The sequence below is a fragment of the Miscanthus floridulus genome, chromosome 9, assembly GCF_019320115.1.
Source record: "Miscanthus floridulus cultivar M001 chromosome 9, ASM1932011v1, whole genome shotgun sequence".
NCBI lineage: Eukaryota > Viridiplantae > Streptophyta > Magnoliopsida > Poales > Poaceae > Miscanthus > Miscanthus floridulus.
In genome coordinates, this window is record NC_089588.1 from 108,626,624 (window position 1) to 108,698,712 (window position 72,089).

Here is a 72,089-nt window from a genome sequence, read left to right on the forward strand (position 1 = left end):
CAGCAAAATAAATAAAATGCATATTCCAATGGTCTTATATGGGTATAACGTACATGCATTCAGGCTCCATTCATGACACAGCATTCGCCTATGGTCAGATGATCTCGACAACTATGGGAAGAGTACAATATCGGAGGATAGCGACAAAAAGCACTACTACTATGGGTACAACATCCCAAGGTAACTAATCTACATCTTCTCATGGCAGTGGCTGAGTGAGAGGAACCAAGGGCTCTACTTCTGACACTTCTGAGGGTGGAGGTGTTGGTGGTACTACCACACCGGTTCTCCTTCCTTTTGGCGAGTGGATAGGGATCCCTTCCAAGATTGGGGCATCCTGCCTTTCAGCAGCCAGCGTCCTCCGCTTGGCCCTAGTGACAAGATAGGCCTCACGTAGCTGATGGATATGCCAATCTTCAGCCTCCTTCAGAGCTTCCGACATGGTAGTCTCCTGGCTCTCTACAGCTACAGCACTGGCTTGTGCTTCAGCGGGCTGCACCTCGAGCATCTAGGTGAAGATCCTCAGTTCCAAGGCTTGCCGGTCATACTACTCATCCAGAGCAAGCAGGTACGTGGTCAAGTGCACCATGGTAGGACTATCCTCTTAGGCATCCCACCCTTACAAGGCCTCCATGCGAGCCCTGCATGCCCGCCCATTCCTGTCCAAAGGTGGAAAGAACCATATGGGGTACGGGCAATGGGCTCTTCATAGATCTGGCAAAGGTACCATAAGGCTTTATGGGCCACAACCTGGTAGGTGTCGACGAAGTGAAATCTGGTTGCGGTCACACTCTAGGCTTCAGTGAGGTTGGGGAACTCTTCACTCTTCCCGATGTAGACGGTAACCTCACACCTCTCGGTGCCATGCTCCTCATACTCACGGCCCTCATACTTGGTATGATCTTTGACCCCAAGCTTTTGTAAGGCGGCATGCAAGATTCAGGGAAAACCCTCAATGTTAAGGTAGTAACTACTAACCTAGGTTCCTGCCATTTCTAGCGGTGGTGGTGAGGAAAGCTGAGCAAAAAGCTTGCTAAAAGGAAAAGCTAAGTGAGCTAAAGTGCGCTGAGTGGTGGTACCAAGCTTAAGTCAGGCTCTTATTATAAAGGCGGAGCGTTCAGTGGTCCTAGCGCAGTCCACCAGGGTTCCCACATGGGATCACTATGATGAATCGGCCAAATTCTACACGTTCGAGGCGAGGGACTTGCGATGCCATTACTGACTAGTACGACTGCAGGGCAAAGGTCCAACAAGAGTGCAAAAAAGGGATACGGGGAGACATGGGTCACAATAGGCGTGAACCACAGGTGAACGCGGAGCATGAAGCCATAGTGCAGACCTAACTCAGGAACAGGAACGAGTCAGTCGTGCACAATACGACACGCGTGACACCTATGGAGGGCGTATCCACAAGCAATATGAGCGCTACAATGCACAAACAGGATATGCATGGATGCACGTCCTATACGTCCTTTCACTGTTGCCAACATATAGGGCAACTGTTCTCAGATTTTTGGCACAACGTTCTCTCCCTGTAGCTAGTCGATACTATCGGACTATGCTCGAGTCAGTGTACCTGCAGAAAAATTGATTAAGCCTACCAAAGTCAACAGAGTGCCCTATATCCTAGATACATAACCATAGTAATAGGGCATACTTATATAACTTTGCATACAAATGTCATAACTTTTAAAAAAGAATTTGTTGTCGAATTTTATTTTAGAAAAGGTTTTCGAAGCCTTATTTCCTCATTTGTGCTCTAATCCCACCTGTGGCAGAACCGCCTAATCTAATGCCTCCCAGGAGTGCTCGTCTTCAATTAGACACTATGCACTCAAGGGAGGACACTAAATTACTCGATTCCGTCGGGCACACCCCATGGGAGAACCCGACAATCCACATTTTCGCCATCAGGATCACAAATGAGAGAATAAAGCTTACATCATTCTTAATCATTTCTTACATCACTTTTAATACAACATCAGAGTACAATATTTATTATTATAATAGCAGAATGTAATCATATTATCAGAGTTACGAACATTTGAATTGAACAGCGGAATATAAACATGTGAACAGAGTTACAGCAGAAATAAACAGGTATTCATGGCATGATGAAGCAATGGTATATAAGCTATGACAACAGATTATAAAGCTTTCATTTATAAAAACATTTGGTGAGAGTTATAAATAAACACTACGATCGTAGCGTAAAGAAAATCCTCTCTGAGCCCACTAGGAGGAATCCACACACAAGAATCAGCTCAAGCCTCCACCTGTCACCTACAAAGGAGGAATAAAACCCTAAGTACTCAATTGTACTCAGCAAGACTTACCCGATAGAAGAAAAGAGAAGACTCCAAAGATATGCAAGGCTGTCTAGTGTGGCAGAATCGCTTAATCTAATGTCTCACAGGAGTGCTCGCCTTCCATTAGACACTAAGCACTCGAGGGAGAATACCAAATTACTCGGTTCCATCGGATACACCCTAGGGGAGAACCCAAAAATCCACATTTTTGCCATCAGGATCACAAATGAGAGAATAAAGCTTACATCATTCGTAACCATTTCTTACATCACTTTTAATACAACATCATAGTATCATATTTATTAATATAACAGCGGAATGAAATCATGTTATCAGAATTAAAAACAATTTAATTGAACAGCGGAATAGAAACATGTGAATAGAGTTACAACGGAAATAAACATCTATTAATGACATGATGAAGTATTGATATATATAGACTATGGCAACAGATTATGAAACTTTCATTTATAAAAGTATTTGGTGAGAGTTATAAATAACAACTACGATCGCAGCGTAAAGGAAATCCTCTCTGAGCACACCAGGAGGAATCCACACACAAAGGTCAGCTCAAGCGTCCACCTGTCACCTGCAATAGGGGGAATAAAACCCTGAGTACTCAATTGTACTCAGCAAGACTTACCCGGCAGGAGAAAAGAAAAGACTCCAAGGATATGCAAGGCCATCTGGCTTGTGGGTTTATTGCATTTGCAGGAAGCATTACTAAGCGTGCGTCCTTATGTTCGATTTTTATTAATAGTCGCATTGGTTCATTAACTAACCATTCTATGTAAGCACCCGTGCTACTTTCAAGCAGGTGGTAAGCAATCATATTTCTTTTGTCCATCTTCCATCTTTTAGTTCTTACTACGATGCTAAACCGTAGACAAGCCGTACTGGATAGCCCGGCAATTCGCGAATCAATGCCCCCAGCTGGGTACCTCGAAAACACACGCCCCACTTGTACCCCGAGCACAAGCAGGACCAACCCATCACTCTCCTGTCCCGGGTGTCCAGGTCCCCGTCCAAACTAGGACTCCAAGCCCCGCCCCTGAGTCCTGGACTCAGTACGGTGCAAGGACCTCCTCCACCAAAAACAAACCTAGACAGTCGGTCCGGAAAGAGCCGGATCCATGACAAGAGAGCAACAAGTCTTCCAAGCACCCATACACAAGTATGTGCTCAAGATAATAAGTCTGTGACTTGCCTAGAATCTTATGCAACGATCGGTCCTTAACCGACCAGACAGGGAAAAACGGTGTAACCAAGCTATGACCCGCCTCCGCAGCGACACAACTTCTTACACCCACCAATACCCAAATCATATCCCTGCCCGGTCACCATTTTCCTTTCCACCATTTTATATATTCCAGGTGATAATCATATAGTAACATATTTCCTATATCTCGCGAGTGACAGACAATCACTCGACTTCTACCGGAGTCCTGTAGCATAGCAATCTATACGATCCTGTCATACTAGTAAGACTCATAGGAATAAAGATGTGTATGCAAGTGGGTTCCATTCAACTCCTTAAAACTTAATGCACAAATATAATTTAAACTGTAGAAAGTAGGGGTTATGCACCGGGGCTTGCCTGGGTAAGATATATTAAAAGTTAGTATCTGCATCTTCAGACCATCTGGATAGAAAGCCCATTGCATCACCTCCTGGAGAGAATACCATTACACCATCTTCGGATTCCCAATCGTCCTTCGATCGATCCATTGATCCATCATCGTACCTATATGATATGCATGCGATAAAATGCAAAGATGTAATTAATCAACTGCAATCGTGACTCGTAAAATACGACGTACGCCTCTCGAGTTAACGGCTAGTTCTACGACGACCGTACTTAGGCTACATATACACGTTGTCGGATAAGACGTTATTTCCCAATAATTATTCTAGTTATATAAATCCAAGTTATTTCTTTATTCCGTTCTATTAGTGTAATCTTTATTCGAATAGGACATCTTTATCTATTTAGCAAATTAATTATTCCAGAGCTACAAAATTATAGTGAGTACCTAATATTACTAGGAGCCTACTATAGAAATTTCAGACCCCAACACTATTATCATTTTACTACGGAAATTTCCTACATGTTTATATTTTATAATATTAAGTATCTTAGATTAATCATATAGCTCCCAAAAATATTACCCACTACGTGAACAAAATATACTAACATGTAGAGCGTGATTTTAGGGGACTAACAAAACTAGTTTCAACTATTTATGGACAGCTACATAATTTTATATTGATTGTACCAATTTGTTCCCGAGCTAAATTAAAGACTGTCCTACAACTTGAAAAGCCGGCATCAACAAACTGGCCCAGCTGCATGGCAGCCCAGACGCACAGCAGCGGCGGCCCACAGGTGCGCGCGGCAGGTCGGCCCAGCGCAGCGCGGCATGGCCCAGCGACCAGGCGCGGCCCAGCCAGAGCATGCGGCGGGCGCGGCCCACAGAGCGGAAACAGCCTACAGGGGCGCGCACGGCCTTCCAACCTGGCGGGAACCCGAGTAGGCCGGCCCAGCGCGCAGCGCAGGCGGCCCAGGCGTGGCTTGGCGGCTAGCCCACGGCTGAAGCAGGCCGGCCCAGCGAGACATGGCCTAACTCGCACGTGCGTGGTCCAGACGGCAGTGGCGATGGAATTTTTGCGAAATGGACCCTACGCTTTTCTCTATTCAAACCTAGGTCCAAAGTACTGTTCAAATGAGTGAGGTATTTCGCAATAATAACCCGTATAACATTTTGCCTTGGATTCTCACCCCTCACCTTCGTTCCCATTTCCAGAAGCGAAATGCACGGGGCAGAGGAGCGCCGGGACGGACGTAGCCGACCCAAATCCCAGCCACCAGCACGGCGTGGCTTTCGGCGGGCGCTGCGGAGAGGGCGAGTCAGAAGTGGAGCAAGGAGCCGCGCGGGCACGGCGCATGGAAGGGCGGCTAGCAGGGCGGGCCATCGACGCCGGTGGACATGGCGTAGCTGATGTCGAGGCGCTGCGGCATGGTCGAGCGTGGGTAGAGACGCGCGTGCTGGCGCCAAGGAGCGCTGGTGACTGCGGAGGAGGCGCCAGTGGCGCGGGTGCGCCTGCGCTTGCGATGGCCAGCACCGCCGGGGTGACGCGGCTCGGGCGCGGTGGCATGGCCAGCAGAGGGAGAGGGAGCATGGCTGTGCGGTGGAACGGTCCAGCATGGCGAGGCTCGCGCACTCGCACATGGCGGGGTGCGGGCGTCCAGGGCGCCGAGGGCGGAGCACCGGCACGGCCACGAGGCACGGCGATGCTCGGCCTGAGCGACGGCGAGACAGCCATGGAACAATAGGGAGCACCGGCGCTGGAGGAGCTGCGCCGTGGAGCAGCCGAACCGGCGTGGGTCGAGCGGCTCGCGTGCTTGCCTGTAGTGGTCGGCGATGGAAGCGCAGCCATGGAGATGGGGCGGTGGCGCGGGCCAGAGCGGAGGGGAAGGAGAGGGGATGGCGGAGAAGCCGCCAGTTCGGCGCGAGACGATGCAGTGCGACGTGACTATGGCATGGTTGGAGACGGCGCTGTGGCTGCGGAGTGGACCGCGGCACACACTCCCAGGTGCGAAGCTAGCAACGGCGCAGCAGCAAGGCATCATGCACCAGCAGAGGAGAGAACCGAGCGATTTAGTGGGGAGGGCAATCGGAGCTGGGCGTCTCCTCTCGGTTGAAGCAAAAGAAAGAGAGGGGAAAAGTAAAACACCCGCCCGAGGACAACGGAGACAAGAAAGGACAAGGCAAGGCCGGTGGCGTGGCGTTCGCGCGATGTGTCATGAGTCACGACGCGACCAGCAGAGAAAGAAGACAACGCGATAGTTGGCCACTTTCATTACTCAAGACAGCACGGCGTGGCTTGGGCGTATTAATGCGAGAAGAAAACGTGGCAAGCAGTGAGAGAGTAAAGAGACAGATAGAGACAGGCCACATCAGGCAAGCAGAGACAGTACCTTCGGAGGTAGTCCACGGAACATAGGGGCAGACAAGGGCACATGGGCGGGTCTGTCATATATATGCAGAACAGGGTCCGGGCACTGATGCTCGACACATATGACTTCAAAGATGATGTATGGTTGTGCCATTCAAGTGGAGGGAAATGCAACGACTTCACCGCATTCGTGAGTACACTGATTCATTGAACATGGCTTAGCATCTCAACTGAAGGCATTTAAGACTATGCCGTGTTTTACCATACTTGGGGGTCATTGTAGGAACCTGCACTGGACACTTTCAAGGAGATCGAGGCATTCCTAATTATTTTTACGCCCGACATGATTCAAGTTAAGCGTTTACTTGAGTTCGCGAACTAAGTCACACTGGATTCACGTATCGCGTCGAATACGTTTTAAATCAAAAATCCGAGAAACTCGTTTCAAAAACTTTACTGAGGCCAAAAATTGCGGCGCTAAAAAGGATCATAACACCGGGGTGTTACATCTAGCTTGTGGGTTGATTGCATTTACCGAAAGCATTACTAAGTGTGCGTCCTTATATTCAATTTTTAATAAACTGCCGCATTGGTTCATTAACTAACCATTCTATATAAGCACCTATGCTACTTTCAAGCAGGTGGTAAGCAATCAGAGTTCCTTTTTCCATCTTCCATCTTTCATCTTCAGTTCTTACTACGGTGCTAGGCCGCAGACGAGCCGTACCGGATTTTCCAACGATTCGCGAATCAATGCCCCCAGCTGGGTACCCCAAAAACACACGCCCCACTTGTACCTAAGGCACAAGCAGGACCAACCCATCACCCTCCTATCCTGGCTGTCCAGGTCCCCGTCCAAACTAGGACTCCAAGCCCCAACCCCTGAGTCCCGAACTCAGGGCGGTGCAAGGACCTCCTCCACCAAAAACAAACCTTGACAATCGGTCTGGAAAGAGCCGGATCTGCGACAAGGGAGCAACAAGTCTTACAAGCGCACATACCCAAGTATGTGCTCGGGATAATAAGTCCGTGACTTGCCTAGAGCCTTATGTAACGACCGGTCCTTAATCGACACGGACAGGGAAAATAGTGTAACCAAGCCATGCCCCGCGTCCACGGTGACACAACCTCTTACACCCACCAATACCCAAACCATATCCCTGCCCGTTCACCATTTTTCCTTTCCACCATTTATATTTTTCAAGTGATAATAATACAGTAATATATTTTCTATCTCTCGCGAGTGATAGGCAATCACTCGACTTCTACCAGAGTCCTGTAGCATAGCATTCTACATGATCCTGTCATACTAGTAAGACTTATAAGATAAAGATATATATGCAAGTGGGTTTCATTCAACCCCTTAAAACTTAATGCACAAATATAATTTAAACTGCAGCAAAATAGGGGTTATGCACTGGGGCTTGCCTTCAGCGGGCACGGTGTCAGCAAAGTCAGTGACAGGCGGCTCTGAAACGTCCTCCTGCACGAGGATCTCCTCCTCGTACTCTTCGACGACTTCGTCCTACTCCTGCTCGTCCACAGTCATGAACTCTACCCACTCGTTATCTACATGCATGAAATGATGATGCAACGCTTAGTAATACGGCAACAACAACTCTTAAAATAAGAATACATCTACTAGGCTACTAAGCTAACTCTAATAACTAATACGCAAAGTTACCTATTATTCCCCACTAAATAGGTATGAAACATTTCATGTATTACCTTAGCAACTAAAGGCATCCTTATTGTTAATATCAATTTACTATATATATGATAAAACAAGGTGCACTAGCTATCATATTTATCAACCTATTCAAAGGCCACAAAAATTATAGTGAGCACATAATAATACCATGAACCTACTGTACAAGAATTTTAGGGCTAGCACTTCTAACAATGCATCATAAAAATTTTCATTCTCTAAATAACCATAATACTAACAAGCAACCTATAATTAATAAGTAACCCTAAAACATTGCAGAACCATACGGACTAATTACACTAACAGATAGATCATGAATTTAGGAATCTAATAAAATTTATTTCACCATAAATAAATAAATTCAAATGAGCTCTAGAGATGAAGAAAATGATATTATCAGAGGAGGCTAATCATGCTATTGGACTTGTTGACCAGCACGTGACTGTGAGTCTAGAAATAATGAAGAAGGAGAATGAAGGAATCCTTACAGGTTAGCTACCTCGGTCGATTACAGCTCGAAGAGGGAGATCGGTAGAGTGCAGCCTTCCCAGGCAAGAACAGGGGAACTCGATTTAGAGAGTAAGATGGTGAGCGGCGGAGTGGGACGGCTCGGCAGGCTTTGGCGTGTCCTTTATAGGTAGGAGACGCGAAGGCGCGATAGCGATGCATCGTAAGGTTAGTGGCTAACTAGCTTGCTTAAAGGTAAAAAACGCTGCCTGTGCACGATGTGTTGCTGCTTATTAAGGCGTAATACCGAGGGTGTTACAATGACGCAATAATTTGGGGGATCCAAACGGTCAGGACAGCAGCTGTCGTGGTTGCATTACCAATTTATCTAGGGACTAAAACTAGTCTATACGTAAATGTAAACATGTCACCAGGCCAAAGCGTTTCACTGAGCATGCTTATCAAAATAAACATGTGAGTATATATATATCATTTTATTTATTAATGGATTTTATTTTATTTATAAAAGTTGTTTTTCATGCTTAATCTAATAGTACAAACCGTTCGCTGGCATCATCGTTCAACATTCCTAAATATTTCTACGCACTGAGTAATTTAACTTGGGCGTTTATTTGAGCCCACGAACTAAGCCACACAGGATTCACTTCGCATCAAGTATCTTTTAAATCAAAAATTCCAAGAAACTTATTTCAAAAATTTATCTTAGGCCTAAATTGTGGTGCTAAAGGAGCTCGTAACACTAGGGGTGTTACAACCAACCCCCTTAAAAAGAATCTCATCTCAAGATTCAAAGCAAGAATCACAAGGGGAAACGCGATTACATTTCGTATATCAGGGATTATACGAAAGATTACATGACTTCAAATACTAAACCACACGGGGATCTAGGGATACATGGTTAAGAGCAACCTGGTATAACCAAGACTTAATCCAGAAGTCGAGATAGACGAGGACAATGGAGAAACAACAAGATAATGACTATCCAAAACATGGCGTAGCACCAACAGATCCAGAAACAGTCGACGAAGAAGTAAAACATTGTGAACCCTAAGGTTGACTACCCCAAGGGAACTTGAACTTCTTCGATGAATCGGATCCTTTCTTCTCCTCAGATTACACCATCACCTCAGACTGATGAACCTAATTCCACAAGTGACGACTGGATCTCGTAGCTCCGCTCCGAATGCGAGGGAATGGAATGAAGAAGAAGAAGAGCAAGGACCAAGGGGATCTTTTAGCGGCGAACGGAGGTGGGGCGCAACACACCGAAAGTGGATGCGGCGGGGGTGGGATACATAGACGGTTCATGCTGTGGAGATAAGATCAGACATGGTGCGCTTCCTACGCGAGCGACAGAGGGGAAATAAAGGTGAGGATAGGGGGAGGTCCGCTCGACGAGGCAAGCGTGTGGGTGGTCATGTCCTCAAAAGGAGAAAGAAGGGAAAGGATGGGGGTTCTTGTATAGGGGGACGAGGCATGGGAGTTGAGAGTCGACCGGATGCTGGGGAAAAGGAAAACGCACAGTGCACAAGGACGACGAGTGCGGCACGATATCGTGGCCATGCGAGAACGGGGAGCTAAGGGCCCGATACAGACAGCGTTCGCAGGGCACGCAGTGAAACAACCCAGCATGCGTAGCGTGGTCAACTAAACCAGGCTTGAGACATGACATCCACTTAGGCTTTTATAATTACTCCCAACTATCCAAGGCTAACTTCCCTTACTACTCTTCTTTTTCTTTCCTTTACTCGACCACATCCGTCTTTCATGTAGATTAAGACCATGTCATACGTTCTTCCTCCAAAACCACCTCATCTTGCTTACCTTGAGAGAACACTATGTCATCAACCTGTTGTGGATTTCCTGTTTGAACACCTGAACCTTTTCAAGGAAATTATTTGTAGCAAAAGCGGTATGGCGGTGTAACTTGGTAAAAGTACATGGTCAACAACCTCGATACCAGTGCATGCCGAGCAGCGTCACCATATGGCAGCTGTTCCATAGAGGGCCCTTGGTTTCGTCTCGGCACCATAAGCTTTTAACCAGGCAACTATTACCAACTTACACGCCATGAAGGCAGTGGGGTCACAGACCACAGAATAAGGGGAGTATTGCAAGGGAAAATCCAAACAACAAAGGTTCCCTTTACAACAAGGGATAAGGAATTCAAATCCAATGGCAGATTTGTTTTAAAGAGATTCAAGTGTTCTGCTGGGACATCCACAATTAGTCGATACCGTGTCCTATGTCCATGGCTGATCTGTTGGCATCTGAATGTCAACTTCTCTTGTAATCCACCTAACATCACCCTTGAAAACTTTAAGCACATCTAATAGAACTTAAGGTAGATGAATGCAATAAACACAGTGAAATAAATAAAATGCATATTCCAATGGTCTTATACGGGTATAACGTATAGGCATTCAGGCTCCATCCATGACACAGCATTCGCCTACGGTCAGATGATCTCGACAACTATGGGAAGAGTACAATATCGGAGGACAGCGACAAAAAGCACTACTACTACGGGTACAACATCCCAAGGTAACTAATCTACATCTTCTCATGGCAGTGGCTGAGTGAGAGGAACCAAGGGCTCTACTTCTGACACTTCTGAGGGTGGAGGTGTTGGCGGTACTACCACACCGGTTCTCCTTCCTTTTGGTGAGTGGATAGGGATCCCTTCCAAGATTGGGGCATCCTGCCTTTCAGCAGCCAGCGTCCTCTGCTTGGCCCTAGTGACAAGATAGGCCTCACGTAGCTGATGGATATGCCAGTCTTTAGCCTCCTTTAGAGCTTCCGACATGGCAGTCTCCTGGCTCTCTACAGCTGCAGCACTGGCTTGTGCTTCAGCGGGCTGCACCTCGAGCATCTAGGTGAAGATCCTCAGTTCCAAGGCTTGCCGGTCATACTACTCATCCAGAGCAAGCAGGTACGTGGTCAAGTGCACCATGGTAGGACTATCCTCTTAGGCATCCCGTCCTTACAAGGCCTCCATGCGAGCCCTGCATGCCCGCCCATTCCTGTCCAAAGGTGGAAAGAACCGTATGGGGGTACGGGCAATGGGCTCTTCATAGATCTGGCAAAGGTACCATAAGGCTTTATGGGACACAACCTGGTAGGTGTCGACGAAGTGAAATCTGGTTGCGGTCACACTCTAGGCTTCAGTGAGGTTGGGGAACTCTTCACTCTTCCCGATGTAGACGGTAACCTCACACCTCTCGGTGCCATGCTCCTCATACTCACGGCCCTCATACTTGGGACAATCTCTGACCATGAGCTTTTATAAGGCGGCATGCAAGATTCAGGGAAAACCCTCAATGTTAAGGCAGTAACTACTAACCTAGGTTCCTGCCATTTCTGGCGGTGGTGGTGAGGAAAGCTGAGCAAAAAGCTTGCTAAAAGGAAAAGCTAAGTGAGCTAAAGTGCGCTGAGTGGTGGTACCAAGCTTAAGTCAGGCTCTTATTATAAAGGCAGAGCGTTCAGTGGTCCTAGCGCAGTCCACCAGGGTTCCCACGTGGGATCACTATGATGAATCGACTAAATTCTATACGTTCGAGGTGAGCGACTTGCGATGCCATTACTGACTAGTACGACTGCAGGGCAAAGGTCCAACAAGAGTGCAAGAAAGGGATACGGGGAGACATGGGTCACAATAGGCGTGAACCACAGGCGAACGCGGAGCACGAAGCCATAGTGTAGACCTAACTCAGGAACAGGAACGAGTCAGTCGTGCACAATACGACACGCATGACACCTATGGAGGGCGTATCCACAAGCAATACGAGCGCTACAATGCACAAACAGGATATGCATGGATGCACGTCCTATATGTCCTTCTACTGTTGCCAACATATAGGGCAACCGTTCTCAGATTTTTGGCACAACGTTCTCTCCCTGTAGCTAGTCGATACTATCGGACTATGCTCGAGTCAGTGTACCTGCAGAAAAATTGATTAAGCCTACCAAAGTCAACAGAGTGCCCTATATCCTGGATACATAACCATAGTAATAGGGCATACTTATATCCAAAGTCAATAGAGTCACCCTCCTGTCCCGGCTATCCAGGTCCCTGTCCAAACTAGGACTCCAAGCCCCCTCCCCTGAGTCCCGGACTCAGGGCGGTGCAAGGACCCCCTCCCCCAAAAACAAACCTTGACAATCGGTCTGGAAAGAGCCGGATCCGCAACAAGAGAGCAACAAGTCTTCGAAGCGCATATACCCAAGTATGTGCTCGGGATAATAAGTCTGTGACTTGCCTAGAGCCTTATGTAACGACCGGTCCTTAATCGATACGGACAGGGAAAACAGTGTAACCAAGTCATGCCCCGTGTCCATGGCGACACAACCTCTTACACCCACCAATACCCAAACCATATCCCTAACCGTTCACTATTTTTCTTTTCCACCATTTATATTTTCCAAGTGATAATAATACAGTAATATATTTCCTATCTCTCACGAGTGACAGGCAATCACTTGACTTCTACCGAAGTCCTATAGCATAGCATTCTACACGATCCTGTCATACTAGTAAGACTCATAGGATAAAGATATATATGCAAGGATAAAGATATATATGCAAGTGGGTTTCATTCAACCCCTTAAAACTTAATGCACAAATATAATTTAAACTGCAGCAAAATAGAGGTTATGCACCAGGGCTTGCCTTCAGCGAGCATGGTGTCAGCAAAGTCAGTGACGGGCGGCTCCAAAACGTCCTCCTGCACGAGGATCTCCTCCTCGTACTCTTCGATGACTTCGTCGTACTCCTGCTCGTCCGTAGTCATGAACTCTGCCCACTCGTTATCTACATGCATGAAATGATGATGCAACGCTTAGTAATACGGCAACAACAACTCTTAAAATAAGAATACATCTACTAGGCTACTAAGCTAACTCTAATGACTAATATGCAAAGTTACCTTTTATTCCCCACTAAATAGGTATGAAACATTTCATGTATTACCTTAGCAACTAAAGGCATCCTTATTGTTAATATCAATTTACTATATATATGATAAAACAAGGTGCACTAGCTACCATATTTATCAACCTATTCTAAGGCCACAAAAATTATAGTGAGCACATAATAATACAGTGAACCTACTATAAAAGAATTTTTGGGCTAGCACTTCTACCAATGCATCATAAAAATTTTCATTCTCTATATAACCATAATACTAACAAGCAACCCAAAATTAGTAAGTAACCCTAAAACACTGCAGAACCATATGAACTAATTACACTAACAGAGAGATCATGAATTTAGGAATCTAACAAAATTTATTTCACCATAAATAAATAAATTCAAATGAGCTCTAGAGATGAAGAAAATGATATTATCGGAGGAGGCTAATCATGCTATTGGACTTGTTGACTAGCACGTGACTATGAGTCTATAAATAATAAAGAAGGAGAATGAAGGAATCCTTACAGGTTAGCTACCTCGGTCGATTACACCTCGAAGAGGGAGATCGGCAGAGCACAGCCTTCCTAGGCAAGAACAGAGGAACTCGATTTAGAGAGTAAGATGGTGAGCGGCGGAGTGGGATGGCTCGGCGGGCTTGGCGTGTCCTTTATAGGTAGGAGACGCGAAGGCACGATAGCGACGCGTCGTAAGGTTAGTGGTTAACTAGCTTGCTTAAAGGTAAAAAACGCTACCTGTGCACGACGTGTTGCTGCAGACGAACAGTGGTTCCGTAGTGAACAGTGTTTCCCATGGTGAATAGTAGTTTTATGCAATGAACAATATTTTCTGTGTTGCTACAGTGCTGTCGTGTGGAAAATGTGTCTGGCCTTCATTTACAAAGCAACTGGGCAGCGAGCAAATGGAGTGCTCAGCGGGCCGAGCTTGTGCGTGAGATTAATGCGTAGCGTGTGCGATGTTGCTGCCGGTCGGTCATGTGCTGCTAACTTGACTTGCTTGACACGACAAAGTAAAAAGCATTGCGTGTCGCCAAAGATTATATTGAAGCATGCTTCGCGGGCTTGCGAGTGCCGAGTGCGTGCATGGAAAATTAAGGAGGAGAAGAATAATAAGAGTTGGAGTTGCATAAGGATGACAATAGTGAATTGAGTTGTGCCGGAGAGTATTTGGTCAAGGAGTAAATTAGAGCTCAATATAAGAATTAGTGCAATAAAATTTAATTTCCCATTTACCACATGCAATAATACATAAATATGATGCTCATAATATGGTTTAGTGTTTTGATTAAGGCATAACACCGAGGGTGTTACAACGATGCAATAATTTGGGGGATCCAAACGGTTAGGACGGCAACTGTCGCGGTTACATTACTAATTTATCTAGGGACTAAAACTTGTCTATACGTAAACGTAAACATGTCACTAGGCCAAAGCATTTCACTGAGCATGCTTATCAAAATAAACACGTGAGTATATATATATATATATATATATATATATATATATATCATTTTATTTATTAATGGATTTTATTTTATTTATAAATGTTGCTTTTCATGCTTAATCTAACAGTACAAACCGTTCACTGGCATCGTTGTTCGACATTCCTAAATATTTAATTTGGGCGCTTATTTGAGCCCACGAACTAAGCCACATAGGATTCACTTCGCATCAAGTATCTTTTAAATCAGAAATTCCGAGAAACTCGTTTTGAAATTTTGTCTTAGGCCTAAATCACGGTGCTAAAGGAGCTCATAACACAAGGGGTGTTACAGCAGTCCTCACCATCCACGCATTTTGGCCAATCTTCTTTCTATTATCATATCCTCTGAGGGGACACTCTTTGGTGAAATCACTCTTGCTCTCGGAGGAAAAATGATACACTGCTTCCTCAAAGAAATCAGGGCCAAGAGACCCCTCCCACACAATGGGAGTTCCCTTTGTCCCCTCTTTCCTCTGCCACTGCCTAAACCCTTTCCTCTAGACGGCCCTCCAGACATTCCTACTCCAGTGAAACAAAATATTCGTTTGAAGTGAGTAGCAACGCATGCTGCACTGCCTATATATAGGCAGCCCAAGATTTAGTAGCTATTGTATTCTGGCATAAATGCTCCTGAAAAGCCTACAAGTTATCACTGAAAAGTCTATTTTGAAGGACACTGAGAAAGCCTAGATTTGATTACTGAAAAGCCTATTTGAAAACTGAAAAACCTATTTAAAAACTCAACTGAAAAGGCTAGATTCCGGCAATCAATCAATTCATCTGTAAAAGTCTGTGTACGATACGACAGTGACATGATAAATCACTAAAAAGGCTAGATGCTATAGGTGTACTGCACAAATGTACTTCAACCTTAAAATTTCGGCAGGGTTTCTCCTGTTTTTTTTTATTCAATCCTTACACAAATATGACATGAATATATGACCATAATACAACATGTACAGATACACAAATATATACCACATTTATCTCAAACCATATCCATGAGCATATTAAAAGTCCATAGAGTTCATAATAATCCATAAAGTCCATTGTAGTTCATACAGTCCATAATAATAGTCCATACAATCCATAATAATAGTCCATACAGTCTACAATTGTCTATAATGAAAGCCCACAAAACCTATAATAGTCCATAAGAACATCTACCACAAATTCTACCACAAGCCCTCACTGCCTCCTAGTCTTACCCTTACCCTTGTGACCAAGAACGTTGGTGCCTAGAGTGAAAGGGTCAGGTGGATGGCGTCGCCTAATGCCTGCAGGTTGTGTAGGTTAAGTCCAGGGAGCATCATGTAGCTGAGACGGTCCAAGCTCCTTGTGCCTGTGGTCCACCTCATCGTCGTCCTCGTTCTCATACGCAATGACAATGGATCCTGTATGTGCTTGGCTAGATGAACCTAAGCCTCATTTGCCTACAGAAGGAATGTGCACGTCTTGCGTTGTGGCTGTCCTGCAACCACAATGAGCAGCTGCACGGCATAGCCGACATGACAGTCTCTATTGTATAAATCATGATAACTGAAAGAATTTAACGTATCAATATTATACTTGAAAGAATTTTTTGAATCTTATGTCTAGGAAGCTACGCGTGTCATCGTCCCTGACTCTCGGACGAAAGCATTCAATGTCTTCAACCGAGCATTTGAGGGTGTTGCCCTGCAATAAAGTTCTCAATTAGATTGTATTGGTATGGAACTCAACATAGAAAAATAAGGCAATTGACTTACCACTCTGTCCAAGATTGGTCCTGCCTCCATCTGCCTTCCTACATGAGTAGTTTGGTCGTACGCCGTGTCTTCATCGGAGGAGGAATCGATGTTGGCGTAGTCATCTTCTGTCCATTGTAGCCTCAGCCTGCAACGTGTCGTGCCTTGGTACCAAGCTACAACTTTTTCTGCATTTGATGCGGTTCTGACCTGCTCTAACTTTTTCTGAAAGTACTTGTCTCAAGCTATCGAGCAACCTCCTAGAATAGATCAAAGTTATCCTTCACACCATCCTTTAGGAGTAGATTCTCGGTAAGGTGCCGAGTACATCAACGATGGTGCAAAGGTGCATACCCCTCTATCTACTCTCGCACAACATTAAGTATGCCCTGGTGCCTATCAGATATGACGCCAACCTCCCTGCTAGGCCCAACCACATGTATCCAGACTAGCCTCAAGAATCATCCCCAACTGTCATTGTTTTTCTTCTCAACCAAAGCAAATGCCAAAGGAACCAACTTGTTGTTCGCATCACAGGATATGGCTATAAGAAGTGTGCCCTAGTATTTGCCAATCAAGAACGCACCATCAATGGAGAAGATGGGACGATAGTGCCTAAAAGCCTCGACACACTGAGGGAAGCACCAAAAAGCACGGAAGAATATCTGCCTCCCATTCTTCAATGCATTTGGTTTTGAGATGTACTCATAATGCATGCCTGGATTCACCGCTTTGATTGCATTGAAAAGTACTGGCAGCTACTCATACCCATCCTCGCAGTCCCCATATATCATCTTCCACGCTCCCTGCTTAGCCCTCCAAGCTTTATCCTAAGTTATCATATAACCTCCATACAACGCCTCAATGGTCCTGTTAATTGTCCTAACCTTCATGTTGGGTTCTCCCTGCAATATTTCCATCAACCTCTTGGCAATGAGGGTAGATGTCAACTGCCGATGCTTCAGTGTGAGCACATGGTCAACACAATTGTGTGGCCCAACAACTTTTGTGATCTTCCACTTTCCGGTGACCTTTTGCTTCCTTGCACAAACCCTCCATGGGTAGCATTCCTTGTCGCACATAACTGTGTAACGGTGCTCCGCATATGAATGCAAGATCTTGTAAGGTCTCTTTCGTATTACTACAAATGTCTGCAACCACCTCTTCAATATAAGAAGGTCCTTGAATACCCTACCCTTCTCAATTGCCATGTTAGGGCGAGCCTCAGGAGCTTCTAGCAGCTCATCATTATGTCCTTCTGCACACGCCTGATCGGAATAAGCAAGATCACTAAACTCGTTAACTCTTGGATCATGGCGGTCGAGAAAGATATGCCTCAGCATCTCAATGTCACTCTCCGTCAGCTCTCCAATAGGACGATCATCATCAGAATCAAGAGCCCTTGCCATCTCATATGGCTCCGAATCATTCATAATTTCAACACTATTGGAGCCACGGAATCCGTCTCTATAGTACACTTGTGCAGCAACAGGGGGCACATCCACATTGTCAGGAATGTCTCCTGTAACATAAGTAGACATATGAGGAAAGAATGAGAAAAATGGATGTAAGGAAGGGGGTAAGCTCCCAATAACGATGCGGATAAGACACTTGATGATTCTGTGTCAAAGGGATCTCATGAGGAGGATCTGCCACAACATCATGAGTCCGACAAGCATCTCCAACTACCTCATTGGGGGTAGATTAGACATCGGGAACCATAGGCGCAACCTCCGCATCCATATTAGGTTCTAGAATGAGAGGGTCATAGTGTGCCTGCTGACCCATTTCTGGAGAAAACCCATGAGGGATGCGATCAAGTATCACTCGACGCACAACCACATCCAAACTTTGGAACTGGCTCTTTATAGCCGATCTCACATAGTTCTCCCACTAATCCGCACACCCAATTGGGATCATCTTCCTTATGATGTTGGGAGGGGAACCTAGGTGAAGTACACCCTCAACTGTGATGCCATCATCAGCTCCATGGCAATGTAGCTCCTCCCGAGCCCTTGCAACCAACTCACTAAATGAAGGCTTCTCATTGAATAACACAGGCACGCTTTGCATGTCAACAAACTCAACATATCCATAGCGATCTCTTTCCACAGCGCCTCCATGATACATGCTCACTAGGTTGTCCATCTAGTAGTTCAAACAAAAATTGAAATACAGTTCGTTTAGTCCAAAGTAGCTGCTATATAGTGCCTCTCTAATACATACTAACCAACTACACCCTAAGTATATAAATACAATCTATTAACTACATAGCTAAATCCTACCTAAATAACTATGTCACTAGCTATCTAACTATATTTATCTCACTAACTAAATCAACTAGCTATCTAATAACTATATTTATGTACCTATGTCACTAGCTATCTGACTATATCTATCTCACTAACTAAATCAACTACCTACATCATCAAATTTACTAGAAACTACCAAATAATCAAAGTAGCACTACAATTCAAGTTAACTAAGTACCTACATTGCATATTCAAAAATTTTACCTGTCCAAATCAATGCAACAAACAGAGCACGCGATGTTGGAGGCAAACATAGCATTGGCGGTTGTTGCGGCCTTGCAGCAGGACACCAACCCCTCCCCTGCAGGCGAGGAGGCGCAGGCTCGGGGACACCGGAGCAGGGGCCGGGGTCGTGGCCGGGCGGAGTAGGCCGGGGACGTGACGTCGACGCGGACGTCGAGACCGGAGCAGGACGGGGACACGGAGGACGGGATCGACGGTGAGATCGCGTCGCGCCGGGAGCAGGGGCCATGTCGCGGCTGGGGTCGCCGGAGGGAGCGCCTATGTGCGCGGCGGACGCAGTGAGCCGAGACGGATGAGGCGGTGCGAGCGGGCTGGAGCCACGGGTGGTCAGCACGGTGGGGGCCGGTGCGGGCGTGAGCAGGGAGGGGCGGCGGGTGCGGGACGGCCTGGGCTCCGCGTGGCGGTGGGCGCGGCGGTGCGGCAGCGGTGGCAGCGCCCTGGCTCGGGAGACAGAGGAATAGGACGCGAGCGAGCGGTAGAGAGAGAGAGAGAGGAAGAGGGAACGGAAGGGAGGGCCCATACGTAAGGTAGGGTACGGCGCCAATGATCTTAGCGTCTAGCTCGGTGCCAAGGTGGCTGCCAAGTCACCGCCCCGTCTGCGTCGACGCCTACGTCAGCCCAAGACCTAAGCGCCAAACCTTCTGGCGTCGAGACATGTAAGGTCGGCGCCAATTACGATGGCGCCGAGATGGGGGTCCAGATTTTGAAAGTGTACCTCCAAGGTTAGATTTGTGAAAATCTTTCAAAAAGAGGCCAAAAAATAAAAAAATTTGGTCGAGCCATAAGGGAGGGTGGAGGGAGGGAGAGAGAGGGTGTGTGTGTGTGGGGGGGGGGGGGGGGGGGGGGGGGGGGGGAGTGTTGGCTGGCGTTATATGGGCCTGACCTTGTGGGAATCGGCCCAGGTGTCTTAGAAAGGGCAGGACCCGGAGATGGCCTCCAGCCGCTACGAATGCATACGGCTCACCTTGGCCATCGCCCCATCCCAGGCTGAGAGATGAGATCGATTCATGCGCCTTGTTTATTTGGTGGGCCGGTAGCAGGATTGCAGAGATGAAACTGGGCTGAGCAAATCAAATATGGCCCATGGTGAAACCAACAATCCATGCCCTTTTTTTAGATAATGGAAATATATCCCGTTATTATGGAAAAATACCCAGACAAATAATACGCAAGACATTAATAAGCACTAGTATACACTAAAATGATAAATTAAAAATTAAAGGACAAAGATAAAATATCCAACTTACAGATTGCGTGCACACCATATTTCGCGGATTGTTCCGTAATGTCGAGTAATAATAAAGTAAGGCTTATAAAAAGTAGAACTTTTCCAAATTGCTCCGGTAAGAAAAACACAAGGCTAGCTAGATCGAGTAGAGTTAAAAAAAACAATTACAACTTCTCCAAATTTCCACGGAAACAAAAACACAAGGAAACGTCCTCTTCTTAGATTTCTACCTACTAGGTAGCAAATTTCAATCCAAGAACCAAGAACGAAACCACACGCGGCTAAATAACTGGGAACTTGGAAGTGTCACGATTAACGACGACGTGTTGAGCCAATCAGCCAATAATGTGTTGTGGCAGGCACATCATGGGTGTGCGTCGTCGAATTGAAGCTTGCTAGCTGCCAACGCACGACGCCGCATGGCCGCAGCAGCTGGTAACGTCTATCCTCCTCTCTAGAAAACCAAAAAGCTAGCTGACGCTGACCTCGGACGTTGATATATGATATAGTATAAAAAAAAGTTGTAGTTATCAATCAGATCTATAAATTTATAGTTGATAAGTTTTTTTTATCCAAAGTCATTTAAAGTTTTGAATAATCTTATATTTTCTTATAAATTCCGAACCAAAGTCAGGTTGAAAATTCTAAATTTGGAATTTAGAAATCTAATAAAATAAAACTAATATTGATGACTCTAAATGATTTTAGATAAAAACGATTATCAACTACGAAATTATACAACGACTTTTTTTAGACCTTGTCAATATCCGATGTCATTTGAAAATTCTAAATTCAAAATTTTTGAGTGCTCTAAATAATTATAAAATAAAAAAACTAGCCATCTACAACTTGTAGATCACGTTGAGCTCTATAATTTTGATGTAAAGTTTAACTTTATCCAACTTCATATGCAAAAGTTATTAATTTTTTTAGATGGCTATTAAGTGTTGTGCGGTACGTATAACAGCTAGAGACATAATGGTCGCTTTTAATTTATCGCTCACGTCCACTCGTAGAAAATATTGTATAGTTTGACAGTCATATCACTGGATATCATCTGCGCAGTGATTAATTAAGCATCGCTAGGCCTTTCAAATAAAATTAAGCATCGCTAGAGTTGAGGCGATTTTGAGAAAACATTGACGTTGGAGATGGGGCTCGTTCGCTTCGCTGAAAAAATAAATTGAAACATTGTTCCGGCTGTTTTGTTATGAGACAAAAACACTGTTCTGCCTGAAAAATAAGCTGAAAAATGTGGATTATAAGATAAGCAAACAGGGCCCGAGCAAACAAGTCAGACGTCATGAATTCGTCACCCTGGTTGCATTGATTGGCCCAAGCATGCGAGCAAAAATGTCAGTATAAGAACGATCGAGGAGGGTCGATCATCGATGCTGTTGACAAATCATGCACTTGTGTCATTTTCATGAACGAAACGCGGTGAACGATCACGATCTATATAACCTTAGGATATGTAATAATATACTACATGCACATCATGACGCAGACCAAGAAGACTTTTGATTTTCGCCTCGTTTGTATGTATTTGAAAAAAGTACAAAAGGGAAGTACGTGTACAGAACCGATGTGTTCATGTGTCTACACCCGTACATACGTAGCGCTTATTCCTTGTACCAACAACACTTGCGTCGACATCAGAGAGCAAGGAAACCTTGAGGTTCAGGATAATAAAATAATGCACGCACAGGAACAACAAGACTTGTTTATGCAGACAGGAGACAGGAGCACACAGACGTCATGCAGACGCGCGCAAAAGCGTCAGCAGCGCGCGCGTGGGACCCGGTCCGGTTCGGGCGTCTGCCACCGAAAGACACGGCCGGGCCCCTCTCTGTCGCCATCGGGCAATGATTGGATGTGAGCGTCGTTGCCACCCACTACCTTCTAGAATCCAGAGTTCCATCATCTCCTGGGGACGACGCAACGCCAACGCCATCGCTCCGTCGTCCCACTCCCACGAAGCTGATGCGGCTCCATCCGCTCCCTCCGAGATCCTTCCCTTCCTGCTGCGACGGTTCCACGCGCGAGCGTCCAGCGACCTGGGCGTCGCCGTCGTCACCGTGCCAGCGAGGAGGATGACAGTTGACAGGTTAGTTTTTTTTTTTTTTTTGAACCAGTTGACAGGTTAGTGAAACGCTAGCGGTGAACTCTGGATCGGCAACCGTGCACTACCTGCCTACCGTGAGCAGTGCTCACTCACATACGACGCGTAGTATGTGTATGTATAATGTAGCGGAGCGAGCGTTTGGAAACTCTCGAAAAATCTCAGCATTTTTAGGGTTGACAAACGGGAGAGAGAGAGAGTATGAGTATACTCTTATATTATTGGGTCCGTTCGCTTCAACTTCTTGCCGCGGCGGCAGCAGCAGTTGCTGCAAACGAGTACATATCTCTCGGCTGTTCCACCCATGCATTTGTTCCATCAGCATTCTAGAAGCTCCACCCTAGCCCTTTTTCTCCCAACCATATGGCGTCAACCGTGATAGACTAACGTAATCGTATCTTGTCCCATGCTATCATCCCTTTATCACCCTCCGAGTCCCTATAATCTATACCTTAATATTAAAGAGATAAAATTTTCGGCTATTTTTTTCGTCCATTTTTTTTTATCCATCTCCCTCTAACTACCACACAATGGAGAGTTTATTCCGTCCGGACTTATATATATAAACCGTGCTCATACAAGTTAGAATATATATACAGTCTTAAGGTAATAAGGATGGATAGAAATCCTAATCCAAATATATCTCTCGGATCCTAAATCTGAATAGGAATTTTAATTCAAATAGAAAAGGACTAATAATATTATATCTATACCTTCTACAGTAAAATTTTCGTCCAACCATCTTCTCCGAGTTGGTCTCTCGGTTCCAAACTGCTTCCGATGCCGTGCACATCACGATTTCATGGAAAGTTTTTCCTGTATCCGTCACGATTTCATGCATGAGCAGTTTGTTTCCTTTCTAATCTGTTGATTTGAAAAGGCCAAATTGCTTTCGACTAACACATCGATCAAATCTCTTTTAAACATAAATATGTTTGGGAAACATATTAAATGTCACGCACACGCACATCATATATAAAGAGAAAGGTAGCCGGCGGTCTGTATGTTGCACCAGGGGAGTCCAATGCGTATATAATCTGATCCGTCGAGACTCAATGTGGCACGAGGCCGACGGCGCGAGGCGACAGAGGATGTGTGGGCACACCGGCAGAGACCCTGCGATCGTCGGAGCGGACGGCCAATGCGTCGTCAGCAAGCAAAGCCATCTATGCCGACAGCTATTCGTAGAATGATTTCCTAGAGCTATCATCACGCACAGTACTTCATCCGAGATGGATGCCCTTTTCGCGTTGCTGATGATGCAACACATGGAAGAGCTCTAAAGGATGTTGATAGCCGAGTTCTGCAAGACGTACGTACGGTGTCACAAAGTTCATGCTCAACGCCGCGCCGAACCATGACTGGAGTATGCCGCCTAGCTTTCAAGTCGGGAGACCATGGGCTTGGCATCGACTGGCACGGACTAGGTCACAATGATATCAAAACAGCAGTGAATCCTCTCCTCCGATGCCTGAACGCCGTGGTCTCTCTATGACGGTGATGATGCAGTGCCACTGATCCTGGACGGACAGCGTAGACGTGCCCAGCGTCCGCACTATGCGCTAAGTGGGTTTCTGTACGGGCATGCTTCCTTCGAGGATGGGAACCGATGAACCCAACGCCATCTTCTGGGAATCCATTGGCAGGTAGCAGGTTCAGCTATTTACGACTTTGCAGCTGCAGCTCCATGACATCAGTGGCATCGCCTTCCAACTTGAGCGGGATGAAGATGTGTTCCTGAAGGTGTTCACCGACCTGGTTCTTGGAGCTGAAAGGGTCATAAGAGAAGGATAGCCATAGCACGTTGGTGGCGATAGCAAACCTTCTTCAGTGTTGGCCGTCGATGCATGAGTTCGGCTTCAAGTGTGAGTTGCATGGCGATTCATGGATTTCTCTATACAAAAAAATCATAAGAGACTGAATTAAGTCAAATCCGTTAATGCTAACATGGAGAGCAGGGTTAATGTAATAAACAAATCACTACTGGAGGCCGCGGCTTTGCCGAGTGTTTTTACACTCGGCAAAGAACCCTTTGCACTCGGCAAAGGCTTTGCCGAGTGTAGCACTCGGCAAAGTCCGCTCGGCAAAATTTTTCTCGGCAAAGGGTCTTTGCCGAGTGCTTTTTATCGGGGCACTCGGCAAAATAAAAAACAATTTTGCCGAGTGCTTGGGGCGGCACTCGGCAAAATATTTTCGGCCGTTCTACATCGGCCGTTAACGGTTATTTTGCCGAGGGCCTGACGCAGCACTCGGCAAAAAAAATTATTTTTTTTAAAAATTACTTTGCCGAGTGCCCAAGTCCAGGCACTCGGCAAAGTTTTTTAAATATTTTTTAAAAAAATTACTTTGCCGAGTGCCCCTATCCAGGCACTCGGCAAATTTTTTTATTTTTTTTAAAAAATACTTTGCCGAGTGCCCCAGCCCAGGCACTCGGCAAAGAATTTCTGGATTTTTTTAAAAAAAATACTTTGCCGAGTGCCCCTGCCCAGGCACTCGGCAAAGTTTTTTTATTTTTTTTAAAAAAAATACTTTGCCGAGTGCCCCTGCCCAGACACTCGGCAAAGTTTTTTTTTTAAATTACTTTGCCGAGTGCCCCAGCCCAGGCACTCGGCAAAGAATTTCTGGATTTTTTTTGGAAAAAACTTTGCCGAGTGCCTTGCCCATGGCACTCGGCAAAGACCCCGAGAATTGTAATTTTTTTTTACATTCCATTGTAACAGACAATATATATATATATATATATATATATATATATAGATATATATATATATATATATATATATATATATATATATATATATATATATATATATATATATACATCAATCATCACATCTATATCACCAACATGCATTATATATCACAAGCACACGCATATTCACTGTTCGCCTAAACGGCCGTTTAGCCCGTTTACACACTGTTTAAACGCTACACGGTGGTACACCGTTTCCGTTTAATCGGTTGTTTTGACCGTTTAAACGGCCGTTTTTCCCGTTTAAACACCCGTTTTGCCCGAATAATAGGCTAAACGGTAGGTGACTGACTGTTTACCGTTTAGCGTTTAGGATAACACTGCGCATATTTAATAAATCCATCAAAAATCCATTACAAATGCACCAAAGGTCAACATCACAAGTTTATTATTACAAGTTCAACATCACAAAGTTCAACATCTCTACTGCGGCGACGGAACTGCAGGTGTGGCCCCCTGGACAGCGGTGAAGGACCGGACTGCGGCGAAGGGTTGACGTGATCAGTCGCCGGTGACACGCTAGCGGGATTGTTTGAACCCGCCGACGGAGGCTGCACAAAAGAGAAGAGATTGCATGTGTTAGACTAAAAATTGAAAATTTCGGTAGCACCTCCCCTGCACAGGGAGGTTTCCAACCTGCAAGAAACAACGGCACGAAGGCCGACAATCACAACGGCACGAAGGTCGACAATCCCAATGGCACGAAGGCCGAAAATCACAATGGCACGAAGGCCGACAATCCTAACGGCACGAACGCATTAAACTTCCATACTCAGAGGAGTGAAGTGTCGAACCGGAGCTGGAGCTGGCAACTGCACTTGGACACCCGATGCTTGCCCGATGGTTTGCATGATCTGATACATGCCCGCCATCTGCTTCTTCGTGGCCTCCAGCTCTGCGGTCAGGTGAGCTTGCGTCTCCCTTGTCTCTGCCAGCTCGGCCTGCAGTGTTTCAATCACATGTTTCAGTATTGCAAATCTGATCAATGTGTGTAACGTTCAATGTACGACGAGTGAAACCAGAATTACCTGAAGTTCGTCGACCCACGATAGTGTTGGAGTAGGCCGTGCACGTATGGGAAGGCTTCTGGCCGTGCTCCGTGCCCTCACGTCGGAGAGAGAGGGTGCAGAGCTTGAGGAGTCGGCGCTGTCTGCAATCCACAACCGCCCGTGCTTCCTGCCTTGCCCCAGCCTCACGATCACCTCTGTCTCAAGGGGCTCAGTGCTCAGATTGTGATATGAGCCACGGAGCGCCCTAACCGCCTCCATGTAGTCTCTGACCTTAGCGTGGACGCTCGGGTCAGAGTAAGCCTGGGTAGGGGCATCTAGGTTGAAGACGACACCAGATTTCACCGGGCCCATGTGAGACACAGCCCATGCCCCAAACTCCGACACCGGCACGTCCGGGTGTGCCACCTCCTGCGAGAAAGACGGCAAGATGATTAGAAATCAGGCAAAATTGAGCGTTAGAATAGATAAATGACATCTCGTACAAGTGCCCGCTTGAATGCGGGGAGGTTGCGGCTGCCTTGGTGGTGAGTTGGAGCGGTCCTCAGTGCTCGCTTCCGCTTGCCTTGCTCGTGCTTTGCGATGTACGCCGGGTCAAGGTACCTATCCACGATCCTCAACCATGCCGATCTATGTGACATGCACCACGAGGCCGGCACCTACACATCATCAAGTGTTTGACATATAAGAAGATCAATTCTGGACCTACTAAATCTCAAAACGAATTAATATTATTCACCTACCTGAAGGTACTGCTCCTTGGTCAGCACCACATTTCTTGCGCCGGTTTTGTTGAGGGGCTCTTTCTTGATGGACCTGTAGTAGTCGACGTGGGCCTAGAGTCGTGCCTCGTGAATCATGTCGCCGACGTACTTCTTACAGGCTCTGTGTGCCGTCTGATCCGCCAGGGTCTCTCTACCTTCTTCGGCCTTGAAGTACCTCTGCATACAAACACGATGTATCCGTTCATTATTTCAATAAAAGACTTAAGCAATAGAGGAGATGTATTGAGCTATGTTGTGAGACACTTACCCAAAAGTCCGCCAAAACCCGCTCCTGCTTGTTGTCCTGCTCGTCATCCGAGTCGAGCTTGTACCTGTCCCACGACCAGGCCGGCTCCCACCTCCCCTCTTTCAAGTCCACAAGGCCAGGGAAGTGTTTCCTGCACAGACATCCCAGGACGGTAGCAGGGGTGCGTGGGGGGTCAAGAGCACCCGACAGAACTAGCCAGCCCCTACACAAGTGATTACGAAAAATTATCAGTTTCTCTTTTGATTTTCAACGTATCATATGAAGTACTAGTGATAACATCTATAGTTACTTACCTTCTTCCCACAGGATGAACCAGTGGGCGTCGGTCAGGAAGCAGAACCGGAGGAAGGCTTATGGGTCCTTGCAGGTAGGGAGCCGAGAAAGCAGAACTATCCTCCGTCTGCTGAGTCCCCTCGTCCCCCGACGGAGTGTCTGTGGTCATGCCCGTGGCCGCCACGTGCTCCTCTGGGGTAGGAGACGGGTCCTCTGGCTGGTCGAGAGCCCGGGGAGGAGGCGGGTCCCTCCTAGGGTGACCCCGGCCCCTCCCCCTCCCCCTCCCTATGCTGGGGCGACCCGGGCCTGCTCTCGCCGCTAGGGGCGAAGACGTCCCCTCGCCTCCATCAAGAGGGCGTAGCCTCTGGTACATCGAGAGCACCTACCTCGGTGAACGGTTGCCCACCATCTTTGTTCTGTCACCTGCAATGTACAAAGAATGAACAACAAGCGTTAGTACATACATGTCAAATAGTTCAAAATGAATAAACATAACAAAATTTAATAAAAACATAGTATTACATGGTTTAGGAATAATCTTCATGATTGGGGTCATAGGTCTCATCATCACTGTCAAAATTGTCCAAATGGGCAACACTATTTAAAGGTTCTGTGTCTTCTTCATTGTCTTTGCCTAAATGGAATCGCTCAAGCATTTGAATGTCCTTCGGATTTAGCACTACATCTCCAGGGTCCTCGTCATCAACCGTTTCATTGTCTACTTCCATGGCGGTCATCACACCAGGTAAGACTATCTCAAAGCTCCCTTGTAGCTCATCTGCTTGATAGAACTCTCCATCATATGTGTTTGTGTCGAAGGTGTAATCTTCATCGTTTGGAACAAGTAGTTTACTGTGCGAAGATACCTGGTGCACAATAGACCAACCCTTAAGATGGTCTTTGTCTTGGCACGCGTATGGCATATGATACACCTGCACGACCTGTTGAGCCACAATATAGACATCTTTTCCTTTATAGACGGAATCATGCCTAATCTCAACTAGCCCAAGATGAGGGGTCCGTCTCGTTCGTGCAGGATCAAACCAGTGGCACTTGAATATGACAGGAGTAAGAGGTACCCGGCCCTCATATTCAAGTTCATAGATCTCCTCAATTATTCCGTAGTATTCGATGCCATTAGTGCCCGGCGTAAAAACTTGGCTGTTGGTGGTTTTCCGACCGGGCCGAGTCTGCTCCTGTCTTGACGTGTGGAAGCGATATCCGTTCACATCATAACCGGTATATGACTTCACCCTTAACTTGAAGCCGTTTGCAACCTATCTCAACTCGTCACTCATGGAAGCATTGGTTTGCGCCTGCAAGCTCAAGCATGATACATCGTTATACAATTGGAACATACAAGCTACTAAGGAATATCAACAAACGTATGACCTTTTGTTTGAACCAAGAAATGAAATCAGGCCTCCCAGCTCCCGCACCCTCTGAAAGAAGGGTATCATGTTCGTGCGAGGTAGGATCCCTTGATTGATGCCACTCTTGATGAACAAATTCCCTATACCAAAGAGAATCAATGGGGTTCGATACAGAATAGTGATGTCGTATTGAAACAAGTTCGTTGAGAACTTACTTAATGAATGGCGCAACCTCGACAAGGTTGGTGAACACATATAGCGTGATTCTGCGCCACTCTTCTGGATCTAATCTCTTGGGGGTCGATCCACTTGCGCTGCCTAGTTGGCATTTGAAAAGGCTGAGGGTCGATTCAACTTCGCCAGCATTGTAACGAGGGGGTGGATTATGCTTGCTAGGAAGGTTCAACTTGTAGTAGGATGTCGTGAAGTTTGCAACCTCCTCCCGAATACTTGCCTCTGCAATGGAAGCCTCAATTCTGGCTTTATTTGTACATTTCTTGCAAAGAGTCTTTAGACATCGCTCGATTGGATAGCACCAATGGGCATGCACGGCCCCCCCAACCGTGCCTCGGTCGGGCGGTGCACAATTAGATGTTGCATCGGCAAGAAGAAGCTGGGTGGAAAGATCTTCTCAAGCTCATAGACCAACTCAGGTGCCATAGTTTCCAATTCTGTAATGATGGTCAAAGATAGCTCCTTGGCACAAAGCTGGCGAAAGAAGTAGCTCAACTTTGCCAGCACTAGCTAGACATGCTCAGGGACATAGCCTCGAACCATCGACGGAAGTATGCGCTCAATCCATATGTGGTAGTCATGACTCTTCATCCTGTTAACTCGTAGAGTCTCTAAGTTCACTCCCATGCTCAGATTCGCTGCATACCCATCAGGGTACATTAAATTCTTGATCCATCGAAGTACTTCCCTCCTTTGATCGATTTCAAGACATAGGGGGCCCTAGGCCTTCTCCACTGCTTTCCTGTTGCAGGAGGCCGCATCTCTAGGTTTGGCCTATCGCACAACGTCGCTAGGTCCACTCTAGCCTTAGAGTTGTCCTTAGACTTGTCAGTGTCCATGAGCGTTGCCCAAAGTGCCTCGGCGATATTCTTTTCAGTGTGCATGACATCAATGTTATGGGGCAGTAGGAGGTCATCGAAATAGGGGAGCCTCGTTAAGCCGAACTTATGAGTCCACATATGTTGCTCACCATATCCCACGAAACCACCATCTTCGTTGGGCATGAGAGCATCTATCTGAGCATGAACCTCCGCCCCAGTCCTCAAGTGCGGTCTAGGGTCCATCGCTTTGACACCTTTCATAAAGCTCTTGACGTCTTCTCTGAATGGATGGTCAAGAGGGAGGAATTGATGATGTTTGTCGAACGACGAATACTTGCCACCCTTCTTCAACCATATGAACCTCACAGCTTCCTTGCATATTGGGCATGGGAACTTCCCCTAAACACACTAGGCACACATTAACCCGTACGCCAGGAAGTCGTGCAGGGAGTAGTGGTACCAGACGTGCATTTTGAAGCTAGTCTTCGTAGCTCGGTCATATGTCCACACCCCTTTGACCCAAGCATCGATCAACTCATCTATCATAGGCTCCATGAAGACACCCATATTACTCCCCAGGTGTCCAGGGATTATCAATGATAGGAACACGGTATGCCGTTGAAAGGAGACGCCGGGGGGGAGATTCAGGGGGATGACGAACATGGGCCAACATGTGTATGGTGCAGCCATCATGCCATATGGATTGAACCCATCTGTTGCCAGCGTGACACATACATTACGAGCCTCCTCTACTTTGAGAGGATGCCGCGAATTGAAGTACTTCCATGCATCAGCATCGGATGGATGTACCATCTTCTCAGGATTGTATCGTGTGCCATTTTTGTGCCATGTCATCTGTTTTGCGGATTCCTCGGTCATGAATAGCCATTGGAGCCTCGGTAGGAATGGAAGGTGTCGTAGGACTCTCATGGGGATCTTAAGCTGCCTCTTCTGGCCATCGCCTGAGTCTACCTCCACGTACCTAGAGGATTTACACTTCGGGCAGTACTTTGCATCTGCGTGTTCTTTCCTAAATAGGACGCACCCCTTCGGACACACATGTATCTTATCATACGGCATCTTAAGTGCAAGAAGGAGCTTCTCTGACTCGTACAAGTTCTTTGGCATAATGTGTGTCTTCGGTAGCATATCGCTCCACACGGCCACCATCTTGTCGAAGCCTTCTCGACTTAGGTTTAACTCGGCCTTCAACCCCATTACGCGACCAATGGCGTCTAGCTGAGAAACATTAGTATGATCATGAAGGGGTCTCTGTGCCGAGTCCAACATCAGGTAGAAGGCATCTGCGGCAGCCTCCATCTCCTCCTTATCATGTCCTTTAGCGAACTGAGCTTGGTGCGTGTCATCCAGCATGTCTGCTACCCCAGCATCATCATCGAAAGCCTCGAGCCGTGGTCTCACCACCTCCTCCCTGATACGATCGGCTTCACCATGGTGGATCCATCGGTGGTAGCCCAGAGTAAATCCAAACTTCACAATATGTTTACCCATGGTTAACCTATCTTTCCTTCTTCTGTTGTCACAACCGCTGCATGGACAAACCACTAGAGAATGGCCTCCGGCACTCTCACCAAATGCATGCTGTAAGAATTCTTCGACCTTGACTATAAACAGCAAGTCGTAATCATGCTCGTCTCTCCGGAGCGTGTACATCCACTCACGGTTCTCCATCCTTTAACAGACATATCAGCACATATGAGTCACCATCAATTGCATCTACGCGGTGTCCCTACTCTCTAATAGGTGAGGATAGGTCCTAATCCCGCCCGTGGATCCGTAGATGAGGTTAGTTTCCATGCTCCGCTCCTATCCGAGACGGAATTTTGGCAGCACCTCCCTGCTGTTCTCCCAATACATGTCCTGCAAGGGAGAGTGTGTATCCGGAGAACAACAGGGGGTGATGCCAAAACATCGTCTCGGACCGGAGCGGACCATGGAAACTAACCCATCTACGCATCTGCGGGCTGTCCCAAAAACGTGGACAATCCGAAACAGAAATGCTCGCAGATATGCAAAGATCTGCATACCTCCAAAGATATCTCTTTCGGATGGGAGACGCCTAACTAGGCTACACCGATCTACGACAACAGACAAGCAGAAAAAAGAGATGATTTATACCTAGGGTGTCGGTGAAGTCAGGCTAGCGAGGCAGTGGCGAGTCGATGCAGTGGCGAGGCGACACAGTGCAGGCAGACCTGCGACACCGATGAAAATGATCGGGGACCTCCAGGTCACCTCCGACAGGTCCTGCTCTGCAAAAGAAGAAACACGACACTACAAGTTCAAAATTTCGGCAGCACCTCCCTTGCACGGGGAGGTTTCCAAAACCTGCAAAAAACAACGGCACGAAGGCCGACAATCACAAACGGCACGAAGGCCGATAAGAACAGCGGCACGAAGGCCGACATCACAATGGCACGAAGGCCGACAAACGGAGAAAGGGTGGATATACCTTGTCCACGCTCGTAGGCGGTTCGGTGACGGTAGGGGCGTCGGCGGGATGGGCACGCGGAGAAGACGGCCGAGGCACCTCCTCCTCCCCTCTACCTCGGCTTCCTCCCCCTCTCCCCTTCTCCTCCTCCTTCCTCTCCTCCTCCTTCCTTTTTCTTCTCTTTTTTCCTTCTCCTTCTTCTTCCTTTTCCTTTTCTTTCTTTCTCCTCTTTTTTCTTCCTTCTTCTTCCTTCTTCTCCTTACTGCTGCTTCCTCCTCCTTCTTCCAAGCCGGTGGCAAGAGCAGGGGCGCACGGGGCCGGCGCGTGCAGGGGAGGACAGCCATGCACGCCGGCAGTGGCGGGCCACGCTGATGGTGGCGGCGCGGCTGGGCTTGGGGGTGCTCGGGGGTGGGGGCGCGCGGTGGCGGGGGCTCACCGGCATGGGCGCGCCGGGGAGCCACGCGGCCGGGCTGGGGTGCTCGGGGGCGGGGGCACGCTGTGGAGGGGGTCTTGCCAGCGTGGGCGCGCTAGGGAGCCGCAACGGCCGGGCGGCGCGGCAGGGCTGGGGGGGTCCTCGGGGCGGGGGCGGGGGCGGGGGCGCGCAGTGGCGGGTCTCATCGGCGTGGGCTCGCTGGGGAACCGCGCGGCGGGGCTGGGGGTGCTCGGGGGCGAGGGGTCTCGCCGGCGTGGGCGCGCCGGGGAGGCCAACACGGCCGGGTTGGGGGTGCTCGGGGTCGGGGGGGCGCCGCGGTGGCGGGGGCTGCGGCCGTCTGGGCGCGCCGGCGCGGCGGAGCGGTGCTGGCGGCGGCTGGCCGGCAGGGGAGGCGCGGCAAGGCCGTCGGGGGTGCTCGAGGGCCGGGGTCTCACCGGCGTGGGCGCGCCTGGGAGCCACGCGGCTGGGCTGGGGGCTACTCGGGGGCGGGGGCGCGCGGTGGCGGGGCTCGCCAGTGCGGCGGAGCGGCGCTGGCGGCGCTGGCCGGCAGGGGAGGCGCGACGGGCGTCGGGACAGAGCAGAGCAGACGGCTAGGGTACTGGGGGTGGGGGGGATTTTGGGCCGGCGGTTTTATTTTTAAAAAAATTATCGAGTGTAAGCCTTGAGCACTCGGCAAATTTTTTTTAATTTTTTAAAACTTATTTTGCCGAGTGCCAGCGTCAGACACTCGGCAAAATTATTTTTTATTTTTGAAAATCAACTTTGCCGAGTGCCCCCTGGGCCGGCACTCGGTGCCGAGTGCCCCCCATGGCACTGGCAATTTTTTTTTGATTTTGGGCCCAAATTTTTTTCTGTGGCCTTGTGACAGTATTTAAAACTCTATTTTAAAAATTTGGGGCAATTTTGACTTTTTTGATATATTTCATTAGTTTATTTCGTTTCGTCTAATTGTTTGGGATATTTCAAATTTGAACTGCAGGTACATGGAATAATGGACTTTGGTCATCCAAAAATTGATACTCATAATATTTAGGGTATGTTTAGGCCGTATCCAGGAAGTCACATGAAATCTCGAGTATCTCGTTGACGTAACATGTTGAGGTACTTGCCGGAAATGTGATTTTAAATTATATAAAATGCAAACGAAGTCCGAAAATCATAAAACTTGTCGAGGTGTCGTGTTATCATATGTGGAGGTTGTGGTAAAAAATTGTAAAGGTTTCAAGCAAATTGTGACATCGGATGCCAAAAACCCAGACATCTCCACATGGTGTCACTAAAAACTTCACACAGACTAAAAACTGCAGTTTTAAAACTAAAAGCACTAAACAAACATACTAAATCTGAAACAACTGAAGTTTTAAAACTGAAAGCACTAAACTGTGTTACCGAAACTGAAAAAAAACTCAACATATCAATGAACCTGAAACTAAAGTCTAGAAAATATGAAACATTAACTCTAACCGATAAACTAAACTAAAAAACTAATAAATTAATTAAAACTTAAAATGAATATATAATTAATGACACTAAAAAGAAATAATTTGACAATGAATGACACTAAAGTTACACTAAAATTCCAAGCTCAAGCTGCTAATTAGCAAAGAAGAAAACAAGCAGCTGGCCAACAGGAAAAGCACAATGACATTCTACTATGACCTGCCAGACTACAAAATATAGGAGCGACACAGGTATCACGGAGAAACCAAGTCTGAACTTCACAAAGACTAAAAAACTAAAAGCACTACACAGACATACTAAATCTGAAACAACTGAAGTTTTAAAATTGAAAGCACCAAATAGTATTGCTGAAACTGAAAAAAACTCAACATATCAACAAACCTGAAACTAAAGTCTAGGAACTCTGAAACCTAAACTCTAACTGATAAGTAGCAGCAAGTCATCCAGGAGCATACCACACAATTAGCATCAGCAAGCACAACAAGAATTCAAAATATTATATCTTTTATCTCTGTACAACACATAGTTGAGAAATGCAGGGACGGGGAATGGAGGAGAAGGGGTTGGGTAATGGAGGAGAAGGGGTTGGGCTTACCTGCAGAAGACGACGGTGATGCGCGGGGGCAGCTAGGGGACGGTAGCCAGAGGAGAGGTCGGAGAGGAGGCGCCGCCGGTGGCAGGGTCGACTATCAGAGCACACGCCCGGGCGCGCAAGGGCTGGCGAGCTCATAGAGGAGGCGTTGCCGGTGGCGGGGACGACTTCTAGAGTGCATGGCCGGACGCGCAAGGGCCAGTGAGGATGGAGGTCGAGGTCCAAAACGGACGGGGCGGCGGCGGCCACGTGGCAAACCCTAGCCGCCGTGGCGGCCGGCCTAGGAAAAGGTGGCGTTTAGGGGAGGAAGCGTGGCGGGCGACGGAGGCAGTCATAGGAGGACGGCGGAGGTGAAAGGAAGCGGCGCTAGGGCACGGAGATGGTGGTGGCGGCGGGGGGGGGGGGTATTTGTCAGCCTAACATCCACAAGGAAGAAGAGCGCCCAGACTTAGCCAAATTTTGACCTCCAAGCGCGCCCTATATTTATAGTGGGGACTATTTGTAGGGGCGACTGGTGAGTGTGCCGCCCCTACAAATGTATTTCTAGGGGCAGCTCACTCACCAGCCGCCCCTACAAATATTTTTCAATTTATTTTTATTACTTGTTCTATATATTCATTTTTCTTTATATATAACTGTATATATATGTTTTCTGATTATTCTATATATATAAATGTATCTATATATACATTTTTTGATAAAGAAAATATATAACTCTATATTTTGTTCTTTACAAAAAGAATATTTTAAAAATTGAAAATTTGAAATTTAATACAACTAAAACAATTTCATCACCACTAAATGACCTCAAATAAAAATTTTGTAAACATCAAAGTTGTAGAACTCATCAAGATGTACAATTTATATTTTGGTCATCTTTTCATTTGACCAAATTTGTACAGTTCAAATTTTGAATTTATATAAATATCAAATTCAAATAAGATTTTGAAACCTTAAATGATTTCAAATAAGAAAGTCATGAACATAAAAGTTGTTGAACAGATCACTATCTATAACTTTTATTTTGGTCATCTTTTTGTTTGATAAAATTTGAACAGTTTAAATTTTGAATTTCAATAAATGACAACTTCAAATAAGATTTTGAAACCTTTAAATGATTTCAACTACAAAAGTCATGAACACAAAAGTTGTTGAACTCATCACTATCTATAACTTTTATTTTGGTCACTTCTTTATTTGATAAAGTATTAGTAAACATTGTTCACAAATTCACATATCACTCATAGTTTCATGAACTATACGATAGACATGTTGATTTGTGAATAATGTTTACTATTATTTTGTCAGATGAAGAAATAACCAAAATAAAAAGTTATAGATCTTGATGAGTTATACATCTTTGGTATTCATCACTTTTTCAGCTAAAATCATTTGGCATTTCAAAATCTTGTTAGAGCTTATTATTTTTTAAATTTGAAAATTTGAATTGCTCAAACTTTGTCAAACGAAATGAATGACCAAATCAACACAGTAACTTGATAGGGTATGATTTTAGAAAATTTTAGAAAAAAAATCATCACATTTGAGTTAATATGAGGGAGAAAGACTAGTTACAAATTTTACTCAGAGATTAAAAAGAAAAATCACAACTGTTCATAATGATCAATGATGAAGAAGCGTGATTTCTCTTTTTAATCTGTGGCTAAAACTTGTAACTAGTTTTTCTCCCTCATACTAACTTCAAATGTGTTGGTTTTTTTTCTAAAATTTTCTAAAATCATGCTCTGTCATTTTAGTCTGGTCATCTATCTTTGTCACTAATTTTTGTATAATTCAAATTTTGAATTTCAGAAAATGACAATTTCAAATCTGATTTTTAATCACTAAATGATTTCAGCTGTAAAAGTGATGAATATAAAAGTTGTATAACTCGTCAAGATCTCTAACTTTTATTTTGATCATTTCTTCATTTCATAAAGTGTTAAGTGCTTGTTTTAAGTATTTCAATAGTAGTCCGAACATGTTGTAGTAGTAATAAGTGTCTGTTTCAAGTGTCTGCGTGTTACAGCTATTTTAGTAGTAATAGAGTTGATGTTGCAATAGGTTCATCTTACAAAGGGTAGTCTCACACACATGTATAAATATAGTCTCACACACATACATAAATATATAATCTCACACACATACATAAATATATAGTCTCACACACATGCGTAAATAAAGTCTTAAAAACAGACACACTTACACAAACACTCCACGTTCAACAACTAGCTAGCCCTCCATCTTTATTCTCTGTCAACGTCGTTGCATGCTTCTCAGCGGCTTAAATAAATTTATCAACCTCTTTCACAAAAACCTGCCTTGAACCTTAAAGAACCAAACATCCAAGAGTTTCTATACTTCATCTTTTACAATAACAACAAAACAAACATTAAAGGACTACTTATTCAGATATATATAAAAATGAATCAAATTAATAATTACTTGAGAATAATTATATATACTTCAGATATATATGAATATAAATCAAATATAATTACATAAAGCACACAAACATACCATGGTAGAGAAAAATTAATTAATGGCCTATTTATCCATAAATAATTAAAATACATATTTATTGATTACAATAAACAATTTCAAAGACAATAATTAGCAACAATTAATATTTTACCCAATATCTTTCATGCAAACCCTAGTCCAATTTCATCAAACATAAATTTACAAAAACAAAATTAATAAAAAAAAACAAACCCTAGATCTAGATCTAGATCTACATGCATATGAAACATCCATAAAACTAACTAATTGTTCACTAAAATCAAAAAAACAAGGACCAAATAAGGATATGATCTTGTTCCCCTACCTAATTTACCCTAGTACATTAAAAACTTGGATCTAATTTATTTCATAAGTAGCTCAAGCACCGTAGGAGAGATAAAAGCAAAACTCTAATTACTCACTAACCAACCATTAAAACTTCAAAAAAAAGTATAAAATAATATTTTCTTACCTTCTACAACATCTCCACCAAAGGATTTGAGATCAAAACCTCCCACCCTTAGTAGAGCAATTTTTGAGAGGTGCCCAAGGCCTCTCTACCTTTTTTCACGGGTTGGAATGAGTGACCCGATGAGGAAGAAGGGGCTGCAGGTTTTTATACGTGGGGCATTTGTACGGGCGGCTGGTGATTGAGCCATCCCTATAAATCGCAACACCGGAGACGGCTGGTGAGTGAGCCGCCCCTACAAATCGACCCATTTGTAGAGGCAAGCCGTTTTACCAGCCGTCCCTATTGTGCTATTTGTAGGGGCAACTGGTCTCGTGGGTCCCGGGGACGGAAAATTGAGCCGTTGCTACAAACTTTTTTTTTAAGTAGTGTGCACTGCCACTGATCCTGGACGGGCAGCGTGGACGTGCCCAGCGTTCGCACTATGCGCTAAGTGGGTTTCTGTACGGGCATGCTTCCTTCGAGGATGGGAACCGATGAACCCAACGCCATCTTCTGGGAATCCATTGGCAGGTAGCAGGTTCAGCTATTTACGACTTTGCAGCTGCAGCTCCATGACATCAGTGACATCGCCTTCCAACTTGAGCGGGAAGATGTGTTCCTGAAGGTGTTCACCGACCTGGTTCTTGGAGCTGAATGGGTCATAAGAGAAGGATAGCCATAGCACGGTGGTGGCGATAGCAAACCTTCTTCAGTGTTGGCCGTCGATGCATGAGTTCGGCTTCAAGTGTGAGTTGCATGGCGATTCATGGATTTCTCTATAAAAAAAATCATAAGAGACTGAATTAAGTCAAATCCGTTAATGCTAACATGGAGAGCAGGGTTAATGTAATAAACAAATCCAATAGAGTATTAGTGTCTTCCTCATGTCCCATGATATATAGGATTTGAAATTATTTATTTAAGATTAGGCGAAGCTCAAATAAAAATTCTGATAAAAATGGATAGCCCATTATTATAGACAAAAACTCGATCTGCGGGGGACGACACCCCACTGGGTATTTCATTAAGAAGAAGATCTTCTCATGTAGATCGAGAAAATCCCCGAACCTCGGCCCCATCCATATACAGCGGCACCGTATCCCTGTGAGATGGGACGGCCACAGACCTGTACTTTGACGTAGGACAGACGGGGATTTTTTTACCCTCAGACCTGAAATGCGCCCCCAAGGGGGGATCGAACTCAGACCCAAGGTGAGCCGCAGGTAGCTTCGATCAACCGGTCTAACTTCTGTTGGCAGCCCATTATTATTGACATGAGCACCACACAACAAATTATACATCTCGTTGCAACGTATGGACATTTTTCTAGTAAACCTTAAAAGCGAAATTAAGGTAGTCCATGGTCGTCATGACTCGGTCCTTGACAATCGGATCGATGGATCCAACAAAGCTGCGGTGTTCGCTGTCGTTGTCACCACACGATACACGCAGCTAGTAGTAGCGAGCAGGCCGTCGTCCTGTTTGCCCAAACGCCAAGCCACCGGCCGGCCGAATTCACCTGTCAACGGCCGCTCGCTCCCAGCTTCGTCGTGCCATGCTTTATTTTATTTTTTTTTTCGGCCCGCGCGCGTGGCCTCAGTCTTCACCCCATTCGTTCGGCTAAGAAGTTATAGTTTAGCTGAAAGTGCTATGGACTAATTTATTATAAAAAAATATTATTTATTTATTTAAAAAGTACAAATGATAAGAGCAAGCGCTTGGCGACCGACCGACGGCACGCCGTACTAGGAGCGCGCGTGCATGCTCACGTACGGGCACGGAGTCACGGACGCGGCTGCTGGGAATCTGGGGCGCAGTCGTGTCCAGATGTCCACAGAGGCCGCGGCAGTCTGGAACGTACAGGGTGGCAGATGGACGAAAGAAAGCGACGGATCCGTGGATGTGGATCCGGCCGGGGCATATATCGCTGGCGAGATCGATGTGGACAAATAAGCGATGCTGTGTGTCTCTGTGTGTGTGGAGTGTGGAGTGTGGACGGGTTTATAGATAGATGCCGACATGTGTGTGCCACGGACGACACGCTGCTAACCTCAGTACGTACGAATGACGACATACCTGTAAGCTAGGCGCTCCTAATACGACGACCAAGGTCCAAGTAGGGATCGGGTAGTAGTAGCCGTACGTACGTGCTCGATTTTCTTAAGGTGGGCGGGCGGCAAGACGTGCATGCAGGAATAAACAAACCCAAGATATCCAAAGGACTTTGCTGTGTCAGCAGTGACATGAAACTTTATTATCCATTCATCCTTGTCACTGTTATGGTATAGTATTTTTTTTCTCGTAACGATATTTTTCATCCTGCCGTTTCAGCGAACCGCGATCATGCAGCTGCCGCGGGCCACACCACAACGCAGGTGCGCGGAGTCACAAACACAATTCTTCGACAAGGATTCGGTCACGGTCACGCCCACACCCCACCGCAGCCCTGCTGCCCAGGACAAGAGCTAGCTCTGCTCGCACCTCAAATGTCCAACGTATACTCTTTCCGTCCCAAAATAAAGTGCACTTTAAATTTTATTAGAGAGATCAATGATATATGCTACTAAAATGTTGCTCCGGAATGCAATAATAAATAATTGCACTTTAGGAATAAAAATTAAAAACACTTACTAAAATTATTTGGTGTATAGCTAAATGTCCACTCATTTTTGGGATAAATTTAAAATCATAGAAGTGCATTTAGTTTAAAACAACTAGAATCATGCCCGTGCGTTGCACGGTATTTAAAATTACCACAATAATTTAAATTTGATTGTTGTTATAATATTACAAAAAATTACTTTGAGTGAGATATTCACGACATTACATTTGTAGCTAAATTTGTCCTTATGATTCATGTTCAATTAGAACGTAATTCAAGTTTTGACGTGATCGCGTAAAATCAAAACAATCTAGTTCATAGTATAACAACTTTGTTCATCAAAACTATCTAAAGTGGACCTGAGGAAATTATTTTGTACCTACGGCTACGGGATCCTAAGTTGAATTTCTTTTAGTCCGTCATACTATTTGTTTGTGATGAGATTAAAACCACTAAATAATCTGCTACGGACATACAAAATTCAAAAGGAAAATACTTGCACTGGCTACCATATACTTAAGCCATTTTTTGATTTCTCAGGAAGTTGATTTATTTTGTTACATAAGGAGTTTATCACTCTCTTTTTTTACTTTTACTTTTTTTCTTTTCTATAAATTATATTGCATATCATTATAATTTCTTAATTTGAAAATCGCGATAGCCATGGATGCACGTTTAATGACTCTGGCCTGCCTTGCACGATGATACTCCTTCCGTTTCTTTTTCTAAACCGGACAGGCGGTGAAGAGTCCTCTATCATGTGCGTTAGGTAATCAAAAGTAATTCTGGTTTGGGTAATAAAGAAGAGCCCTGGCCGGACGCGAGGCGTGAGGGAACCTGGTTGGTGCATGGTGCGCGCAGATCGCTCGCAGGTAAGGTGACTCGGCGCGGCCGGATAGTATGGCCTTTATTTTATATTCGGCTTACCCCATATTTGATTTGTTCGGCTTTTTTTTTAGCCGTAACAGTGTTTTTCTCTCCCAACAATTCAGTCGGAACAGTGCTTTCAGTCAGTTTCAGCCAAGTTTCAGACCAGCGAACGAGGCCATGTATTTGGTATGGTTTTGGCCTGCCATCGCTCGCCAGGCAAGGTGACTCGCACGATTTTGGATTTCAGACTCGGCGCGGCCAGATATTATGTGTATTTGGTACGGTTTTTTTTTTTAGTCTTTGTGACCGGATAATATACGTTTTTGTATCACTAGGTAGATGATTACTTTAGAGTTTTTTTAAGTTGTAGAGAAGAATACTACGGCTGTTAGTTTTAAAACATTGGTAGGTAGTGCACACAAGAACAACCGCATACCACTCACTATAAATGCTGTCACACCACTACAATGTTGTCAAAATCTGCAGAAAGCCGGGATAGGATATTGCAAGGCATGGCATGCGTGTACGTGCATACAGTACAATACTTATTCATTGACATCTCTCCTAATGAATTGTGAATATTCAAATCACAAAAGTGCCACATAAAAGTGGTAGCCTTCTTATCTTATCATCACCACACGAATTACCTATCTAACTCTACTACTAATATAAACTAGTACTACCAAAGAGCAGGGCTGCATTGGATTGGAGGGTAGTTACATTTTTACGTACAGCGAGCGAGCATGTGAGCAGGGAGGAGAGCAGAACCAAAAGTTTTACAAGACAAGACCAAAGGAGACGACATACACAAGGGCCAAAATAAACGGTGCGGCCGGCCCAAGTAGGTGGCGGATGAGGAGGATCGCTAGGCGCCAATCGCGTCAGCATCAACATCACCTAGTCCTCCTCTTGTCCACCTGTCGTCGTCCACCCCTAGACCACCTCGGCCAGCGCGGCGGCGGCGGCGCCCCCGTCGCGGAGGCCCTCGGCGGTGGCCTTGCGCAGCTCGGCGACCTTGGCCCTGACCGCGGCGCCCTTCCCGTCGCTCTGCATCACCTCCCGCACCGTCGCCGCGATCTTCTCCCTGCCCTTCGACTCGGGCCCCCGGAGCGCGGCGACGGCGCCGTCGGAGAGCATCATGGCGTTCTGCCTCTGCTCGGCGTAGAGCGGCCACGCCACCATGGGCACGCTGTAGACGAGGCTCTCCAGCACGGAGTTCCTGCCGCAGTGGGTGAGGAACCCGCCCGTGGCCACGTGCGCCAGCACCTTGGTCTGCGGTGCCCAGGACGGGACCACCAGCCCCATGCCTCTGGTGGTGGTCTGCTCGACGAAGCCCTCCGGGAGGTAGGCAAAGGGGTCCTTCTTTGTCTCGGCGTCGTAGTAGTTGTCGTTGACGGTGCCCTCGTCGCTGGGGCTCCGCACTGTTAGGTGATCTTCAGGCCCTTGAATCCGTGCCCTGATCGGGGGCGCTCAACCCTACATGGTTTGTGGACCCCCGTCACACTACTCAATAAAAGAAAGGTGGGGACCGATGGCTCAAATCACGAGGTTCACCTGAGCTACAGTCGCCCACCGACACAACCCTAATCCGATCTAACAGAGGGTGCGCAGCCAGTGACGGGAAGCACCACCACCGCCCAACGCCGCCACTGCACCGCCGCCCTTCGACACAGCACCGCCACCCGGGTCTTCACCAAGCATCGCGATGGCGAGCCCGTCTTCCTCAAAGGCGGCCGATGGTTTGCATCCCCTTGACCTCTCTCTCACTCTATCTATTAATCTTGTACTAGTATATGTTCTAGAACTCACTATTTATTCCAAAAGCAAGTATACACGCTAGATCTATGGCTAGTGATCCTGTTTTAGGTCTATCAATGTTATCAAAGCCTAACTAGGTGTAGATCTAGCCTATCGGAAAATAAAACCGAGTAGCAGCATTTAGAAGGAGGTGATAGATTCGTTTAGGGATCTAAACAGAGGGTTCATCGAACCCTAAACCCAATTCGGGTAAAAGAAAAGAAGTAAGAGAAAGGTCTCGGTTTTGAAAAGCAACTCAAACCCTAACCCAAACTCGCGCAAACCGCTCGGGGAAGATGAACAGTAAGAAAACCCTAACCCGCGCAAACCGCTCGGGGGAGATGAACAGTAAGGAAACCCTAACCCTAATCTCGATCCTAACCCCATCCTCAACCCTAAATCGGATAGATCCGAGAAGAAAAGAAAGAAAAATCCAATCAAAGAAGAAAAGGGGAAGGGGAAGAGGCCTACTTCGCAGCTGCACCGCGCTGCCGCCTCGTCGGCGCGTGAAAAGAACTAGCCTGTTCGGCTGGGGCTGAAACGATCGTATACGATCGTGGATTATTACTGCTGGCTGGTTTGATGTGAGAGAAAAATACTGTTCTGACTGAAAATTTACGATCATTTACGACCAAGCGAACAGACTGGAAGGCTCGAGCCGCCGCTGCACGTTGAGCGGGCGCGTGCTCTGGCCAAAGGCGCACTGGCTCATCTATTAATCATATACTAGTAGATATTTTAGGACTCACTGTTTATTCAAAAAACGAGTAGACACGCTAGAACATGACCAAGAACATGTATACTTGTTTTTGGAATAAATAGTGAGTTCCTGTGGGTGGTGCGTGATAGACCTAAAACCTGACCACCCACAGGAACCGCTGCCCGCTGAGCTCCAGCCCCAGCGCCAGCGCCAGCTGACGCATCTGCTCCGTCGGCAGCGCGCCGCTCGACCCGAACGACACCAAGATCACCGACCTCGCCGGCTGCCGGTCCAGCCACTCCAGGCACGGCGACGGCGCATCCTTGTCGTTGCCGCTTGCGCCGTGGGCGTGGATGAGCGGGCCGATTGGGTACACCGCGGGTCGGTGGTCCGCCGCCTGGCGCAGGGTCTTGGCGGGGCCCGGCTCGACGGCGTCGAAGGAGTTGACGAGGATGGCGTCGGCGTCCCTGTACTTGGCGCCGTGGTGCACCATCCATCGGTAGCAGGGGTCCGACTTGTCCTGCAGCGGCATCAGAATGTCGGCACCCGGGCAGGCGCAGCGGCTCCGGGAGGTCGCGGAACTCGCAGGACACCGAAGTGTCGAGATCCGGAAGGTGGAGGATGAGCGTGAGCGCGTGGAGGTTGGTGGGGACGAAGATGCACCTCCGTCGCACCCTGGCCGCGCGCGCCGCGTCCAGGGAGTCGGCGCCGAACAGGTCCGCCACGAACGCCACCAGGCGCCCCCCCGTGCTCCGCTTCAGGTCGAGAAGGATGTCCGTCAGCGCCGGCACCGAGCGCGCGCACTCCTCGGGCATGAGCGTCTCGATGGCGGCGCCGCGAGGCAGGTCGGAGAGGTCGACGGGCGGGAGCGAGAGCGAGGTCACCGCGGGCGGCAGCGAGGCCAGGAACGCGCGCTGCGTCGCCGACGCCGTGGACGCGAAGGTTATGAGCGTCGTTGCGGCCCCGTGCCGCGACGCCAGCCGCTCGCGAGCTCCGCTAGCGGGATCAGGTGACCCATCCCGGGCGTCGCTAGCATCGCCACGTGCGGCCCGCGGACACAGAGAGACCAAGCCCGAGACGCACGCCTTGATAGTGATAGCTGCCTCTGCCTTGCCTAGGCTCGCCAGTCGCCACACGCACGCACACGTGCGCCTGTAGTAGACGCCAAGTAGTAGGAGCGGTACAGCTGACGACCGGTCCACCAACTCTGCAGTCAACGCCCAAAAGTTGGACCGGACGTGACGGCTTCTGAATCTGAATTCGGAACCACACGATCCATGCCACCCGGCCTGCACGTACGTGCGTGCGTGCACGGCTGATGGTGAGCGGCGTACACGTGATACTAACAGCGTACAGCACGTAACGCTTGGAGTTGGAGTTGGAGTTGGAGTTGGAGTTGGAGTTGGAGGCAGTGGACGAACAGGAGCGGACGAATGAGCACCCACACGAACTGCTTGTCCCTTCAAAATTTTATAGAAGATTACATCGTGTACCAAGCAGCTATTTTGCGCTCTCATCACAAAACGAACCGAAAAGTCAATGAAATCAGAAAACCTAGGACCTATTTGGAATGCAAGAATTTCACAAATTGCTAAGGAATTTTATAGGAACCAGCAGTTTAATTTCATATGAAAAACATAGGTACCAGGGGAAAAAAAATCCCGCATTTGAAACAAGGCCTTACTTGGCTCCTCCTGATGTTTTCTTTGACAGAAACAACGGCGGCTTACGCGGCTACCTGAACTCTATTGATTATTGAATATGACATATAATATTACAAAAGAGCGCAAACACCAGTTTGGTTTGGTACATATTCTCAAAGGGAGAGCCGGGGAGGGAAATTAAACAAAAGCAACGAGGAGAAACTAACGTTGCAAAAAGATTAGACCATTATCTTTGCCCACAGAAGAATGACATCGGCAAGCCCACGTTCGATGAAGATCATCGAAACGTCTCCCGGAAGTTCGAGAGTTCACCTAACTTTTCGAGCTGCGGCACTTCCTGATAGTATTGTTGTATCTAGATTCTAGAAGCCAGAGATAGAAAAGAAAAACACGAGTGGTAAACAGGAAAAAAAAATTGGACAGTCCGTAGACCGAGATGGACCAATATAGCCCAGCCCAACACCCAACATAGGTCTCGGCTCCCACGAGCGTGCGTCATCATGACATCTCCCTGACCTCACCGTCCCACACATCATGCCTGAATTATTGCCTCCGCCCCACACCCCCACCATGGCTGCCTCCCCTGGCCCTTCCCTTATAAACCCCGGCCGCACCACACGTCCCGGCACCGGCAGGCCAAAGCCCACCATCACCACAGACAGCCACCACCCACATCGGGCGTCGCTGCCCATTCAACACCACCCGGAGAAAAGGCCGACGCACCGCACCGCAGTAACCGCTCCCCTGCCCCCGCCCAAAAATGGAGAACGGCAGCAGCAGCAACGGTTCCACCGCCGCCGGCTGCTGCAACGGCTCCGTCCGGGGGCCGCATGTCGCGATGCTAGCGACGCCCGGGATGGGGCACTTGATCCCGCTGGCGGAGCTGGCGAAGCGGCTGGTGTCGCGGCACGGGGCCACGGCGACGCTCATCACGTTCGCGTCCACGGCGTCGGCCACGCAGCGCGCGTTCCTGGCCTCGCTCCCGCCCGCGGTGTCCTCGCTCTCGCTCCCGCCCGTCGACCTCTCCGACCTGCCCCGCGGCGCCGCCATCGAGACGCTCATGTCCGAGGAGTGCGCGCGCTCGGTGCCGGCGCTGACGAGCATCCTCCTCGACCTCAAGCGGAGCACGGGCGGACGCCTGGCGGCGTTCGTGGCGGACCTGTTCGGCGCCGACTCCCTGGACGCGGCGCGCGCGGCCGGGGTGCGGCGGCGGTGCATCTTCTTCCCCACCAACCTCCACGCGCTCACGCTCATCCTCCACCTCCCGGAGCTCGACGCCTCGGTGCCGGTGCGAGTTCCGCGACCTCCCCGAGCCGCTGCGCCTGCCCGGGTGCGTGCCCATCCCGGGGCCCGACATCCTGATGCCAGCTGCAGGACAAGTCCGACCCCTGCTACCGCTGGATGGTGCACCACGGCGAAAAGTACCGGGACGCCGGACGCCATCCTCGTCAACTCCTTCGACGCCGTCGAGCCGGGCCCCGCCAAGATCCTGCGCGAGCCGGCGGACCACCGCCCCGCGGTGTACCCGATCGGCCCGCTCATCCACGCCGACGGACGCAGGGACGATAAGGACGCGCTGTGCCTGGAGTGGCTGGACCGGCAGCCGGCGAGGTCGGTGATCTTCGTCTCGTTCGGTTCCGGTGGCGCGCTGCCGACGGAGCAGATGCGGGAGCTGGCGCTGGGGCTGGAGCTCAGCGGGCAGCGGTTCCTGTGGGTGGTGCGGAGCCCCAGCGACGAGGGCGCCGTCAACGACAACTACTACGACGCCGAGAGCAAGCAGGACCCCTTCGCCTACCTCCCGGAGGGCTTCGTGGATCGAATCACCGCCAGCGGCGTGGGGCTGGTGGTCCCGTCCTGGGCGCCGCAGACCAAGGTGCTGGCGCACGCGGCCACGGGCGGGTTCCTCACCCACTGCGGCTGGAACTCCGTGCTGGAGAGCCTCGTCTACGGCGTGCCTATGGTGGGGTGGCCGCTCTACGCGGAACAGAAGCAGAACGCCGTGATGCTCTCCGACGGCGTCGGCGCCGCGCTCCGGGTGCCCGAGTCAAAGGGCAGGGAGAAGATCGCGGCCACGGTAAGGGAGATGATGCAGGGCGAAGGGAAGGGCGCCGCGGTCAGGGCCAAGGTGGCCGAGCTGCAGAAGGCCGCCGCCGAGGGCCTCCGCGACGGGGGCGCCGCCGCCGCCGCGCTGGCCGAGGTGGTGGAGGGGTGGACGACGACAGGTGGACAAGAGGGGGGACTAGGGTGATGTTGATGCTGACGCGATTGGCGCCTAGCGATCCACCAACTTTGGCCGGGCCCGCCATTTATTTTGTCTTGTTGTCTTGTAAATCGTGTCCTTGGTCTTGTTGTCTTGTAAAACTTTGGTTCTGCTCCTCTTCCCTACTCACACGCCGCTCGCTGCATGTACGTAAAATGCAAGGGATCCCAAAATGTAGACTGAATCCAATGCAGACTGCAGTCCTGCTCTTTGGTAGTAGCTTATTAGTAGAGTAAATTCGTGTGGTTGTGATAATAATAAGATAAGAAGGCTACCACTTTTATGTATATATATGTGGCGCTTTGTGATTTCAACATTCACAATTCATTAGGAGAGATGTCAATGAAAGCATGTACTGTATGCACACTTATGCCATGCCGTGCAATTATTATGTAATACCATACACTATCTGGCTATCTACAGATCGACAACATTGTAGTGGTGTGACAGCATTACAGTGGTATATGCGGCTGTTCTTGTATGCACTACCTACCAATAAGAACTAACAGTTGTCGTATACTTTGTTTTAAAATAAATGCACTTCTAAGATTTAGATCCCCAAAAGAGTGTGCATTTAGCTGTAGACTAAATAATTTTAATAAGTTTTTCCTCCTTAATTAAATGATGTGTCAACGGACATGTTCTCGAAAAAAATAATTTTGGTAGGTTTTTTTAACCATTTTTTCCCAAAGGGTAATTAATTTTACTAGCATCGTTGATCTCTCTAATAAAATTTGAAGTGCACTTATTTTGGTGAAAGAGTACATACATACTCCGTATACGTTTGACATTTGCACTTATTTTTTAGCACTTGTCCTGGACAGGGCTGCGGTGTGGGCGTGTGACTGAATCCTTGTCGAATTGTGCGCAGCTGCGCTGGCGGAATGAAGGAATAAAAAAAAGTTGCATTTCATTGCTGGCCGCAAAGTCCTTTGGATATCATATCTTGGTTTAATTTAATTATTTATTCCTGCAAATCTTGCCGAGCGCCTGGCTTAAGAAAATGGAGCACGTATGGTACGGCTGCTACTACCCGACAGTTGGAACCATTGGTCATATACTAGCTAGATTTTTATATAGATATGGTATACTATACGTATACATATGTCGACCTAGTAGTCTCTCAGTGAAATTAGGTACGACATACGTATCAACTATACATACTCCGTACGTAGACATGAGTATGTACTTGAGTAGTACGTAGTATGAACTAACCAAAAAAGTACTATATGAATATCGGCAAGTTGTTTAGAGTATGTGACAGGCAAATTCGTGTGATGAATGACGAGCCGAAAAGAGAACAGGGACACATGCACGGAGTATTAAATATAGACTAATTATAAAACTAATTACATAACTTACGACTAATTTGCGAGACGAATCTTTTAAGCCTAATTAGTTTATGATTTGACAACGTGGTGCTATAGTAAATATATGCTAATGACATATTAATTAGGCTTAAAAAATTCGTCTCGAAAATTAGCCTCCATCTATGTAATTGGTTTTGTAATTAATCTATATTTAATACTCCTTATTAATATCTAAGGCCCCGTTTGGTAGGGCTTCACTTCACTAGTGAAGCCATTTTTTGGCTTTAGCTCCACGAACAGTTCAACCGGTGGAGCTGAAGCGGTTTTGGTAAACCGTTTGGCAAAATGGCTTCCCTGTGAGAGCATGTTTTTAGGGGCATGGAAGAGGAGCCGGGAGAAGCCACTTTTTTTTTGGCTTCATCCCACCCTAAATCATTGTGAGAGCATGTTTTTAGGGGCTTCATAAGTGAAGCTATTTTACTTTATCCCGTTCGGTAGAAAACGGCTCCAAACGGCTCCTGAAGTTGGTGGAGAAGCCCTGCCAAACATGACCTAAATATTTGATGTGATATAAATTTTAGAAGCTAAAAACCAAACACCCCTGACTGCCACTCGATTTATCAGCCGTCCGATGTCTCTGTTATTGCTCTCGATTTCCATCCAGCTAGGCTGCAGGCCGTAGCTGGCTAGTGCGCACACGGTAGGAGGCAAGCTCAAGCATGCCCACCTCGGCCCGGACTAGTAGAGTAGGCTGGCTCAGCAGCACAGCACCCCGACCAAGTCTACCCAACTCAGCCTTTGGACCCGTTGCATACTCCCTCTTTGTGAATTTTTTACAATTTAGCCTTTTTTTTAAGTTTATCATAAATAGACCTTTAACGGAAAGAATTTAGAAAATGGACCCTTAGCTCGACACCATTGATGCTGGCACCGAGCTAACACGTCTCGGCGCCAGCGTCCCTGGCGCCGAGGTCCTGGTCTCGGTGAATGACATGGCAGGGGTCACTCTGACGCCGAGCTCGGCACGGCGTCGAGCTCGGCACCAACCTATGCCCCGCGCCTCTCTTCCTCTCTTCCTCTCCCTCTCTCGCTCGGGCAGAGCCGAGCCGAGGTTCGTCACCGCCGCTGTCGTCCGCCGCCTCCACCGGCCGCCCTCGCCCGTGCCACCGCCCTCGCCAGCGCCCGCGCCCGTGCCGCCGCCACCCCATCGCCGCGCCAGCGCCCATGCCACCGCGTCCGTGCCACCGCGCATGCTCGCGTGCCCGCGCCGCGCCACCGCGCCCGCGCCCGCGCCCGCGCCCCGAGGCCGCCTAGCGCCACCGTGGCCGTGAAAGGACCTTGATGTCGCCTAGGAGGCCTAGAGGGGGGGATGAATAGGCCTGTAAAAATTCAATTCGAAACTCTGTTAGAACAGAGGGCGGCATTGCCGCTCTTCAAAAATAAAGCAGATAGTGTTGAGATTTCACAGATAGTAACCTGGCCCTCTCAACTGCTCAATCTTGCAACAGAAAGACAAAATCCAGTTCGAAGACTGAATACCACAGAAATCTCACATAAGAGAGGATCGAGCTACCAAACCCTAACAACAGCTAGCAAAGAGGTGAACCAGCAAGAACACAAAGTGAAGCACACGAGACATAAAATTTATCTCGTGGTTCAGCTCGCCACCAAGGCTTGCCTAAGTCCACGTTGTTGAGGCATCCACAAAAGGATTGGCTTGCCAGCAAGGCTTGCCTTGCCCTCGTTCTCAAATCAAGAGAATGAACTCTTGAAGTGAGGGGTAATTTCTTAGCTACAGGATGAGGTTACAAACCTCCCAAGGCTGCCACACGAGTTGGCAAGCACAAGGGCGACGCCTAGCCGGCTAGAAGCAAGCTCCAAGAGTAACAAACCCTAGAACCACCGGCCAAACGTGAACCAAATGCTCTTAGAGTTTGGGAATCAGTGGATCTTCTTTCCAATCGAGTTTTGCTGCCTTTTCTCTCAAGTTTTGATGGTTGGAATCAAGGATTTGCTTGAGGGATGAAGGAGCAACAATGGAGGAGAGAGAGATGAGCTTTTGTCTGTTTAGTTTCGAACTAAACCATTGAAGAAGAAGGCTCACTGTTGTGGGCCGACCCAAATGGTATTTATACCTCTTTGGTCCCAATGATCGTTTATGGGCGGCACTACCGCCCTCATAGGGCGGCACTGCCGCCCTAGCCAAAACAGGTAGAATCTAGAGATTTTTGGCTGGCTGCTTTGGCTGGGTAAGAGGATATAGATCTGTAGTTTTGAGCATCTGGTTGCATAGTTGACCAACTGTACTAGAATCCCTCTTTATAGTATGGCTTTTCCTAAACTCAAATTCAAAGCATAAAAGAATGTAAATGCCTTTGAGCTAGTTGCCACTTCATTTGGCAATTGAAAACTTCTATTATCGAATATGTTTTCCTCATTCTCATTATACCTTGATTATGTGACTTGAACCATTTCCATACATATGAGTTCACCTTTATGGCTTCAAGTCACTTCCACTAATAATTTGATCCTCAACATAATATGACTCCTCATAGCTTGATTAGTACCTCGACTCAATGAAAGTACTCTCTTCTTCACCTTAGCCATGGTACCTTGGTTGCCAAGCCGTCGCTTGCCCTTCACCTTCGCTTAGTACCTCGAAGCCCTTTTCTTGCTATCTTCACCCTATCAAGCCATACTCAAGTCACATTATATTAAGCATCCATTGAAAAACATTTTTTCAATATTTTGATCCTTGCTTGAATATTTTCTAGATATGAATATTGAGATCAATCAAGCTTTAGTTTGTCTCACATAGAGACATACATGGATCAACATCAATATGGTCAAGCTAATTCACGATTCCTTATTCCCTTCTCATTTTGGCTTGACATTCTAATTGATCTTTCATATATTCATCCATGTAAGCAAACCAATGTAGAGACCGACTTATATCCACTATACATTGTCATTTACCAAGTATGTTTGCTTTCATATGATGCTATGATATCCCACAACATAAAAGCCATTTCATTATTCCATTTCCATTGTTGTCTTTTGCTTGAACTAGATTGCTTCCAAAAACTTCCAATACAACAATACACAGTTTGGCATTCACTTTAACACAATGTGGCATATCATCAAGTTTGTCTGCTAGTTGAACCTTGTATATACTTGTTAATACACAACCCACAAGTATATGCAATAGACTCAATTTTCTTTTCAACACTTAGCAAACTTATTAGACCTTTAATTGTGTTGTCATTCAATTTACCAAAACCCACTAAAGGGCTAGATGCACTTACAATCTCCCCCTTTTTGGTGATTGATAACAACACAACTAAAGCTTACAAGAGATTGATAAACATTAAGATTTTGAATCCTATTATATAGTGAGCTCCCCCTAAATGTGTGCATTGAAGGAATTCAAATTTTGGTCTCAAATACCAAATGCACATATTTAAGATAAAGTGTGGAAACTCCTCTATATCTTAGCATCCATGGGGTGCAAGGTGTAACATGATAACCGTGATGCTCATGACAGTTCATGCACTCAAAGATTGCTGACCAGCAGAGGGCGGCACTACCGCACCAGAGAGCGACACTACCGCACCTACCTGACCAGCACAGGAGAATACAAGCATCACTCAAGGCATGAATGCCACACACTAGCATAAATGGTCCTTATCAAGAGCATCAATTTAAACTATCCTTGCACACACCACAATATTATTTTTTAAAACCTTATATGTATGCCTCTCCTTTGCCCCTTTCCATCCTCATATCAATCTCTCTCCCCTTACATTCTCCCCCAATATTTCTCCCCCTTTGACATTAATCTCCAAAAAGGATCTCTCCACCAAAAGGAAGAAATGATGGTTGACAAGTGAGGGCAAGAGTAGGTAAAAGTTTAGCATATGGGATTTCTCACCTATTTTCTACCAAACAAAGTATGCAACTTTTAGGTCAAGATTCTTAAGAGATTAGTATATTTGGCTCATACCTCACTTAGATGACAGTATAACATGAGACAAACTCATGCCATCACCACAAGAGGTATCAACCAAATAACTAAAGAATTCTCTAATCGCCACCACAAGAACAAACTTATGGTGTGACCCAAAAATTGCATACACATGCACACACTAGCATGTAAAGGCCTAGATGCACAAAGGTAATACATGAGTTCATGGAGCTATATACCTTTGTTCTAAGCCTCATAATCTCCACCATGAAGATGATTTCAAGACTTGGATTTAGTGCTTTGATGGGACTAGTACTTCTTATGCAAGATAATTTCATTTGTGCCCATCTCTCATCATCATCATCTTCAAGGAGATATCATAAACTTGTGCTTGATATCAATTCAAAGTCCATTGCTAGCTCTTGTTGTCATATTGAGATATCAGCTGAAGACATATTTCTTGATATACCAAGTTAAAGATTATCAATCAATACCAATTGAAATATGATCTTCATAATTTTGACACCAATTGAGAGAGCCTTCACAAGGCTTTGTAATGTTTTGGTCATCAGCAGCTAGCCTAGGGGCCGTGGGATGAGTATATATGCACCCAAAACCAAAACTAGCCATTGGAGTTCAAAAACTAGCCATCAAGACCTGTACAGTTGCGGCACTGCCACCCTTATACAGCCTGTTCGGGAGGCCGTATCGTATCGTGGATTATTTACTGCTGGCTGGTTTGGTGTGAGAGAAAAACACTGTTCCTGGCTGGAAATTTACGATCGTTTACGAGCAAGCAAACAGGCTGATACGCGGCACTGCCGCAGCTCTCAGAAATAGCACAGGCCACCTCACAGAAAATGTCATATCTCTTTACTCTGAACTCCGTTTTTAGTGATCTTGGACTTTCTAGAAAGCTTGTTTCGAGAGCTATCCAGCCCAACCAAGAGAAATCTCAAGATCAACAAGTGCAAGTGTTGTTCTATTGAAAGGATCTTCACCAGTTGATGCCAATTAGAATGAATGCCCGTATGTCATAATGTCACCCAGGAAATGGTCATAAAGACAAGAGATAGCATTAAATTGCACAAGAGAATTTCACAACTAGTGATCATTTTGGATGTGGAAGGCATGTAGATCACTAATTGCAAAACCTTAAAACATAGACTAAATTCCTCTTTTTTTATAGTGCATACATATACATGTGGAAGGCAAGAACATAGGCACTTTTGGTCAATTAAGTCCAAACAAGGGAATTTAAGCTATATTATGGAGAGTAGCTACTTAAGAGATAAAAATACAATCCAAATGAATATGAGAGATAACCAATTTGGATTGAGTCAATGTAGCATACTCATGAGAGACTCATTCTCAGCAAGAGACTACACAAATTCACTAGAAGAAAAGGTTAGTCTTAAAAGACACAAGGCATAGGATGGGCTCCCCCTTAATATGTGCATTAAGTGCTTGAATTACTTGTGAAATGCACTAGAATTAGTTTAAGAGTCGAGGGAAGTTCATCATATATCTTGGTCAAGGCATGATAAATTTGCAACAATTGAAATTATACCAAGGAAACATACCACCGCCAAGGTAGATAAATCACCACATAAATTTTCATCGATATGACCATCATAGGTGAGACTTCAATGGTTTGGATGGCTATAGTTCTCACTTGATGAAATGTGGTAAAACTGAGCTCTTGTGATCATCCAAGATCCATATTAGTTTCGTAGTTCTTTCTTTACCTAGAGCAACTCACACAGAGAGCAAAGGTAAAATTCATGAAATTTGCAAGTTATGAACTAGGAGTTACCACTCTTTGTTGATAAGATCCTAGGAGATCAATGGATGGATCATAGGTACTTGATAAGCACTTAGAGAGGAGAAATAGTAATGAAAGCCCACTCTTCAATTATTTTCTCCATCTCATCCAAATCTAGGTCCATTTAAAGGATTGGGACATTCAACATTTAAACCAGGAGCACTTGGTTTATAAAGACCGAGACCTCCTAGAATAATTATGAAACACCTAGAGAATCCAAAGGACTACCCATCCTCCTTTTTCCATGTGTGTGACTGCACATCAAACACTTGAAAGAAACCAATAATCCACAAGATATAGGCTAAGCTCCCCCTAAATTTGTGCATACAAGAGTACACAAAGTTCACTTAAGCACATTAACAATATGAGGTCAAGGGAGTGACTTGCACTATACTTCAACTGATTTGAACTCCTTGAAACTGCTTGCAATTCAATAGTCTCAGCTGATTACTTCTTGTTCCAACTAGTTGCAATCACTTGCTGCTGCTTGTACTCTAATTGCAACTTATTTGGATCCTTGAGTGAGTTCTTTTTTTTCATTGAAACTCCTTTAGACCAAATTTATATTTCTCATATTTACTGATTCTTCATGACCAACTTGAGAGCTAACTCAATCTTATTGCCACAATGCAATTCAATTCCATTCAGTCAGTTTTGAGATTCTGTCTTCTTCAGAAAGGAAAAAGAAATCCATATCTCTCAGACCACTAGCCCAATATGCATGAAATTTGGTAGAGATCTTCATCTATGAGTCCTATAACTTCTCTAAAAAATTTAGCTCATTTGAACTCCATTTGGTCTGTGAAAATAATTTTCTACCAGAACTACTCAAATCTGAAACTGCACTGTTGAAGCTGATAGAAACCAACTCAAAACTGATTTTCTTTAAAACCAATCTTCATACCAATTGTACAACAACAAGTACTAGATGTGTATAGCATGCTCACAAAGTTTCAGGTCAATTTATCAGTATTTGAATCTCCAAATCCATGCTTGAAGGCAGTCAACTTAGATTTGTAATTTTCTGGACAAATTTGATGATCGATGATTCTTCTTCTTTTCCTGTCCAATCTTTGAGGTGATTTCAGTTGAGAATACATACAAGATGTTATATCCATTCAGTTCTCTCATCAACACTCATAATCTTGTGAATTCTTCTTGTATAGCTTATTCAAATCAACCTCAAACTTGATTCAAGTGAAACTGAAACTTTTGATCTAAATGATCTTTAGCAGCAACATCTTTCTTTAGGTGAAGAATAACCTTTAAGCTTGTGAATTAAATTAGCACAACATTTTCTTATTGATTTTCTATGAATAAGCTCAATCATAAGAAGACATTAGTAACACAAGCACTAGTTTTCCATTTAGTAACCATTTATATGTGGATGACAAGTGGGTTATCAAAATGGAGAAACCTCATAACATGGACTAAATATCCCTTGATGTCTCATGCACATTCTTTTGAGTGGAATGGAAATGTAAATGTGCATGGTTGGTCATTTAAGTCCAAAGGGTAGATTTAACCCATATTATGGTGAGTGGCTAACATAGACAAATCTAATCCAAATTAGCTAGAGAGAAAATACATCACATGGTTTTGGATTGATAGCCTTCATATAATAGCACACTCTATTTGAGAAACACATTCTCATTTAGTGAGACTACATAAATCACTTAGAGAGAAAGATTAGTCTCACAACTCTAGCCATAGATTAAAGTCTCCTTTTATAAGTGCTCTAAGTATTTGAATTTCTCACATAGCACTTTATTCATTTAAGAACTTGAGATTTTCACTCTATGTCTAGGTCATGGCAACAATAGTGTAATCAATTTGAACTATGCCAAGAGATACTCACAACCATTATAGCATGTAGATGCCCATAAGATGAGAATGAGAATTTGACAATCTAACATATGACAAGATTCCATCAAGTAGAAAGTTCTTGACTTGTGAGTAATAAGTCCTTTTACTTGACTTGAGCTTGATTCTTTATTCTTGGCCATTTTGAAATCTACTTGTATCCTCCAATGTGTACCAAGATTCCAAATCCATCAAACCATCTCATAATGTGCACGAACATAAACTTGCTTCATCTTGTTTTTCTTGGTTTGAAGTCCACAAAGGAAAGTCAAGTCACCTATGTTGCTTGATGTGGATGATCAATTCAATTTTGATCATATTTCTATTCTATGACCAGCAACCAATGAATATCCTCAAGTGCTTCTATTATCTTAAGTGGCTACACAAGACACAAAGGAGTTTAGTTTCAAATAAATTGCACTTGAGATTTAGATGTTACCACCCTTCTTGATTGTAATTGATGAGGTGGTCTTTTCATCTTCATCTTGCACATATGAAGGTTGTAGATTTGTCCACTAACTAGAGTGGAGTCAGCTTCTACTATGTAGGAGGGAGGCACTACCGCCCTTGGGTGCGACACTACCACCCTGCTGATTTGCAGCAGGGGTGTGCTGCACCTCTGCATCAGAGTTGTCAGCGGAATTTGGTACAGTAGCAACTTGAGGAGCTTCCACTTTTGTAGCATGTACTTCTTGTGGTCTTATATCACCAATGACCATTTTCTTGATTGCCCCACAAGGTGGTTCCTCATTACCTACAACATGAATAAGATCTTGCTCCTACTAGAGAGCCATTAAAAGCATCATATGGCAAATGATTCATTTAGACATGAAGTACTCTAGCCACTCTTAATAATTCACAAACACACATATATTTGTGAACTATTAGAGACTACACATGTCAAGTGGCTAGCTAGCAAGGGTTAGGTACTAGTTACCGAGGTGAATATGAAGTTTGAAGTATTTCCATTGATTCATCTTTGGGTCAACCATATAAGAATATGCAATGTGAATTGATTGATAGCTTGAGTGAGTATTTTCAATCAACTTGCTCAAGCATCCCAAAGCTTCATATCACCTTTAAGTACCTACAACAGTTACTAAGCACAATTTGGTACCCAAACTATGTTGGGTCCTTTATGGTTAGTCACAAGAGACTTAGGCACCCAAATGGCCTATGTGCTAGCACATGGTGAACCAATCACCTTTCTAGCACAAGTGTCATTTTTGGGCCTCCTAAGCACATTTGAATCAATTGACAAGTTGATCTTAGAAGTGTTACCCATGGGACAATCCTTACTTAAATGTCCCTTTCCTTTGCAAGTGTAGCATAGGTGGTTCTTGTTCTTTCTAGCCTTCTCTTCTTGCACTTTGCTTGCTACCTTGCTAATGAACCTCTTTGTTGATGATGACAAGCCTTCACTTTTCTTATTAGGACATGAGCCAATTTCATGTCCCTTCTCATGACAACCATAACACTTCCTCTTGCTTCTTCTTGTCTTGTTCTTTGGAAGTGTGGCTTAATCATCGACCTTGTTGGAACACATAGAAGCATTGTGTCCCATGTTGGAGAACTTGACATGAGCCATCTTCTTCTTTTCTTGGATCTTGCTCACGCCCTTCTCTTCTTTCTTCAAGGGACAATCTCTAACATGGTGACCGTCTTTCTTGCACTTGAAGCAAGTGATGAGAGTCTTCTTTGATTAACGTTGCACCTTGATGGCCTTGGGAACTTTCCTGTTCTGTCTAGGTGCGGCACTGCCACCCTTGGGGTGCGGCACTGTCATAGTCTGTGCAGCTAGCTGAACTACTGCATTCTGGATAGATTGCACTTCTTTAAGTATCCCCTTCACTTTGCCATTGTTGGACTTGTAACCCTTTTGATAAGGCTTGATGCATGCATCGGTTGATCCCTTCTCAAGCTTCTTCACCATGTCTTCATGGTTATCTTGAGAAGGTTGAGCATTGCACTTGCCCTTGCCCTTCCATTGAATCAAGTCCCTTTTTAGCATTTCAACTTTTTCCTTGAGCTATTCGTTTTCTTTTGCAATGAAATCATCATAAGTTTCTATAATTACATGCTCAACGGAAGGTTGGCTTGCTTGAGAGCAACACTTGTTAGCACATGATAAAATAGATGAAACTTGTGTATATGTGCATTTGTGAGTGTGAGGTTGGTATGATTTTACCGTTGTTACCACAACCTCATGAGCAACTTCTAGCATGAGATGAGACTCCATAAGCTTCTCATGAGAGCACAAAAGCCCATCATGACTTTCTTGCAAGGTCTCATTTTTGCTAGTAAGCCTTTCCAACTTGTCTTTGAGCATATAATTCTGATCTTCTAATTGAGCAACACAAGATAGAGAGTTAATAGTATGAGTTTGCTCAATTGACAAGTTTTCATACCTTTGGACCAAGCTAGCATGAGAGCACTTAAGCTTTTCATGCTTTTTGGTCAACTTCTCCAAGCATTTGATCTTTTCAATGAGAAGCTCTTCTTGCTTGTAGAGATCTTCTTCTTGCTCTTGAATCTTCTCTATGAACTTGATCACTATCAACTTGTCTTTCTTGCTTAGACGTGCAAGGTGTTGATTGATCTCATCATCATCACTACCACTGTCACTGTCACTCTCACTCTCACTCTCACTTGCCATTTTCTTCTCTTTCTTTGCCATGAGACCAATATGTGAAGTGGTATAGAGAGTTGAGCTTCTTGGTAAGGTGGATTCATCATTTGGCTTCCACCGATCACAAGCTTCTTCATCCTTCAAAATGTTAGTCTCACAAGAACTAAAGAAAGTAGAAGTACCACATATAAAAATATTGTTCTCACCAACTATTTCATTACCATCCAAAAAGTCATATGTTGGCGAGGAAGTGGATGTGGCATGATCAATTAGGCCTTTTGAGAGAATCACTTGAGGCTCATCATTTGTCGATGAAGTTGAGCATTCCTCAAGTGGTTTTTCCAATGAGAGGTTGCTCTCTTCACATTTGGAGTTGCCATACATTTCCTTGAGCATGGTCCAAATGATATGAGCATCACCAAGTGGTTCACCATCTCCAAATATGACAACATCAAGTACATCTTCACTCAAAGCACTAAATAAGACATTAGCAGCTTGAGCATTGAGTTGTAAGCATTTCACTTCCTCTCTAGATAGGTAGATCAAATCATCATGAGGAGGTGAAATGCTCACATCTACAATCTGCTCTATTTGAGGACCCATGGTCCTAAAAACATCAAGCACACTAGCAGACCAAGATGTATAATTTGAGCCATCTAAAAGTAAAAGTTCTAGAGATACCTCCTCACTTATCGACATCGTTCTCTCAAGGTGGTTAAGCCCGAAATTGAGAGCCAGTCTCTGATACCAATTGAAAGGACCTTGGTGTCGCCTAGGAGGCCTAGAGGGGGGTGAATAGGCCTGTAAAAATTCAACTTGAAACTCTGTTAGAACAGAAGGTGGCACTGTCGGCCTTATAGGGCAGCACTGCCGCTCTTTAAAAATAAAGAACACAACGTTGATATTTCATAGATAGTAACCTGACCCTCTCAGCTGCTCAATCTTGCAAATTCAACTTGAAACTCTGTTAGAACAGAGGGTGGCACTATCGGCCTTATAGGGCGGCACTGCCGCTCTTCAAAAATAAAGCAGATAGTGTTGAGATTTCACAGATAGTAACCTGACCCTCTCAACTGCTCAATACTGCAACAGAAAGACAAAATCTAGTTCAAAGACTGAATACCACAAAAATCTCACACAAGAGAGGATCGAGCTACCAAACCTTAACAATAGCTAGCAAAGAGTTGAACCAGCAAGAACACAAAGTGAAGCACGTGAGACACAAAATTTATCCCGTGGTTCAGCTCGCCACCAAGGCTTGCCTAAGTCTACATTGTTGAGGCATCCACAAAAGGATTGGCTCGCCAGCAAGGCTTGCCTTGCCCTTGTTCTCAAGTCAAGATAATGAACTCTTGAAGTGAGGGGTAATTTCTTAGCTGTAGGATGAGGTTACAAACCTCCCAAGGCTGCCATACGAGTTGGCAAGCACAAGGGCGACGCCTAGCCGGCTAGGAGCAAGCTCCAAGAGTAACAAACCCTAGAACCACCAGCCAAATGTGAACCAAATGCTCTTAGACTTTGGGAATCCATGGATCTTCTCTCCAATCAAGTTTTGCTGCCTTTTCTCTCAAGTTTTGATAGTTGGAATCAAGGATTTGCTTGAGGGATGAAGGAGCAACAATGGAGGAGAGCGAGGTGAGCTTTGGTCTATTTAGTTTTGAACTGAACCGTTGGAGAAGAAGGCTCACTGTTGTGGACCGACCCAAATAGTATTTATACCTCTTGGGTCCCAACGGTCGTTTAAGGGCGGCACTGCCGCCCTAGCCAAAACAGGGAGAATCTAGAGATTTTTGGCTGGCTGCTTTGGCTGGGTAAGAGGATATAGATCTGTAGTTTTGAGCATCTGGTTGCATAGTTGACCAACTGTACTAGAATCCCTCTTTATAGTATGACTTTTCCTAAACTCAAATTCAAAGCATAAAAGAATGTAAATGCCTTTGAGCTGGTTGCCACTTCATTTGGCAATTGAAAACTTCTATTATCGAATATATTTTCCTCATTCTCATTATACCTTGATTATGTGACTTGAACCATTTCCATACATATGAGTTCACCTTCATGGCTTCAAGTCACTTCCACTAATGATTTGATCCTCAACATAATATGACTCCTCATAGCTTGATTAGTACCTCGACTCAATGCAAGTACTCTCTTCTTCACCTTAGCCATGGTACCTCGGTCGCCAAGCCATCGCTTGCCCTTCACCTTACCTCGAAGCTCTTTCCTTGCTATCTTCACCCTATCAAGCCACACTCAAGTCACATTATATAAAGCATCCATTGAAAAACATTTCTTCAATATTTTGATCCTTGCTTGAATATTTTCTAGATATGAATGTTGAGATTAATCAAGCTTTAGTTTGTCTCACATAGAGACATACATGGATCAACATCAATATGGTCAAGCTAATTCACAATTCCTTATTCCCTTCTCATTTTGGCTTGACATTCCAATTGATCTTTCATATATTCATCCATATAAGCAAACTAATGTAGAGACCGACTTATATCCACTATACATTGTCATTTACCAAGTATGTTTGCTTTCATATGATGCTATGATATCCCACAACATAAAAGCCATTCATTGATTCCATTTGCATTGTTGTCTTTTGCTTGAACTAGATTGCTTTCAAAAACTTCTAATACAACAATACACAGTTTGGCATTCACTTTAACACAATGTGGCATATCATCAAGTTTGAATACTAGTTGAACCTTGTATATACTTGTTAATACACAACCCACAAGTATATGCAATAGACTCAATTTCCTGTTCAACACTTAGCAAACTTATTAGACCTTTAATTGTGTTGTCATTCAATTTACCAAAATCCACTAAAGGGCTAGATGCACTTATAGGCCACCCCGAGGCTATCCCGCACCTCTCCGCCACCGCCGCGCCGTGGCCATTGCCCCTCCGCCCACGCCCTGGTCCCCTCTCCGGTTCCTATTCCCACGCTGTGCCCTCTCCTTGCCTTGGCCTCGCCCCGCCTTACCGCCCTCCACCACTGGCCTCGGCCGCGGCCGCCGTGCCTCCCCATGAAAGCTCTAGTTTGGTTTTAGTTAATTGATGAAACCCTAATTGCTAACCTAGTTTATCAAAGTGATTGTGAGATAGGTATCACTACTCCAAGTGATTAAGCAATGGCGAAGATCATGACAATGGTGATAGCATGGTGATGATCAAATGCTTAAACTTGGAAAAGAAGAAAGAGAAAAACAAAAGGCTCAAGGCAAAGGTATAAAACATAGGAGCCGTTTTGTTTTAGTGATCAAGGCACTTAGTGAGTGTGATCACATTTAGGATAGATAGTCGTACTATTAAGAGGAGTGAAACTCGTATCAGAATGCGGTTATCAAAGTGCCACTAGATGCACTAACTCATTGCATATGCATTTAGGATCTAGTGGAGTGCTAACACTCTTGAAAATGTTTGTGAAAATATGCTAACACACGTGCACAAAGTGATACACTAGGTGGTTGGCACATTTGAGCAAGGGTGGAGAAGATGGAGTCGAAGAGGAGCTTGTCGCGCTGGTTACAGAGTGACCTAACGCGTCCGGTATGTGACCGGACATGTCCGGTATCTTGGCGGCAGACTCAGCGACTGGATGCGTCCGGTCACCAGACCGGATGCGTCCGGTGTGAATCAGAAACAGTAGTATATTGAGGACAGCCGATCGGATGCTGGCAGCGTCCGGTCCGGTACCACCGGACGCGTCCGGTCGAGCTAGGGAGCTTACTGTACTCCCCCAGACGCTGCGGCTTAACGTCCGATCATTTGTGACTCAGCGTCCGGTGTGAGCGTCTGGTCGCATGAAAGAAAGGGCAGCAATGGCTAAGTTGATTTAAACTAGACACGTGGTAGTCTGGGGGCTACTGGACACGTCCGGTATGCCGACTGGACGTGTCTGGTATTCACGACCGGAGCGTCCGGTGCTGCATCCAGTCAGTTGGACTGCAGCGTCTGGTCAACCCGCGTTTTGCCCAGTGAAGGGGTATAACGGCTCTATTTGATGGGGGCTTATATTTAAAGCCCCATGGCCAGCTCTAGCTCACACTCTTGCACATTTTCATTGACATAGCAACCTTGTGAGCTTAGCCAAAGCCCTCCCACTCATCTCCATCATTGATCCATCATCTTTGTGAGATTGGGAGAGAATCCAAGTGCATTGCTTCAGTGATTGCATCTAGAGGCACTTGGTATTTGTGTTGTGCTGTGGATTTCGTTTGTTACTCTTGGTGGTTGCCACCACCTAGATGACTTGGTACAGCGGTGGAGGATCGGCACGAGTTGGTGATTGTTCATGGCCATCTCCGGTGATTGTGAGGGGAGTTGTACCTTCCCCGGCGGAGTGCCAAAAGGTAACTCTAGTAAATTGCTTGTGTCTTTGAGTTACCTCACTTGCGGGTCGGTTCTTGCAGTGTCCTATCGTGTGGACGAGGTTTGTGAAACACCTCTTAGCAGCCGAACACCAAGTGTTGGTCGACACAACAGGGACTAGCATGTTGGCAAGCACATGAACCTCAGGAAAAATCGATTGTCTCTTATCATTTGCATTCTCCCGGTGATTGGCTTAATCTTCATCTTGTGATTGGTTCATCCCCTACATGGCGGTATAATCACCCTACTCACTTATTTACATTCTTGCAAGCTAGTTGATACAAGCTCTTTAGTGTAATTAGAATTGAGAGCTTGCTTTATTATTTACATTCATCTAGTTGAACTCTTTAGAGTAGCAAGTTTGTGTGCCTAAGTAATCATTGCAACTAGAATTGTTGGATAGGTGGCTTGCAACCCTTGTAGAGCTAGAGCAAGTTTGCATTACACTATTTGTCATACTAATCAAATTGCTCTAGTTGGTTTGTAGATTTTTAAATAGGCTATTCACCCCCTCTAGCCATATTAGGACCTTTCAAGTGGTATCAGAGTCATGGTCACCGTTTGATTGAAGGCTTAACAACCTCGGTGTCAAATTATGGCTCAAGTTGTGTTCAACCATGTGGGGGGCAAACCACCGTTCTTTGATGGCACATGCTATCATTATTGTAAGAGAAAGATGAAGATGTATCTTGGTTCAATCAATGATCAAGTATGGGAAGTGACCGAGAATGACTATGCTATCATTGATCCTGATGATCCAACCAACCAAGATAAGATTAACAAGCAATGCAATACAATGGCTCTCAACACCATATACAATGCCATTGATTCCAAGGTGTTTGAGCAAATCAAGGATTGTGAAAGAGCAAATGATGTGTGGAAGAGATTGGAGGAAACATATGAGGGCACACCGGCGGTGAAGAGTGCCAAGTTGTATATTCTCAAGGACAAGTTGACAAGCTTCAAGATGAAGGAAGATGAGAGCATTCTGAAGATGTTCCATCGATTACAAGTAATTGTCAATGACTTGAAGGCTTTGGGAGAAAAGATCAAGGATGATGATGTCTCTCATCGGTTATTGATGTGCTTACCTCCAAGATTTGAGATGTTGAGATTGCTCATCATAAGAGGAGGATTGAAGGAGATTACCCCCAACCAAGTACTAGGTGATGTCATGACACAAGAGACATACCATGTGGAAAGGGAGGGGGATGACAAGGATGAGAAGAAGGAAGAAGAAGACAAGAAGAAGAAGAGCATAGCAATCAAGGCTAGCTCATCATCATCCAAGAACAAGGGCAAGTCAAAGAAAGAATCAAGTGATGATGATGATCTTAGTGACATTGATGATGAAGCCATGGCTCTATTTGTGTGCAAGATGGGCAAATTTATGAAGAAGAAGGGCTATGGTGCAAGAAAGAGAAGAGATCACACAAAAAGCAAAGAGTATGTGAGAAGGTGTGGGGGGGGTATGACCCCAGATACCCACGGCAGGCCACATGGGCTACGCCTCTAGGGGTGGTCTAGCCCACGAGAAGGAGCCTTGTGGGGCACGATTCTGCTCGGCGCCTCCCGCAAGGCATGGGAAGGATATCCGGAAGATGTCACGTAATCTGATAGGATATGTACGATCCCGTGTATCTTGTAATCTATTATTACTTTCCAGTTATCTCTCAGATCTAACCGACTTGTAACCTTACCCCCTGGACTATATAAGGCGGGTAGGGACCCCCTACAAAAGGACGGAAAATCATACGATAGTAAATACAAACCAACAGACCACAGGAGTAAGGTATTACGTCATACTGACAGCCTGAACCTATATAACTCGTGTGTCTCTGTTGCATTCTTGTTCTTGATTACACGCTCCTCTGCTGATCAATCTACCATCGTGGGATACCCCTCGGTGGACTGCTGATGATATTCTATCGATAGTTGGCACGCCAGGTAGGGGTGTGCGTGCTGTTTCCTTGTCGAACAAGATGGCTTTTTCCGTAGGCTCTTCGTTCCTCCCGTGGCCCGGCCAGATCTTCATGGTCGGATCCATCACGTGGGTCATCAACGCCAATGGAGTCGGAGAGCTTCTCGAGCCGGTGCAGATCCATTCCGCGCCGACCACCCTTGCACCTATGACCGCAGATCCAATCTCGGAACCACTTCCAAGGTCGACTTCATCAGCTACTCGCCGCTCGCTTCCTTGCTATCAGAGGAGCGTCAACAATGATGATCTGATCGAGTCTATCGATCGGGTCGGCCTGAAACTCGCCGATCGCCTCTCCATTGCTGAGTCGGCCTTGGACACCCTTGTTCAGCACCGATTACCTTCTGATCTAGATCTGTCGATGTCTAGTGCTTGGCAAACCTCAGGGCTCGCTGCCCTGCCCTTCGGGCTCGCCAACACCGCCGCTACGTATTAGGACGCCCTAAGGGGCAAATTCACCGATCGGCTCGCCGACCAGCCTCCACCAACTGTCAACATGCTGCACGCCAGCCGGGGTCCCAGAACATCCCTCCAAACTATCCTTGAGGAAAATCCAGACTCTGAGTCTCAAGGCTCCACGAAGTCCCTCACCGAGACCTTCACCAAGCAACCTCCCCTCCTGCCTTTTCGGGGTGGCACAATCTTCAACGTTAGTATCGACAGCCCCCCTCGGAATGGCGAAATAGATGAGGAACACGCTGCCTGTGAAAATAGGAACACCAACTGCACGCAACACTGTGAAAATGAACGTGCCATTACGATGGCCGAGGCCGCTCATGATAACCAGTTCGATTCACAAGGAAGGCCCCTCCATCGCAACCTCAACGAAGAATTCCTCCGCGTTGACGGCCACGATGTTTTCAAAACTTTGAGCGCCAATCTAGCCGTGGCCGCCAACGAACTTGCACACCTCCCACAGACGCCCGAGCTCGCCAAGGTCGCCACTATGCTCAAAGCGGCACACTATCAAGTTAACGAGATCCGAGAAGTTCAGAGACCTTCATGCTCCATAAGCGCGATTCGCCGATTAGCCGATCCTAGATCTAATCGCCACCCCAGTCAAAGCCGTTTCGTCGACCAGTCACTACCTCCCTAGGGGGAGTTGGTGGCCACCACGCCGAGCATCATCGCCAGCACGACCAAGAGGTCGAACAGGACGCCCGAGTGCACCTCAGTAACCTTCGGGATGCACGATGGCATATCGATCAACGACGTTTCAGGCACCATGAAGATGAAGTACGACATCGCCAGGAATACGAGCAAGAGTATGGTAACCCAGACTCAGCTCTGGAGCCGATCGTCGCCGGTAATACTGCCGATATCAGCCCCAACAGCCCGGAAGGGCCCCCAGCGTTCACCAGGGCACTCCGAACGCTCCAGTGGCCCTGTGGTTTCAAAATCACCGGAGTCGAGCCCTATGAAGGGAGGATGAACCCAACCCAGTGGTTGTAGGCTTACGCCACCGCCGTCCGCACCACCAGAGGAGACACCAACGTCATGGCAAATTATCTCCCCATCATGCTCACGCCAGCCACCATGAGCTGGTTCACAAGCCTTGCCCTGGACTCCATCGGATCTTGGGAAGATCTAAAGAGAGTCTTCACCAACAACTACATGGCCACATGCAAGCGGCCGGGCACCAAGCACGATCTCAACCGCATCACCCAAAAGCCGTCCGAGCTACTCCGTAGCTACATTAGACGCTTCTCCGAGATGAGGAACTCTATTCCCAACATCATGGAAGCCGAAGTCATCACCCCCTTCGTCTGAGGACTTCATCACCGAGAACTCCGTTCTAAGTTCAACAGGAAGCCACCTACCGGCATCGACGAGATGATCACAACTGCCAACCAGTACACCGACGCCGAGGAAGCGAAGGTGCGTTTTAATGAAGATACGGGCACTAATCGCCCGCCTCGCCGCCACGATGACCGACAGCATAATGATTGCCGCCACGACGACCGCAACAATGACCGACAACACAACGGTCGTCGCTACGATGACCACAGTTTCCACCGGGACAGCAGACGAGATCGGCCAGATGGATTCAAACCTGGTCAGAATCGTCACCGCCGACCAGATCACTTTGTTGCCAACGTCAATGAGCTGCACGCAAAGCATAACTACGATGAGTAGTACAAGAAGATCCTTGACGGACCATGCCCCCTGCACAAGAACGCCAAACTCAAGATGAAGGACTGCCTTGGTTTGGCTAAGGAGTTCTAGGAGAAAAAGTACAACGACGACAATGGTGGAAACAGAGGACGTCGACCACCTAGGGATAATAATAATGCCTTCCAGGACCACGACAAGGTGGTCGCCACCATCTTCGAGGGTTTCGCCTCCAACGAGAGCAGAAGGGAACGGAAGCTCGCCGCCTGACGAGTGCTTGCTGTCGTTTCAGAAGAAACTACCGCCAACCCCAGTTATTGCCCATGGTCCGAAGTCTCTATCACCTTCAGCAGAGCTGACCAGTGGGTGGACATACCCTACATAGGACATTTTCCCCTCGTCCTTGACGCGACTGTCCAGAAGGTGCTCTTCAGAAAAGTCCTCATCGACGGTGGGAGCGCTTTGAATCTACTCTTCGCCGAGGCCCTAAGGGAGCTCGGCCTCGGGCCAACAGATCTCACGCCTTCAGACTCCTCCTTCTAGGGCATGGTACCTAGCAGGGCATCTAGACCGCTTGGGGAGATTACCCTACCAGTACAGTTTGGCACGGCAACCAACTACCGAGTGGAGCATATCAACTTCTATGTCACCGACTTCGACACCACCTATCATGCCATACTGGGGCGACCGGCTCTGGCCAAGTTCATGGCCGTTCCGCACTACGCGTATTTGGTGTTAAAGATGCCTTCGCCCATAGGGGTCCTATCTTTGCACGCCAACCTCTCCGTCGCCTACGCATGCGAGACAGAAAGTCTCGCCCTCGCTGAAGCCACCGACCTCTCCATCCAGATGGCTAGCATGGTCACCGAAGCCAAGATGCCGTCTGCTGACGACATGGAGATCCCAGAACCTCCTCGTGCCTCCGCCAAGTCCAAGGAAGTCAAGGAGATCGGCCTCGGCCTCGACGACCCTTCCAAGACGGTGAAAATTGGGGCTCACCTTGAACCCAAATAGGAAAGCGCACTTGTCTCCTTCCTACGTGCCAATGCTGATGTGTTTGCTTGGAAACCTATAGACATGCTGGGGGTACCATGGGAGAAGATCGAGCACTCCTTGAATGTCTCGCCGACCGCCAAACCAATCAAGCAAAAACTTCACCGATTCGCGTCGGACAAAAAGGAGGCTATTAGGGTAGAAATAAAACGGCTCTTAGCTACCGGATTTATAAAAGAAGTGTATCATCCAGATTGGTTAGCTAATCCTATTCTTGTTAAGAAAAAGAATAAAGAATGGAGAATGTGTGTTGATTATACTGATCTTAACAAACACTGCCCTAAAGCCCCCTTCGGCCTGCCTCGGATAGATGAGGTTGTAGACTCCACCGCTGGCTATGAATTTCTCTCCTTTCTTGACTGTTACTCTGGCTACCATCAGATCTCCCTCAAGATGGAAGACCAGGTCAAAACTTCTTTCATTATGCCTTTCGGTGCATACTGCTACACCACTATGTCCTTCGAACTAAAGAACGCTGGAGCAACCTACCAAAGGGCTATCTAGACGTGCCTCGACCAACAGATCAGCCACAACGTCGAGGCCTACATCGACGATGTGGTCGTCAAGACTAAAACCGCCGACAATCTCATCACCGACCTTGAAGAAACTTTCTCAAACTTGAGCAAATACCGATGGAAGCTGAACCCTTCAAAATGCATCTTTGGAGTTCCATCCGGTATCCTGCTAGGCTACATCATCAGTGCTCGGGGCATTGAACCAAACCCTGATAAGGTCTCTGCCATCACCAACATGAAATGGCCGATGTGTGTCAAGGACATACAGAAGCTTACAGGCTGCATGGCTACGTTAAGCCGATTTATATCGCGCCTCGGTGAAAAAGGGCTACCTTTCTTCAAGCTCCTCAAGGCTTCCGAGCTTTTTTCTTGGTCAGAGGAGGCAGACACAGCTTTCGAGCAGCTCAAGTTGTTTTTAACAAAACCTCCAATCATGACAGTGCCACGACCAGATGAAACTCTGCTGGTTTACATCACTGCCACTTCTCGAGTTGTCAGTACAGCTATTGTCGTCGAACACAAGGAAACTGGACACGCCTACAAGGTACAGTGTCCGGTCTATTTAATCAGCGAGGTACTTAATGAGCCCAAAACTCGTTATCCTCAGGTGCAAAAGCTGTTATATGCAATTTTGATTACCTCACGCAAGCTCTAACATTACTTCGAATACTACAAGATCGCCGTGGTCACCGAGTTCCCTCTAGGGGATATTCTCTGCAATAAAGAGGCCAATGGCCGTATCATCAAGTGGGCTGTTGAGCTCAGCACATACTCCATTGACTTCAGAAGCAGACTGAGCGTCAAGTCACCAAGTCACAGGTGCTTGCTGACTTCATTGCTGAGTGGACAGAAATCCAAGAACCCATCGCCGCCACTTGCCCCGAGCACTGGGTGATGTACTTCGACGGCGCCCTTAATATCAATGGTGCTGGTGCGGGCATTCTGTTCATCACACCGACAAAGGATAAACTCCGATATGTTCTTCGCATACATTTTCCGGTCTCCAACAACGCCACGGAATACGAAGCATGTCTCCACGGCCTCCGTATAGCCGTCGAGCTCGGCGTCAAACGCCTCATGGTATACGGCAATTCCGCGCTGGTTATCAATCAACTCAATAAAGATTGGTCCTATTCTAGTGAGAAAATGGACGCATACTGCGCCGAAATCAGGAAGCTTGAAGGGAAATTCTACGGCATCGAGTACCACCACGTGGTATGGGATCAGAACCAACTAGCCGACCAGCTATCAAAGATAGGATCTTCTCGCACCGCGGTTCCGCCGGGGGTTTTTGTTCAAGACCTCTTGACACCATCCATTAAAGAAGATAAGAAAGTTGTAGAAGTACCCCCTGCCGAGCAGTTAGTACTCACAATACCTTCGCCGGTCGCCGATTGGAGGGAACAGTTCATCAAATACCTCTCCAACAGCGAAGTACCCGCCGACAAAATCAAAACCGAACGACTAATTCGCCGAAGTAAGCATTACGTGTTGGTAGATGGTAGCCTAATGAGGAAAAGTGCCAAGGAAGGGATACTGCAGAAGTGCATCATCCAAGACGACGGTGTGAAGCTACTCTATGAAATTCACTCTGGTTCCTGTGGCAATCATGTGGATTCGAGAACACTGGTCGGCAAAGCTTTCGGAGCAGGTTTTTTCTAGCCCACGGCCATCTCCGATGTGGAAAATCTCGTTCGACGATGTGAGGGTTGTCAGTTTTTTGCCAAGCAAATACATGTACCGGCACAGGAACTACAGACCATTCCAGCTTCCTGGCCATTCTCGTGCTGGGGACTGAATATGATCGGACCTTTCAAACCAGCGCCAGGAGGTTTTTGGTATGTGTACGTCGCCATCGATAAGTTCTTCAAGTGGATTGAGTACAAACCACTCATCGCAGCTACTGCTAAGAAAGCAGTCGAGCTCTTTGAAGACATCGTACACAGATTCAGTCTCCCGAACAGCATCATCACCGACCTTGGGACAACTTTTACCGGCCATAATTTTTGGACTTCTATGAAGACCGGTGCATCTCTATTAAATACGTTTCTGTTGCTCATCCTAGAGCTAATGGCCAGGTCAAACGGGCTAATGGTATGATCCTCGACGCCCTCAAAAAAAGGCTCTATCAGAAAGAAGAAAAGCATTCGGACAGATGGCACAAAGAACTACCAGCTGTGGTCTGGGGACTGCGCACTCAAGCTAGTCACAGTACCAGCATATCTCCATATTTTATGGTCTATGGATCAGAGGCCATACTCCCAGCAGATATTGCATTCCGAGCACCCAGAGTAGAAAATTATGATGAAGAGCAAGCCGCAGCTGTTCGGACAGAAGACATTGATCGGGTTGAGGAAGAATGTTTGATTACTTGCGTCCGCACATCCAAGTACCTTGAAGGTCTACGGAGGTATTACAACCGTAACGTCAAAGGTCGTTCGTTCACGATCGGCGACCTCGTCTTACGTCGGAAACAAAAAACCAAAGGGCTTCACAAGCTGCCTTCACCCTGGGAGGGCCCTTACGTCGTAAAAGGTGTTACTCGGCCAGGGTCTTATCGCTTATGTGACTTAGATGGATTCGATGTTCCCAACTCCTAGCACATAGAGCACCTTATACGTTTCTACCCCTAAAATAACACAGATATGTATTCTTTACTTTCATATTAATAAAGTTCTGGTCTCCATAA

General features: G+C 46.4%; 2 protein-coding genes and 2 pseudogenes across 2 annotated transcripts; 2 read left to right on the plus strand and 2 right to left on the minus strand.

Moving 5' to 3' along the window:
* Window positions 1–30,182: 30,182 nt before the first annotated feature.
* LOC136483210 (uncharacterized) lies at window positions 30,183–31,670 on the minus strand (the record flags this gene model as incomplete). Its single annotated transcript, XM_066480264.1, is given in 1 exon segment — window positions 30,183–31,670. A coding segment is annotated over 1 exon segment (1,488 nt), but the record flags the coding sequence as incomplete, so codon positions are not given.
* A 1,131-nt stretch (window positions 31,671–32,801) lies between these two features.
* On the plus strand, window positions 32,802–38,545 carry LOC136480538 (uncharacterized). The gene is made up of 2 exons (XM_066478052.1): window positions 32,802–33,458; window positions 38,432–38,545. The coding sequence occupies exons 1-2, from the start codon at window positions 32,802–32,804 to the stop codon at window positions 38,543–38,545; spliced, it is 771 nt and encodes a 256-aa protein (XP_066334149.1).
* Window positions 38,546–42,238: 3,693 nt separating this feature from the next.
* On the minus strand, window positions 42,239–44,889 carry LOC136482600 (hydroquinone glucosyltransferase-like; annotated as a pseudogene).
* Window positions 44,890–46,118: 1,229 nt separating this feature from the next.
* LOC136484094 (hydroquinone glucosyltransferase-like) lies at window positions 46,119–48,178 on the plus strand (annotated as a pseudogene).
* Window positions 48,179–72,089: the final 23,911 nt, after the last annotated feature.

Coding starts and splice junctions, on each gene's coding strand:
- LOC136480538 (XM_066478052.1), top strand. CDS start 32,802: ATGGTGGCGGCGCGGCTGGGCTTGGGGGTGCTCGGGGGTGGGGGCGCG. Junction 33,459..38,431: donor GAGCAGAGCAGACGGCTAGG/GTACTGGGGGTG, acceptor ACGACTTTGCAG/CTGCAGCTCCATGACATCAG.